This window comes from Euleptes europaea, chromosome 8, assembly GCF_029931775.1.
Source record: "Euleptes europaea isolate rEulEur1 chromosome 8, rEulEur1.hap1, whole genome shotgun sequence".
NCBI lineage: Eukaryota > Metazoa > Chordata > Lepidosauria > Squamata > Sphaerodactylidae > Euleptes > Euleptes europaea.
This window is the reverse complement of record NC_079319.1, coordinates 65132017-65204105: the sequence shown is the minus strand read 5'-3', so window position 1 is coordinate 65204105 and position 72089 is coordinate 65132017. Positions and strand designations below refer to the sequence as shown.

General features: G+C 43.4%; 2 protein-coding genes across 2 annotated transcripts; both read right to left on the bottom strand.

Annotated features, from left to right (window-relative positions):
• Window positions 1-20708: 20708 nt before the first annotated feature.
• Window positions 20709-34209, bottom strand: LOC130482136 (cytosolic non-specific dipeptidase-like). The gene is made up of 11 exons (XM_056854950.1): window positions 33868-34209; window positions 33615-33758; window positions 29630-29792; window positions 29262-29344; window positions 28971-29171; window positions 28051-28135; window positions 26498-26658; window positions 25455-25619; window positions 23944-24085; window positions 21113-21260; window positions 20709-20791 (listed from the first exon to the last, which is right to left on the bottom strand). Exons 1-11 carry the CDS (start codon window positions 34207-34209, stop codon window positions 20728-20730), a joined length of 1698 nt encoding a protein of 565 aa, XP_056710928.1. The 3' UTR covers window positions 20709-20727.
• A 7311-nt stretch (window positions 34210-41520) lies between these two features.
• On the bottom strand, window positions 41521-55618 carry LOC130481451 (beta-Ala-His dipeptidase-like). The gene is made up of 11 exons (XM_056854095.1): window positions 55505-55618; window positions 52912-53058; window positions 50540-50699; window positions 49632-49720; window positions 49026-49226; window positions 47726-47810; window positions 46763-46923; window positions 45240-45404; window positions 43921-44062; window positions 43058-43205; window positions 41521-41686 (listed from the first exon to the last, which is right to left on the bottom strand). Exons 1-11 carry the CDS (start codon window positions 55601-55603, stop codon window positions 41593-41595), a joined length of 1491 nt encoding a protein of 496 aa, XP_056710073.1. The 5' UTR covers window positions 55604-55618; the 3' UTR covers window positions 41521-41592.
• Window positions 55619-72089: the final 16471 nt, after the last annotated feature.

Sequence of the window (72089 nt, the reverse complement as noted above, 5' to 3'; positions counted from 1 at the left end):
TGTTGGGTCAGGAGAATGACAGGCTATAAGCATTTTAAATAAATAAATGTGTCTGTTTATGTGGATGGACCCTTTACATTTATGTTGACACAGGAATGAGGTGGACTTAATTCGGTGTTCAAACTGTGTAAACAGTCACTCACCGTAAAGAAGGATGCTAATACTTTCAGCATTTCACTTTTCTCCTTAAAGAAACAAGCTTTGATACTAGGGTAGCCAACTGGCTCAGGAAATTCCTGGAGATTTAGGGCGGCGACTGTGGAGGGCAGAGTTTGGGAAGTGGGGGAACTCAGCAGGGACACAATTTCAGAGTTCATTCACTCCCTGAAACTGCCATTTGCTCTAGGGAAACAGATGCCTGTAGTCTGGAGTTCAGCTGTGATTCTGGTAGAGCTCCAGACCTCACCCGAAGGTTGGCAACCATACATCATATAAACTTTTCCTTTGGTTTTCCACAGTAATCTATTTCATCCCTCATGATTTTTTAAATCTACGTGAAGCTACTGGCAGCGGTCATCAGGGGATCAGAGAGTAAGTATCCTGATGAGACCTAGTTCCACTTTGATGGTTTTGCCGTTGAAAGCCCTGCATGTCCTGGGCTCAGGGCATCCGAAGGGCCATTTTGTCTTTAAATTAACCAGCTTATCCACTAAGATCTTCCGGAGAGGTTTTTGTCTCCTGGTGCCCTGCAAGCCAAGATGAGGTGGGAAGTGATGAGGAAGGACCTTCATGGTGGTGACAGAACAGCTATGACATGCTCTCCTCCTTACGGCTTCCTATGTACCTTCTCTGCTGTTATTCAAATACTGCGTTTCTTTGGTTATGGGTTGAGTGCAAGCCTAAAATTATTTTAAAAAACTCAGGGATTTTGGTTGTCTTCTATCAATTTAAAACTAAGAGTCCTGTTTCTACTGTGTTACAGGGTTTTGACTTGTAGTAATCGTTTATAGGAATTTTAGGATGAATTTTAAATTTTTGTGAACGATAGGAACAGCAGGATTTTTGCATAAATAAATATTCTGGAAATGGCATCTTTAAAGCTACCCCACAAAATATATCAAGATTTTATTAAAGATTGTAACTTTAATATGATTGTAGAATACAGGACTCTTCGGTCTCCCCAATACACTTTATATTTATTATTAGAGTTAACAAACGGTCAACATTCAACAGCTCCTTTGTTCTGTCTTCCTGAAGTTACCTTTCTTGGAACTCACAGAGTTAAATTTGACTTTGACCTTACTTACAGTCATATAAATTTTGAAGATCATCATCAGAGTCCTGTTACACCTAGGGCTGCCAACCTCCAGGTCATCGACAACAATTAACAACAGAAAGGCAAACTACAGATATATGCAAAAGAGTATACGTTGTTGAAGAAATCCAAATGGTCAGGGTATAATACCCTGACTATACAAAATAGGGTACAATCATATACAAGAATATAATGTGAGTCAAAAGTCCAAGTAAGAAGGTCATATTATAGACCCGTGTTGGTGAATGTATGGCATGCGTGCCGCAAGCGGCACGCCAAGCCTTCTCTGTGGGCACGCAGAGCCGTCGCGTCTGCCTAGGGCTGTGCCGTGTTGCCGTAATGCGGTGCTCCTTCTCCGCAAGCCCATGCTCCCGAAGCCTGCGCTGGCGCCCTCCCTCTCCTCCCACCCGGGCAAGCCCCTCCCGTCGGCCGTAGCTCAGCTGTTTGTCAGGGCCCTGCCTGTCTTCAGTTTGGACAGGGAGGCTGTGGTGAGCACCTTGCCACGCCCCCCTCCTCTCAGCTGAGCTGCTGCTCAGCTGTTTCTCGGGGGGCCCTGCCCGTCTTTACTTTGGACCAGGGAGGCTGTGGCCGAGCACCTTGCCACACACCCCTCTCAGCTGAGCTACAGGGCAGCTCAGCTGTTTGTCAGGGCCCCCGCCCGTCTTCAATTTGGGGCCCCCGCCCGTCTTCAGTTTCTTCCATTCTGCTTTCCTAGGTAGGTATTACCACATTGATTGCTCTGCTTTTTTTCTTTTTATCCCTGCTTACTCTGTCAGCTTCTCATCATCCCTTACCATCCAACTGACTCTCTTCACCCCATTCCAACTGCCTTTTCAAACATCAACATTGTTTTTTGCCCCTTACAGAATGTTAAGCGCTGTGCTGACTCACCTATATATCTAACTCTGAACTTGGTCCCAGGGTTCAGCTGTTTTAAAAAGGTCCTTTACAGAGACAACAAGGTACTAACTTCTCAGCTGAACCCTCCCCTCCACACCAGGTACAATTATCTCCTAGCAAGGAAAGAAGACAGAAAAAGATTTGTCTACCAGGAAAATAGCCACCCAGTTGGGGAGGACATTTTTAATTGGGAAAATGAACAAAGTTAATATCCTCCCAGCCCAGTGTGGTCCGTCCCTATGGCTGCATTTTAGGGTGAAAAAACCATGTGGAGATCTAGTAATGGATCTTCAACCTAATGTGTGGTTTGGCCTTTAGTCCTCTTGGTTTCAGTCTGAGAGCTAAATAGAAGAAAATACTGTTCTCCCTTTGAAATCTATGGAATTCAGAAGTACTTGAGCTGGGGGTGGGGGACATGGTTCAACGGTAGAACACCTGCTTTGCAGTGAGTAGACAGTACTGACCTTGATAGACAAAGGTCCATGAAGCTTCAGGTGTCCCATGTGGCTGGTACTACAGTGGCTTTGTTCTCAGACATGGGGCATATCTTTGACCCTCCTGCCATGCCAGGATGTATCTCTGTCTACCTAGCTTCCCCCAAGCCTCATTTCTAGAAGAAATTTCCAACTCTTTCTAGAACAAATCATCTGACAGCTGCCAGTTTTCAAATTTCACTGTGCATAGCAAAACATGGTAAGCCCCTCTCTGATGGGGATATTATCAAAACAGCCATAATGTCCGGTGGCTGAGCAGAGGACGAGTCCTGGAGAGATTTGTAGCCTGCTTGGATGAAATTAGGCTGTTTATTAATGAAAAAGGGCAGGAATATCCACAGCTCACTGGTATGGCCTGGCTTACCAACCTCATGTTTTTTACAGATTTTACACAACACTTCAATGTACTGAACAAACAACTACAAGGTGTAGGGACAACAGCAGAAAGGAGGTTTTGTGATATCAAAACATTTGAGAGAAAACTGCAAGTTTTTGAAAGAGACCTTGAAAGTGGGCAGCTGAAATATTTTCCAAAGCTAAAAATGCATTTAGAAAATTCTACAACATTTGCAGACAATCCTACAAGCCATCAGGAAATCTACAAGGAATTTTCTAGTATTGTAGCAGCTGCACAGGTGCATTTTAGCAGCAGATTTTTACAGTTCCGCAAAAGGAAGACAACCCTGTGTTTTCTTACTTCTCCAGATAAAGCCACATTTGAAGAACTTGATCTTTCCTGCCTACACTGGTTAGATTTAGAAAATCTGGAAATTGAGCTAATAGAATTTCAAGAAAGCTCTATCTGGAAAAATAAATTCTATGACCTGTGTGAAACACTTGAGAAGATAGAAGGGATGCCAAAGGACAGCACAGTTAGTTCTGAAAATGAAATCCTTAAAGTGTGGAATTCTCTGCCAAATAATTTTAAGTCAATGAAAGCATTTGGGATTGCTTTCCTTACTTTGTTTGGATCATCTTATGCTTGTGAGCAGTGGTTTTCAGCTTTGAATTATATCAAATCTGACACCAGAAACAGGCTAACAGATGACCTGAGTGCTGCATGTGTTGCTCTCAAACTTACAAAGTATGAGCCAAGGGTAGACAAATTATCAGCATGCACACAACAGCAAAAATCACATTAATTGTTAAAAAAAATTGACGATGTCCTCAAAGATGTCACAAAAATGATGGATTACATCATGGCTCGTGCTCTGAATTGTCGACAGTTTCAAGCACTTCTTGAGGAGGTTCAGGCACAGTATAATTGTTTACTTATGTACAATAATGTCCGGTGGCTGAGCAGAGGACGAGTCCTGGAGAGATGCATGCCAAATGCAAACTTTACCTTTCAATAAAAAGTTGTTTGTATCATTGAAAGCTCTGTTATTGTTTTTCTTTTAAAGCAAAATATGTGAATGTATGAGTTGTTTTTTCTAAACTAAAACCTCAGTATTCAGGTTAAATTGCGTTTGGGTTGCAGTTTGGGCACTCGGTCTCTAAAAGGTTCGCCATCTCTGTTATAGACCAAGACATAATTATGTAATAGTCTTCCAAAGAAGCTATCAAGGCAATCAACCGACGTGCTGTGTAGCATACGGTCTTGGACATAAGTTTCTGCATAGAAGTTCCCATGACCTGTATTAAGGCTGTGTGGCTAGAGATCTCCTGCTATTACAACTGATCACCAGGCAACAGAGCTCAGTTCACCTGGAGAAAATGGCCACTTTGAAAGTCTATGGCATTATATCCCACTGAAGTCCCTCCCCTCCTCAAACCCCACCCTCCTCAGGCTCCACCTCCAAAATCTCCAGGAATTTCCCAGCCAGGAGCTAGCAACCCTATGTGACACCTATCAAGTTGATTGTGGCATGAGCGATGAGAGGCTACAACCTATGTTGCTGCTATAGCCTACACAAATTCCACAATAAATCAAAGCCTTCAAGATATCACTGGGCTCAGTTCTGCGGCAAGAGAGCTCTAACGTGGCTGGCAGAGTATCAGAAATAATACAAGTTTTCTCTTTTTAATTAGAAATAAAACACATACTGCTCTGTAATGCACTATGAATTGAAATCATAAGAAAACACCATGTTCTGACACAAGTGGTTTCTGCCATGAATCCGGAACGCAAAATTTCCATTTTACTTAAAAATTAAAAGGCATGCTGCGCTATGGTTGCGTTTGGCAATTGGATTAGTAGCACTCCAACAGAGTTAAACTGCGCCTTCTTCCTATTAGGGTTTATATTACAGTATCCTTTTGTTTAAAGGATGGGGGGATGGGGGGGATGCCTAGCAAAGAAGAACAAAATGAATATGAAGAACATTGAGCATAGTGAAAGACAGCAGCGAGAGCCAAGACAGTGAGAAGACCTGGCATCAGCAGAAACCAAGGGAGATAAAAAGAACAACAGAGACACACATTTATACATTTAAACTGTTCACATCTCAAAAAACAGAACTTTCCCCATTTGTCAAAGAGGAGCCTCATTCAAAGTAAATGGCTTGAATCTCAATGTCTGCGCTCAGATTGCAATCACCACAAATTTAGGGAACACAGAACATCACTGTCAAGGAATGAACTCTCACAGGCTGTCAACCGCTTAATCAGAGCCTGACTTGGCTGGAAGTGTGAAATTATGTAATTACCAACGTTTGGCGATTCTGATGGTTTAGACAAATTACATCACTTGGAAGATCTTGTTTGATAAAACAAAATTCCATGAGCAGCTTCATACCAGAAAAGCTCCTGTCGGAGATATCGCTGCCTTTCTACAACAGCTTCATGATGCTTATTTAACACAGACCCCCCCCCCATCCCCACCCCCAGCAAAAACACTATATATGTTTATATAGGTTATATTTATATAGCCTGGTTTAAAAAACAGATTTCACATTTAAAAAAAGAATCCTACAAAAAAAAGTTCTAACGTACTGTATTTATGAATTTAAACTCTGCTTTTGTGCAGGGCTGATGGGCAATCTATACACCAAACAAATATAAGTGATGCTGTAATTGAGCACTACGGTTCTTGCACTTGCCAACGTGGTATCGTGGTTAAGAGCGGTGGTTTGGAGCGGTGAACTCTGATCAGGAGACAAGGAGAAGCTTTTCTCCCTCTCTCATAATACTAGAATGCGGGGTCATCTGTTGAAGCTGGAGGCTGAGAGATTCAAAACAGATCAAAGGAAATATTTCTTCACACAACACATAGTTAAATTATGGAACTCCCTTCCCCAGGATGTGGGGATGGCTGCCATGGAAGGCTTGAAGAGGGGAGTGGACATGTTCATGGAGGAGAGGGCTATCCATGGCTATTCATGGTATTCGTGACTACTAGTTAAAATGGAAACTAGTCATGATACATACCTATTCTCTCCAGGATCAGAGAAGCATGCCAAATATATTGGGTGCTGTGGAACACAGGCAGGATGGTGCTGCTGTTGTTGTCTTGTTTGTGGGCTTCCTAGAGGCACCTGGTTGGCCACTGTGTGAACAGACTCCTGGACTTGATGGACGTTGGTCTGTTCCAGCATGGCCCTTCTTATGTTTTTGATGGGAACTGGGGTGGAGTGGAGCATGGAGTGGGCCAGAGCATGTCTGTGGGAGCATACCAGAGGTTTGGGCAGGTTCAGAGACAGAATTCATTGGTTCATTCTCCGCCCCCCTTTTTTTTTTTTGTGGCAACTAGATCAAGCCCCGTGGCGCAGTGTGGTAAGCTGCTGTACTGCAGTGAAAAGCTCTGCTCACGACCTGAGTTCGATCCCAACAGAAGTTGGTGTCAGGTAGCCAGCTCAAGGTTGACTCAGCCTTCCATCCTTCTGAGGTCGGTAAAATGAGTACCCAGCTTGCTGGGGGTAAAGGGAAGATGACTGGGGAAGGCACTGGCAAACCACCCCGCAAACAAAGTCTGTCTCGTAAACATCGGGATGTGACGTCACCCCATGGGTCAGGAATGACCCGGTACTTGCACAGGGGACCTTTACCTTAGATCAAGCCTGGTTTTTTTTTCCACTCTGGTTTGTTGGCAGTCCTAGGAATGGGTGGCTTTAGAAGCTTCAAAAGTGAGAAGAGCAGAGAAGCACCATCTACTGTTTAGCCAAGCTGATCTCTCCGGGCCCCTTGAAACTCTTCCCGAAAGTAACATCAGTTGCTTTTAAGCAGGTGACCCCCCCCCTCCCTAACCTTGGTACACACAAAGAATGGGAGAGATGGCTCCCATCAGATTTCTTCAGGATTGCAGTAACATTCTGATGTAGTAGGAGGAATGATGGAGAAAGGAGCAGAAGGGGAGTATCGGTAGCCCAATGCTTTGTGAGTATTTTGGGTATTTTTATTAATACAGGTGTATATGTTTGTGAGTTACTCTGAATGAATAAAATGAGAAGACAGAGTACCTGAATACCCAATATTAGCAGCAGAAAACTTGTACAACTACTGGGGGGGGGGGGGAGCAGGATTCCATTTGTATGTCAATGACAATTTCTTTATTTTAAACATTTTTATCCTGCCTTTCCCCCCAATTAGGGCCTTACTAATGTTTCGCATTAGTACTTTAATTGAACCAGATCACTAGCTTGTAATCAAAATAATCTCAAGAGGATGCAATACCACCATTTTAGATCTTTACTTGAAGCTTGCTTCTTTGAATTTGACTTAAATGCACATGCTCAGCCCCTTCAGTTGGCAACAGCACTGGAGGAATACAAATACAAGATGACAGTTTGATAACAAACCTTCCTGGGTTTCATGAATTTTATTATTATATGCCTGAAATGTTTGGATATTTGAAAACTTGTTTTCAAAAGAATACTATAGGACCGGCATTATGTTGCCTTTGTACTGCAGAATTCTTGAATTTATATATAAAAAAGAAAGAACACATTCCTTTGGAATACTTATTCTTCTGAGGCATTCTTTTGTGTATGCAAAGTAGAGAAATGGTTTTCAGTAGGGGCCGAACTAGCAGTTCTATCAGCTGCAGCACTGCGGCTAAAAATGGCATCTCCGCATCTCCTTACTTCACACCAAGTGTTGTTGCCACTATCATCATTGTGTGACTGATGGGTTCATTCACTGTGACAAAATTCAAAGCAATGCAGAACTACATGCTTAACAGAGAGTTGTCATTAGCTTCTCAGCTTCATGCCTCCATCTCATAAATTATTTGAAGTGAACAATGTGGACATCAGACGAAAATATTGATGAAAGGATTGGTTCTGTTATAATAAAAGTAGGGGAAACACACAAGACACCAGGAAGACCTGGAAGACTTCTTATAAAATTTATTTCAAAAATACGTATAATCGAAATGGCATACTGTGTTTATAGACTAACAATTATCTTAAGACTAACAATTAGTCAGACTAACAATTATCTATTCTCTTGAGGTAGTATGGTTTCTGAGCTGTTTGGGGTGTGTCTGTGTGAAAATCTCCTAGCTTTTTGGTGAATGCACTAGAAGGATGTGGTTCTGCTGGGTGGGGGCAGGTAGGGGAAGGTGTTGCGTTGTACATCAAAGAGGTTATAGAATCAAATTCGAAAACATCCAGGGGGATTAACTCACCAAGAGAAGCAACATGGGTAGGAATACTGGGCCCTAAGAGTAGGGGTGTACTATCGCCCACCTGATCAGACCCTAGAGGCTGATTTTCAGATGGAGAAGGAAATAAGGGAGGTGATTGGAGCAGATAATATTATGATACTGGGAGACTTCAAGTATCCTCACATTGACTGAGTAAACACATGCTCGAGATGAGTAGAAATTAGATTCCTGGGTAACATACATGACTGTGCACTGGAACAGTTGGTAGCAGAGCCAACAATAAGGTTAATAATCTTGGACTTGGTTCTGAGAGGGGCTCAAAACCTGGTGAGGGATTTAGAGATTGTTGCACCAATTGGGAACAATGACCACAATGCTATTAACTTGAGCATTCATGTCAATAATAGAAATTATCCCTAAAGTCCAAACTATAAAATTTGATTCCAAAAGAGGGAACTTTACAAGAAATGAAGGGAATAGCTAAAAGAAAGTTCAAAGGGAGAGTCAAATCCCTAGAGGATGCTTGAAATCTGTTTAAAACCACACTAATTGAAGCTCAGTTACGATGCATTCCCCAGGTTACAATAGGCACTGCCAAGTCTAGAAGAATGCCTGCATGGTTAACAATGCAAGTCAAGGAAGCTATAAAAAGTAAAGAGGCTTATTTTTAAAAGTCTGCTCCAATGAACCGAACAGAAGGGACCATAGGCTCTAGCATAAGAAATACAAATCAATAATTAGGCACGCCAAAAAGAGAATTTGAGGAGCAGGTTGACAAAAACATCAAGACAAACAATAAAAATTTCTTTAAATATATCAGGAGCTGCAAAGAAGCCAGAGAAGCAATTGGGCGTTTGGATGACCAAGGAATAAAGGGATTGCTAAAGGAAGATGGGGAGATAGCAGAGAAGCTCGATGAATTTTTTGCTTCTATGTTCACTGTGGAATACGTGAGACATATATCCATGCCACAGTCATTATTTTTAGGCAGAGAGTTTGAAGAACTGAGTCAAATTGAGGTGACAAGAGATGAAGTTCTAGACCTATTGAGGAAATTAAAAACCACTAAGTCTCCAGGTCCTTATGGTATACACCCCAGAGTTATTAGGAAACTCAAATGTGAAATAGTTGATCTACTAACCCGTCTATGTAATCTGTCACTAGATTCACTAGCTGAACCAGAAGACAGGAGAGTAGCAAATGTTATACTGATTTTTTAAAAGGGGTCCAGAGAGGTACCAGGAAATTACAGACTAGTCAGCCTAATGCCTTTCCACCTGATGTCTAGGAAGCTTATACATTAATGCATGGTATAGATAGCCCCAGGCTAGCCTGATCTCATCAAATCTCAGAAGCTAAGCAGGGTTGGCCCTGGTTAGTATTTGGATGAGCAACCTCCAAGGAACATCACAGTTGTGACGTGGAGGCAGGCAATGGCAAACCACCTCCAAATGTCTCTTGCCCTGAAAACCGTACGGGGTTGCCATAAGTCAGCTGTGACTTGACGGCAGAAAAAATAAATAAACAGAAAAAGTGGCTGTTGAAACTTCTTCCTCTGTCTTCCATAATACTAGAACTCAGGTTCACCCACTGATTTGTTTCTCCTAAATCAACTAGGTAAAAACACAATGCATAATTAACTGGTGACATTTGCAGCCATAAGAACTGGAGATCTCAGTTAAATTGTTGAACTCCCTGCCCCAGGATGTGGTGATGGCTGCCAATTTGGAAGGCTTTAAGAGGGGAGTGGACATGTTCCTGGAGGAGAGGGCTATTCATGGCCACTAGTAAAAATGGATTCTAGTCATGATGAATGCCTATTCTCTCCAGGATCAGAGGAGAAAGCCTATTATATTGGTGCTTTGGAACACAGGCAGGATAATGCTGCTGTAGTTGTCTTGTTTGTGAGCTTCCTAGAGGCATCTGGTTGGCCGCTGTGTGAACAGACTGCTGGACTTAATGGGCCTTGGTCTGATCCAGCATGGCTTTTCTTATGTTCTCATAATTGCCAATAACTTAGATTTCTTTAGAAACCAAATTTATGGAGGAGGATGCACTAGTAGGTACAGATTCTGAGTAGGTTCTGAATATAAGATGCTCAGAGAGAAAACCCATACATAGTATACATAGTATATCAGATAGAGAATTGACTGTAAAGAGCAGGGCGGTATTTATTTTTCCATCTTTACAAGAAGTGTGCATGAGTACAGTAAAGTGCATGGTAAGAATTGTCATATCATAGGCACTATAATTTGAATTCATATGAAAATCAATTAAACAAATCAGCTATATTATACAAATCAGCTATGTTACAATATCTAACAATTTGTATGACTTCCAGGGCAGGGGAAGATTGGTCTTTATGACCTGCTTTCCAGAAGTATCTGGCTGTCCATTGTAAAAAACAGAGTACTGGATTAGATGCCCATCTTCAGATCCAGCAAGGCTTTTCTGATGTTCTTAGGCCTTCATTTACCTTATGGGACCCACAAGCCCACCGTGAGTAGGTTGAGCAAGAGAAACAAGTAGGCTTATCAATCTCCATGTGAGACCTGGAGGTCTTCCAGAATTATAATTGATCTCCATACTACAGAGTTCAGCTCTCCTGGAGAAACTGGAAGCTTCAGACAGCAGACTCTTTGGAATCACATCCCCACTGAACATCTCCCCTAAGCTCCACCCCCAAATCACCATGCATTTCCCAAGCAGCATATGGCAACCCTAGAGACAAAGCCTCTCGCTTTTCCAATATTGCATTCTGGTCCCTATGTGTGCACAGCTCAAACACGGCTACACTAGATATAGGCCATCAATGCTGTAAGTACTTGTATATATGAACCCTAAAATATATGATCCGATGAATAGTAAGGGGCAAACATTACAGTTCTATTTTTACTGTTCTCAAAATCCATGAAAATTAAGCATTCCTTTAAAAAAAAAATATTAACAGCGGCTGTTTCCAGTTTCTCAGATATTTCCTAGTCACACTCTGCACAGCCAGACAACCAGAGTTTTAATAAGGCAGCAATCAAGAATGATTACATACTGCTGTACAACATAAGACTAACCAGCATGTCATTTCTAATCATATGCTACAGATATGACAAAATTAAAAATAAAATCACTAAATATTATGTTTAAACTGATGCGACTGCCTTAAGGCAATCAAATTTTGACACCATCATGTAAAATAAAAATGTTTCCTGATAATTGTAGCGTAATTGTCAGGTAGATTTCAAGTCGGTTGTTCTATCATTACGTGTTTGCTTTTTTTACATGGTATACTTTCTAAAGACTAAGATCAATGCAAATATATCATAAGAGTGTTCTTGAACTTAACATCCTAGTTTGCCCAAACAAAACACTCCACATTGCGTTCCTATTCCACAATGTGGCTGAAAAGCCTTTTTAACATCTGGCAGGATGCACACTCTCACCTTTAACCACTAACATTTTCTATTGGCCCACCAAGTTCAGCAATCTTAAAATGCAAATAACATTTTCTATTGGCCCACCAAGTTCAGCAATCTTAAAATGCAAATAACATTTCTCTCATCTGAAATTGGTCTGAGATCAGTAGAATGCTTTTTATGCTTCTTACTGTGCACCCCTAAACAAAAGACTTCTAATCACACAGCACTAAAGATATTCTCACTCAATAGAAGCCTGAAGCATTGCCCATAAATTATAGCACATGGTTATGCAGCCCAATAGGACCATAAGAGTATAAACCAGAATTTTAATCTAAATCCATCAACTCTAAAGGTATGTCTGCTCAAACATTTTCGAGCACCTACATATTTAGATGATTAACCATTATCCTGCAGGATACGCAACTAGGGTTGCCGATCTCCAGTTATTACAACTGATTTCCAGCCGATAGAGATCAGTTCACCTGGAGAAAATGGCCGCTATGGCTATTGGACTCTATAGCACTGAAGTCCCTCCCCTCCCCAAACCCCGCCCTCCTCAGCCCCCCCCCAAATCTCCCACAGGTGGCAAAGAGGGACCTGGCAACCCTATATGCAACTCTGTCCCTGTGTACCACAGGGCCCTCCAATGTGTTGCCTGTGGGTGTCATAGCGCCCACCAAGTGTTTTTTAGGAAACAGGCAGGGCTAGCCAGGGCCTTTGCCCAGCAAGGCTTCTGATTGGCTGCGCAGATTTTTTTAATGTTGCTTTGGCAGCAGCTGCCATCATAACACAAGGATCTGCATTGTGTTACTGAAGTTAAGTGTGGGAATCATTTTGTGGCCGGCTCCGCCTCATGTGGCAGCCATTTTGTTCCTGTGCCCACTGTGCCATTTAAGAATTCCAAATGTGCCCACAGACTCAAGGTTATGAATCCCTGGTGTACAACATCTGTACAACAGATACCAATAATCAAAGTGGGTGTTTCCCTTATTTATTTAAGACCTTTATAAGCCGCCTTTGTTCCTTAAGAAGCTCAAGGCAGCTTACAACATAGATAAAATGCATAAAATACACAAAAATCACAGTTCAGGACTGCTAGTAAGCTTAACCAAACACAGTCCTAAATAAAACCATCTTCAACTGCCTCCTAAAGATCAAATGTGAGAGGCCCAGAAAACCTCCTTGGGGAGGCTGTTCCATAATCATGGGGCTGCCACTGAAAAGGCCCACTCTTGTGTACCCACCAAATGAGCTTCTTTGATTGATGGGACACAGTCAGGAGGTCCTCTCCCTGTGATCTTAATTCCCAGGCAGGAACATATGGGAAAAGACAGTCCTTGACACCTAGGTCCCAAGCTATGTAGGGCTTTAAAGGTAAAAACCAACTTTTTGAATTGGTCTGAGGAGTGCATCAGTAGCCAGTATAATTGCTGTAGTATTGGGGTCACGTGCTCGCATTAGTTGGCCCCAACCAGCAATCTCACTGTAGTGTTCTGCACTAACTGCAGCTTCCAAACACTCTTCAAGGGTAGGCCCAAGTACAGCACATTGCAACCACTCCAGATGTAAATAAGGCATGATCACAGTGATTAGATCTGACTGAACCTGGAATGGATACAGTTGATACACCAGTGGAAGCTGGGCAAAATAACTCCGAACCACCACAGCAACTTGGTTTTCTAAAATGACTGCTGTGTCAAGTAACATTTCAAGCTGCAAACCTGGCTTTTCAAGGGGAATATAACCCCACCCAAGATAAGAGAGATCTCAAGTCCCTGGTCTGCCTTTCTACTAACTCAGAGAACATCTGTCTTGACAAGATTAAGTTTCCACTAGAAAAGATTCTCTGGCAACTAAGATCAAGTTAATTCATGCCATCGTATTCCCTATTACTATTTATGGGTGTGAATGCTGGACAATGAAGACAGCAAGAAAGTAGATTATTTTGAAACGTGGTGTTGTAGGAGAGTGTTATGGATTTCGTGGGCTGCCAAAAAAGCAAATCAGTGAGTTACAGATCAAATCAAGCCTGAACTGACCCTAGAAGCTAAAATGACTAAACTGAGGCTGTCATATTTTGGTCACATTATGAGAAGACAAGCGTCACCGGAAAAGACAATCATGCTAGGAAAAGTTGAAGGCAAGACAATAGTCACTGGAAAAAACATTCATGCTAGGAAAAGTTGAGGGCAGCAGGAAAAGAGAAAGACCCAACAAGAGGTGGAATGAGTCTATCAAGGAAGCCAGGGCCCTCAATTTGCAAGATCTGAGCAAGGCTGTTAAGGTTAGGACGTTTTGGAGAACATTGATTCATAGGGTCACCATAAGTTGGACAGCTGTAACGGTGCATGGGCAATTTATGTAGGAGCGAAGCCCACGGTGCTCAGAGGAACTTGTTCTCGAAACCTGGGTATAATCGGCCTGTGTGTGTGTGTTAAGTGCCGTCAAGTCGCTTCCGACTCATGGCGACCCTATGAATGAAAGTCCTCCAAAATGTCCTGTCTTTGACAGCCTTGCTCAGATCTTGCAAATTGAAGGCTGTGGCTTCCTTTATTGAGTCAGTCCATCTCTTGTTGGGTCTTCCTCTTTTCCTGCTGCCCTCAACTTTTCCTAGCATGACGGTCTTTTCCAGTGACTCTTGTCGTCTCATGACGGGACCAAAATACGACAGCCTCAGTTTAGTCGTTTTAGCTTCTAGGGTCAGTTCAGGCTTGATTTGATCTATAACCCACTGATTTGTTTTTTTGGCAGTCCACAGAATCCGTAACACTCTCCTCCAACAACAGCTTTCAAAGGAATCTATTTTCTTCCTATCAGCTTTTTTCACTGTCCAGCTTTCACACCCATACCTAGTAACAGGGAATATGATGGCATGAATTAATCTAGTCTTGGTGGCCAGTGACACATAAGTGGCCTACAAGGCCGCAAATCAGCAGCCACGCAGAACGCAGCCGAAGTCTCCTAATAACGACATTTCCCCACCGCCTTTACTAAGCCGTCACTAGCCGCATGCGCACTCCTGGTTGAGTCGGGAGTTGATACGGAAGAATCTCCCGTTTAACGTTATTTGCATCAGTCAGCCACGCAAGTGCGAACGCGCCTCCTCCGAAACGATACTAAAGCAGTCACGGGCTACCCCGCGCATGCGTACTGCGATCCCAGGAAGCCAGAGACCACAAACGGCTGCCGCATGCGCACTTTTATCCACCCCGTGAACTCCTCCCCTCCCCTCGAAATTTGGGCGAGGAGTCTTCCCGCTTTAGCCAATTGCCATACGAGACAGTCTTCCCGCCTTCTGCGCCCAGCCACTCAGAAATCACTTCATACGCGCCTGCCGCGGATAACGAACAGCCATTGGCTAAAAACTTGTTTCCCGGCCTCCCGCCCACTATCAGGCACCAAAAAAAAAAAAAAAAAACGACGGCAGCGCAGAGGCCCAAAAAGCCCTCGGGAAAGCGAACAGGCCCGGGGAGAGTCAGGAAATAAGCGGCGGCCCGATAAACAGCCGCAGAGAACGGGCTTCAGCAGGAGCCTTCCTAAGAAGCGAAGCAACCGCCGGCCGTTGTTTCCGACTCACCTGACGGGGGGAGCCGTCCTCCTCCGCTTGTGATGATCTTGGTCACAAGTGGCGTGCCGTAGATTCGCCCTACTGCGTCACTCCCTGGACGCGGACGTGTCACGTTGTGCGTGGGGCGGGAGGAGCAGAAGAGAAACAGGAAATGGAGGGAGAGGGACGAAGGGCCGGGAAGAGAGGCGCGGCTCAGGGGCCCCGGCGTCAATCTTCGCGGCGCGCCCGACGGGCTGGGTAAAACGGGCTTAACGGTCGCTCTGTGGCGCCTGAAAGAGGAAATCCGGGTGGGGGCGAAGCGGCACTGGATTTTCTCCAGCAAGATGCACCGAGGCTCCCTGACCTGGACGTTCCTGTTGCTAGGCCCATTACTGAGGAAAACTAGTGACATTTGCAACGAAGGAGGCTGCTGCTGCTGTAGCAACAAAAATAAACAGGAATCTTAAGGCACGTTGAAGACGAACAAGTTTGGTTATTTTTTAATCATAATTCTGACTCAGTGTCTTTAAGATGCCATGAGACTTCTGTTTATCTTCTTATGAATAGAGTGCCAACAGCCTGGAGAAAAAGTGATCAGTCCCTTTGAAGGGGACTTCACAGAATATTATTTGCCTTCATTCCATGAAAAAGAATCTACTAAAAACGAAACTGAAAAATTACTAAAAATCAGCAGTGAGAGCTTTGTTTTGCTCGTGTAATAAGTCATGTGCAATGCCATCAGTTTAGATGGTTTTATTGTAAATTGCTTTGACCTGGGTTAAAATGTCTTAAAACACTTTTTTTTAAAAAAAATGATTGAATATTGTTGTGACCTGGATAGCCCAGGCTAGCCTGATCTCGCTAGGTCTTGGAAGCCAAGCAAGGTTGACCCTGGCCACTATTTAGATGGGAGAAAGCCAATGGCAAGCCACCTCTGAACATCTCTTGCCTTAAAACCCTATGGGATCACCAAACGTCAGCTGTGATTTGATGGCCAAATATATATATATATATAAATTGCCTTGACCTGGATATCCCAGGCTAGCCTAATCTCATCAGATCTCAAAAGCTAAGCAGAGCCAGTATTTGGATAGGAGTCCAAGGTTGCTACACAGAGTCAGGCACCTCTGAATATCTCTTGCCTTGAAAACCTTAAGGGGTGGCACTGGCCATAAGTCAGCTGTGACTTGTCAGCAAAAAAAAAACGTAAATTAGCTGCATCCATTGACACTAAAAATCAAATGAGTTTAAATGCTAAAGTACTAGCTTGAGTATCAGAAAAATCATACTAGAAGACCATAGCCTAAATATCTTTGTGTCAGTAAATTACAATTCAATTTAATTTTTTTTAAATTAATTGTATTTTTACCCTGCCCTTTCCCAACCTAAACAGGGCTCAAGGCGGCTAACCACGTCAATACAATTAAAAAAATAAATAACCATATACATTCAATTAGAATACAATCACAAAAATTTAAACTAACAATAGCACCCTGGTCATGGTTCTCTCAGTTAATGCCTTCAACTTCAGTTCTTGAGAGAAACCGTGCAAATACAGAGTAGAGGCGCCAACAGAGATGTCAATGGGGAGGGCATAAACAGGGACAATGAAAGAGTATGGAAAGGCAAAGGAAGGGGGGGAAAGAAGGCCAGCTGATGTAAAATCGTTGCTGTCCTCAACCATAAGCCTGGCAGAACATCTTTGTCTTGCAAGCCCTATGAAATTGTGCTAGGTCCCGCAGGGCCCGGTTCTCATTTTAGAGAGCTCAACCAGGCCAGGGCCAAGGCTGAAAAAGCCCTGGCTGAGGACAGCGAGATATGTTTTGGTCCAAGGACCACCAGAATATATTTTTTTTCAGGGAGGTAGTCCTGTAGGTATGACGGTCCCAGACCATTTAGGGCTTTAAAGGTCAATACCAATGCTTTGAATCTGATCTGGTACTCAATCTGGAGCCAGTGTAGCTGGCGGGACACAAGTATTATAAGTGCTTGCCATGGGGTCCCAGTAAAGACTCAAGCCACTACAACCTGGACCAGTTGAAGCTTCTGGGTCAGGTTCAAGGGTAACCCTGTATAGAGCAAGTTACAGTACTCTAATCTGGAGGTGACCATTGCATGGACCACGGTGGCTCGGTCAGTGCGGGTCAGGCAGGGAGCCAGTTGCCGGGCCTGGCGAAGGTGATAGAATGCAGTCCTGGCAGTGTTCATGACCTGGTCTTCCAAAGAAAGAGATGTATCCAGGGTCACACCCAGACTCTTGATGGAGGTCAATGGAATCACTTGTACATTATCAAGAGCTAGGAGCTGTCTTGACCTAATGGGAACTTTGTCATCTTGCAAGGAAGATACATGTTCAGAAATAGTTTCTGCACATGTTAACTGTATTGGTAATGGTACGTGCAAGACAGGTGCACATATGCATCTGGTTATGCACTTTCCATACTGCCCATTTGCCATACATAGCATGAATGGAAATGCCAGTTATTGTTTTGTGTTGTGCATGATGATATATTGATCCTTGATATTTAGCTTTTCTTAAAAAAACAATGCTATTATTTTTATACCTTTTGAAAAAGTCAGCTTCAGTGCATATAGGATTGCCACTAGAAGTGATACATGTTCTGTTTTAGTTCTGAATTTTAAAAGTATGTTATCCACCCAAAAAGTTATTAAGTATGTACATTCTTATATTTTTAGATATAAAGCAAGGAAGTAAGTTTAAACAGGAACAGAAATGTTTTGTGGTCAAGCACATACTAGCTACACAGGAATCTTTACTCATTTCACCAATACTTGTAGATATGTGTTTATATGTAGTCTAACAGCACTTAAGTGAAGGACAATCCTAGGCATATTAAGAAGTAAAAAAACACTAAATGAGACTTACACTCTAAGCCCATTTAAATCAATGGGCTTAGACTAGAGTAACTCTATTTAGGATTGCACTGTTACTGTCTACTGTGTGCTTTGGACAGCAGTGTTAGGCTTTATGGCCCTCTCCCCCTCCCGTTTGCTTTCATTTTACATATGAGATAATATAAAAATTTAATTACCTCCTGGCTTCTAACCAAATCCTGAATATGTATGGAAATATCCAGGATTGCAATTGACTGGCTTACGAAGTGACTACTTACTTGTTTTTGACCTTTTCCACATGCTGCATCCTGATTTTATTGGGAGTCGACCCACAACCACTGGAATCGATTTGGGTAGGGTTCTTCCACACATCTGCCTCTCTGCATTTTTACAGTTGTGGAGTCAGCTTATTCCGCATGTGGATTAAATAACGAGGATTTTCAAGGGAGGGTGCTTTCATCATCGCTGTTGTTATCAGTGGCATCAGAGCACCCCCCTTATTTTTATTTTTTTAAATGGCCCTAAAATGGCAATATAACACTGTACATAAGAACATAAGAAAGGCCATGTTGGATCAGACCAAGGTCTATCAAGTCCAGCAGTCTGTTCACAGCGGCCAACCAGGTGCCTCTAGGAAGCCCACAAACAAGACAACTGGAGCAGCATTGTCCTGTAGTGTTTCAGTGATAGTTTAAGCAGGTTCTCTGAATTCCCAGCATTCCTTTTTTTTTAAAGTCTCTAGCTCCTTCCCTTGTGGAGATATAAGGAAAAAGGCTTATCTCCACAAGGGAAGGAGCTAGAGACCTTTTTTTAAATGAAAGTTGGGAATTCAGATACCTGCTTAAACTATCATTAGAATACTGCAATATTAGAGTACTATTGTGTGTGTGTGTGTGTGAAGTGCCGTACAGTTGCTTCCGACTCATGGCGACCCTATGAATCAACGTCCTCCAAAACATCCTATCCTTAACAGCCTTGCTCAGATCTTGCAAATTGAGGGCCCTGGCTTCCATTAAAGAGTCAATCCATCTCTTGTTGGGTCTTTCTCTTTTCCTGCTGCCTTCAACTTTTCCTAGCATGATTGTCTTTTCCACTGACTCCTGTCTTCTCATAATATGACCAAAGCACAATAGCCTCAGTTTAGTCATTTTAGCTTCTAGGTCAGTTCAGGCTTGATTTGATCTAGAACCCACTGATTTGTTTTTGGCAGTCCATGGTATTCGTAACACTCTCCTCCAACACCACATTTCAAAGGAATCCACTTTCTTCCCATCAGCTTTCTTCATTGTCCAAGCACTATATTAAAGACTTTAAAAAATTGAAATAACTCATCTAAGGGAAGAGGGAGTGTTTTTAAGGTGAAAAGATGACATCCAGGGTTCCTCAACCTTGGTGAGCCTGCGGGCACATTTGGAATTCTGACATGGCATAGTGGCAGCAGCATCAAATGGCTACCACAGAAGGCGGAGCCAACCACAAAATGATTCCCACAGCTTGACTTCAGTAACACAGTGGAGATCCTTGTGCTGTGGTGGCAGCTGCTGCCAAAGCAGCATTTTTTAAAAAATCTGCACAGCCAATCAAATCAGAAGCCTTTCTTGGCAAAAGCCATACCCGGCCCCACCTGCTTCCTAGAAACACTTGGGGGGCACCAGAAAAGATGATGGCAAGCACCATGGTGCCTATGGGTACCACACTGGGGACCCCTGATCCAATCATTTAAAAATGGGCTAGAGGTGGTTGAGCCAAAGAAAACTAATAGAAGCATTACACACTAGAAAAAGCTGACTCAAAATCAGTTTCCAGAAAAAAACTGGGGTAAAAGTGGTCTCAAAAGAGCCAGGAAAAAATGGGCGGGGGGGGGGGGGAAGAAAAATGGAAGTGAAAATCAAAGGCACAAAAAAATGGAATTCAGGGAATAAGCTAAAGTAGTACAAAGTCAGAGCCGACAAAAAAACATTCAGAAAAACCCTTTGTTTCTCAAAATAATATACTCTCACAGTAATTTTTTATTGAAATTAAGTTCTGACATCCAAGATTAAAACTGCAGTTTTCTGCTTCTGGTGCTGTGCACAAAATGATGTTGTCCAGGTGCACAGAGAACACTCGTTAAGTTTATTGGTGAAGTTTTAAATATAAAAAAATGCAGGATTATGGTTTTCGGAAAGAGACACTCTAAATATATGTGCAATTTAGCCAGCAGAGGGTGCATAGTACACATAAATAGATGTAGTGTTCCTTTTCTTGTCTTTAATCTTATTTAGGATTTCTTAAAATTAATAGGGCTTTTATTTTCTACTATAAATGTGTTTAAGAATGGAATAGGTCATTTATGGGTGACTAATGTAGAACAAAGTAGACCAGCAGAAACTTATTACATTTTCAAAATGCAGATGACATTGGCTTTCATGTTGGAGTGGGCATTTAAAAATATTAATTAATAAAGAACAAAAAGAAACAGATTGCTTTCGTTCATTGTTTTAATGTGTGGTTCTTGGCTTTTTCCATGGCTTGCATATCAATTTTTGTTTTGAGTATATTTGCAGAATTGTGGCTTTATGCTACAATTGTATATTTTCCCAAAATTATATTGCTCCTTCATTTAACAACATTTCAGTTACTTTAATGGAATTTGTTTGTGTGTGCTTGTAAGAACTCTTCAGAACAAGACATAGGCGGCTATAGTTCGGGACTTGCTATGGCCATGCCATTTTTTTCTAGAATGAAGCAAGTTCTTGAAGTAAGGCAGCATAGAGTTTGGTTCCCTCAATGAAATTCAACCTAAAATTAGGAGGGGAAAGTACAGACAATGGGTATACATAGTAATACACACAGATGGGAAGATACTAATTTGGAATCCAGTTTTTCACAGGAAAAAGTGGTTTAAAAGTAAGGAAAATAGTCTGTGGGCATTTTTATGTCAGGCTTCATTATTCAAACCAGCCCTGCTAGATTTTCAGGTTTTATCTCGGACCAGATTGTAGGCAATCTTTATTCTCCACAAAAAATGCTACTTCTCCTCCAGGAATGACGTTTAAAATTACCTCAGTAATTTTACCTCAATAAAAGATATTAAATGTAACTTTAAGAATAACAAAATACCTGTTGATCTTTTCATTCTGACCATGGGGACCATCATCTGGCCCTCCTATTCCTAGAAACATTATTTTCTTTCCAGTTATCTCCTGGAAATGTGAACCAATTGGAATTGTTCCACCTGTACGGATCAAGTCAGCCTCAACCTGAAATACTAAAAATAACATTAAAAATGTAAGAAAACCAAATGATTTCTATGGGCTAAATCCCTTAATGTGTTGCAACTACTGGCATACTATATTAAGGTTCTCCTCAGATCACTGGTGAGACATGGCAAGAGAATTACATTAAACAAGCATAAGACCCAAAACAACCTGGGGAGCATCTCATTTCCCCCATCCTCACTATTTCCTTTTTTTCTTGCCTGAAAAGCCCCCTTTTCCTGCTTCCTTCTTCCCACCCAAAAAAGTGATTAAGTCTGCCATGATGGTCCAATGTGGAATGGAAGTGAATAGCTCATTCTATTGGAATCTAGGAGTCCAAGATCCCAGACGCTCTAGGTGGCATTATTGAGCCTTAGCAAGTTTTAGGATTTCTGTCACACTTCCCACCAACTGATCTATCTTTTAACTGCTCCCATCTTCAGCTATAGTTATTATTTCATTTATACCCCACCTTTCTGCACAATGGGAACCCAAAACAGTTTGCAATGTTCTCAGCAAGAAAGGCTGAGAATATGTGAATGACCCAAGGACACCCAGTAAGCTTCCACAGCAGAGTACTGATTTGAACCTAGGTCTCCCAAACCCTAGTCTGAAACTGTAACCACTACACTGGTTTTTGTGGGCTGGCTACTGTTGAACAGTAAAAAGCAGCCTGTCCTGGGTGAACCATGTAAGTCAGATGGTAGCAAGTAGCCTAATGGTTGGCTCTGGAGTCCTTGCTCAAAGGCCAAAACAGCCCTAGAAAGGCCCTGCCTTTTACTGAAAGAAGCCAAGGCTTGAATACTGGTATTCTTGTTGTGGTGGCCTAGCAACCCTCACATTGGCCACTGCAGAGGTGCATTTGTATCTTCCAAGTACAGGTGCAGTTTCTATTATTTTCAGTGTTAACCTCCAATGTTGTTTTTTTCTTTAAGGTTGCAATTTTTTTCTGCAAACCTGGGGCTTTTTCAGATTTGTAACAATATCTGTCTTGTCTGTGCATGGCTCCCATCTCCAGATTTAAGTATCTACAGATGGGGGCCATGCTGAGAATTAGATATATTGAGTTTTGTTTTGTTTTGTCTATCTTCTTGGATTAAAAAATTAGAAACATGGCCTAATTTGCTTAACATCTGATTGTAATTTAAATGGCCACTGTGTAACTGATAAATGACTGACATATTCCAGAAAAAAACATTTTAGTCCAGGAGGAGACAACACCTGACTTGTGTGCCAAAGGAACCAGATAGTTTTGTGTGTGTAAAGTGCCGTCAAGTCGCAGTCGACTTTTGGCGACCCCTTTTGGGGGTTTTCATGGCAAGAGACTAACAGAGGTGGTTTGCCAGTGCCTTCCTCTGCACAGCAGCCCTGGTATTCCTTGGTGGTCTCCCATCCAAATACTAACCAGGGCTGACCCTGCTTAGCTTCTGAGATCTGACGAGATCAGGCTAGCCTGGGCCATCCAGGTCAGGGCCCAGATAGTTGTGTGTGTGTGTGTGTGTGTGTGTGTGTGTGTGTGTGTGTAAAGTGCCGTCAAGTCGCAGCCGACTTATGGCGACCCCTTTCTGGGGGGTTTTCATGGCAAGAGACTAACAGAGGTGGTTTGCCAGTGCCTTCCTCTGCACAGCAACCCTGGTATTCCTTGGTGGTCTCCCATACAAATACTAACCAGGGCTGACCCTGCTTAGCTTCTGAGATCTGACGAGATCAGGCTAGTCTGGGCCATCCAGGTAAAGGCCCAGATAGTTTTATTCCACCATAAAAGCAGGAGAGTAGACAAGACACGCCAGGCTAGAACAAACGCTCCTGGACTCTTCTTGTACCTGTAGCCATAATGTCATCCACTGATGCTCTGTTTCTTCCCCCTCCTCAGAAGTGCTGGCAGCTGTATTCCAACAATACTGTGCAGCACAGGTAAGTGACATGCTGCTCAGTCCATTAATCTAAGTCTAAGAAACCGTGGCCTACTGATACATATAGTTTAGGAATAACTGAAGTCTAGGTCTTCTGCATACAAACAATCCATACCATGGAAGCCCAAGTTATCATGCCGATAAGTCATATAATATATCAAATTCACCAGCATCCACCTAAGTTCAAAAAGCTGTGTAAAATGCAATTCTGTATTTTTTTTAAAAAAGGTAGAAAACACAAATGTGCATGCACACCATAACATTTACAGCCATGTTTTCTAGAGAGACTTATGCAGTTACAGCAGGCTGATAACGTGCTGTCTTTTCTTTTCCTAATCTAATCACCAGTCACGAAATAAACTTTCAGCACTAAATGCAAATAATCTACCCAAGTATTTTCAGTTTGTACTTTTAATTGGTTGCTTTTTTTAAAAAAAATGTTATTTAATTATATACAATACCTTGTGTTTTGTAAGCTGCCTTGAAAGCATGCATTGGCTAGGGAGTGCAGAATATATATTTTTAAAAGAAAAGAAACAGCGCACTCCTTATATGCATGTCTATTTCAGATACTTGTTTAGTGTCCAAAAAATAGCGGTGATAGGTCACTGAGTTTGTGTAACGGACTGTGTTTTGATTTCGCTCAAAAATGGTAACAGATAGAAATGAATAAAATTATGCTACCATCCAACTTACATAACTAGATCACAGGAATAATACTACTTTGTACTCTAATATTTCTATGTAGTTTTCTCAAAGTTTTGTTGTAAAACAACCAAACCTTTTTTTATTGCTCTTCTTCCAGCCAAATACAGTGGTTCATCTGTGTCAGAAATCCATGGCTTAGCTGCTATTACAGCAGTTATTTCCATGTGGTTGGGACTGTTCCATTCAGCAAATTTCTTCTTCAAATAATCAATCACCTCAAGCAAATAATATTAAAGAGAAATTAGATTAGAAGAAGAAGAGTTGGTTTTTATATGCCGACTTTCTCGCCACTTCAGGAAGAATCAAACCGGCTTACAATCACCTTCCCCTTTCCACAACAGACACTGTGAGGTAACAGGGCTGAGAGAGTGTGACTAGCCCAAGGTCACCCTGCTGGCTTCATATGTGTAGGAGTGGAGAAACAAATCCAGTTCACCAGATTAGCCTCCACCGCTCATGTGGAGGAGTGGGAAATCAAACCCGGTTCTCCAGATCATAGTCTACTGCTCCAAACCACTGCTCTTAACCACTACACCACGCTGGCTCTCAAATTAAAATAAGTTTAAAGTCAATGAAATATTTCACAGTAACAAAATCCTATTAATCCAAGTGACAAAGGTGGACTATAAATGAATTAATATAGATAACATTGTTGGATGGTGACAAACAGTGTTCACTACAGTCTGGCCCTGTTCTCACTGCAACTATGCTATCATTCCCTCTAATACTGAATTTCACACAGCAGTGCTTATCAGCACGACACCAAAAGAAGGTTTAGTGGTTCGATTAGGATCTGGGAGGCCCAGGTTCAAATCCTCCCTTTGCCACGGAAGCTTGCTGGCTGCCCTTGGGCCAGTCACACCCTCTCGGCCTAACCTGCACAGGATTGTTGTGACGATAAACATGGAGGAGAGGAGAATGATACAAGCCGCTCTGGATCCCCACTGGGGAGAAAAGTGGAGTTATAAATTATGTGATTAAAAACATGAACAAAGTAGGGAGTATCCAGGAAAATATTTTTCTGCCAATTTAGGAAAAACAATGAAAGTTTGAAATTCAGAGAACCCATTACACATATTTTTTATAATGGTATATCACTCCCCCCCCCCAAATCTGGGTCACAGCCTATGTCGACCCCATAGGGTGTTCAAGGCAAGAGACGCTCAGAGGTGGTTTGCCATTGCCTGCCTCTGCATAGCGACCCTGGAATTCCTTGGTGGCCTCCCATTCAAATACTAACCAGGGCCAACCCTACTTGGCTTCCGGGATCCGATGAGATCAGGCTATCCTGAGCTATCCAGGTTATAACAATATTCAATTTTTAATTATAAAAAAAAAATTGGAAAAAGGCCCAGTGGCCCAGAGAAGGGGGCTGAGTTGGGAGACTGGGGCAGGAAAAGCATGGAGAAACGTGCCTCATGGAAGACCGTTACCAGTGTGCTGTATTGGAAGCTGCACCAGCAATGAGGAAACCACCCAGGCCCCTCCCCATGGCAAGCACCTTTGAATGGCAGTCACATTTAAGCATAGCCTCCTTGTTAAGAGACTTGCAGCTTTTTTTTTTAAGTGTGCTAGAATTCTTACCTGTTTTATCACTACTGTGGGTTCCATGTTAGGAACAATACGTACTGAAAATTTCCCAGTTACTTTTGCAGGAATTACAGTCTTCGTTCCGGATGCAGAGAAAGCTCCTTCAATTCCGTGGATAGACAAAGATGGGTAACGTGAGCGATGCATTAATATTTCTTCCTAAAGAAAAAGAACAACTTTGAAGCAATTCAGTCATAAACAACAGATTCGGCAAATCATCTGCATACAAAAATTCAGATGGGTAAAAAAATTTCTCCCTCATAACAGCAGACTGGGGAACACCCAATAGAACTGAGTGGGAGTAGGATCAGATCAAACTAAGGGAAGTACTTGACACTATGTGGAAGTCGCTACTACATAGGGTTGCCAACTTCCAGGTATGGCCTGGAGATCTTCCACTATTACAACTGATCTCCAGGCTACAGGGATAGGGTTGCCGGCCTCTAGGTGGTGGCTGGAGATCTCCTGCTATTACAACTGTTCTCCAAGTGACAGAAATCAGTTCACCTGGAGAAAATGGATGCTTTGGAAGGTAGACTCTATGGCAGTATAACCCATTGAAGTCCCTCCCCTCACCAAACCCCACCTTCCTCAGGCTCCTCCCCCAAATGTCCATGTAATTCCCAGCGCAGAGCTGGCAACCCTACTACTACATGATGGGGTGAAGAATACTTGGGACTGTCTCATTGCAAAAGGGAAATGCCTGCAAAAGGGAAATGTGGTGTATAAGAAGGGGGATGAACTTCCATAATGCTGTTCTTTCCCCTATGTCACTTTTCCCTCAACCGGGCTCCAATCCAATGTGACCTGGATATGGGGCCCATAGGGAGAAACGCAACAAGGAGAAGGAGACCACCCACTTCACAGTATACATAATCTGGTGAGACGTAGTTCTCACCGAGAACCAAGACTCTGAGCCACTATGCCTGTTCTGAAAGAATCTTCAAAAATTGTTATCCTAACTGAACCTCCCAAAAACAAGAGAGAGGGAAAAAAATTCAATTTAAAATTCTGTACAAAACTTCTTTGACATATACTTTAGTGTTATACGTAAAGTTCTTTATTCCAAATTTGGCCTTTATCTTCTCAACATTAAATTCAGTTTTTTCATAGAGTCCCTTTTCTTTTTCTGTAAGAGGAGCAACAGCTTCATAGATTCCAGGGATCAGAATATGCCCAGAGGAATTAACAAGGGTACCTGAAAACAAATAATAAGTTCTGAAGATGCTAATTTGTCCGTAATAAAAACCTATAGCAATTTTTATTTTTTTAAAAGGTTAGCGATGACAATAATGTTCTCTAAACATCCACAGACATTGTTGTCATTTTTGTATCCTTGATTAAACTGTTGGAATTTATACCCCAGAAAAGGTTTTTCGCCATCTTACATTTTAAAAAGCAGCATGCTTTTAAAAATCACTTTTAACACACTAACAATGCATTCCTGAAGGGAGGGGGGAAATGCTCTTAGGAGCTGGCGTGACGCCTACGCCAGTGTCCATGCCACTTGTGCTGTGTAAACAGGCATGGACACCAGTGTAGTATTACTTACGCCAGACCCCCCCCCCCCGGACTGGGGCGGCAGTGCAGCCCTTGGACGGCAGAATGGCCTCCCGCATGCATTCTCCTGGCGCCAGTTCCTGTGACGGTGTCCCGGGAGGCATTCCCGGGGTGTTCTGGGGGCAGAGCTGCCGTTAGGCACCTTCAAAACCCCTTTCAGCCCGGGAATGCCCCCTAACGCAACGGCAGTGCCGTGCCACCTTTTTGGTGGCGCAGCATCCCCACATGCTTTTTGCCCCATTTTGGGAATTTTTTTTACAAGCCCTTTTTCTCCCCTCGCAGCATCCATGAAACCTCTGTGGAGGCGCCACAGCAGTGCCATGGCCACACCGTCCCCGGCCGGTGCGGCTTTCAGGAATGGGCTGTAACACTTTAAACAAAACAATTAACAGCTGCAGGTATATGATTAACAATGTAATTCTACACAGAATTATGCCCTTGTATTTCCACTGAGTTCAATGGATTTAGAAAGAGGGTAATTCTGCTTAGAACTGCATTGTTTGCATTCATGCAGTAGTCACTACTAGTTCCTTCAAGAGCCAATAAACTCAGACCACTGTTTTTACAGGTGGAGTTCATATTCTACAGCTCAAATTTACAGCCAAGGGACAATTGCAAAGATCACCCAGTGTCTGAACCATTTTTTGTAAGCGAGCAGCCTGATTTTGGATATGTTCCAATGAGTGCAGGCAGAAAACCTTGTCAGCAACCCCTAAACATTTTTGCCAGCCAACATAACTGCTGTCGGGAGTGGAATCCCGACAATATCTCCTCAAGTATATTTCGGGATGTTGCCCTGGCATGACACCTTGTGTGCCCATCCTAATCCTTTGCTTGAGTCAGAAACTGGATCAGCCAATATAATTTTTTTTAAATGGCTGAAGTGAATACAAATGTGGTAAGCTAGTATTTGCCACTGTGAACGTATAGTTTTAATTACTGGCAATAAGAGCAGTATGTTTTCAATTATATTTTGAAACAAAAACTAGATTGGATGATGTGGTACTACAGAGGTGGAAAATATACTTACTCAGCAAATATATCAAGTCATTAGTTGCTTCATGAATTACGCCCCCAAAAGTCCCTGAATGCAAGTCTTGTTTTGCGCATTCCACCTGCAACACATTAATAGGTCAAATCAGACTTGCAGCTTAATTTACAAATACACAAGAAAGCATCCTTAAGTTTCTTCTGCCACAAAGTGCTACAAAGGTTGAGGGGGGAGGAACTCCTATCACAGTAGAGACTGATTTTTTGTTATCACAATAAATACATTGTGACATTGACAATTACTTAATGGCCCTGGATTAGGGTTGCCAACCTCCAGGTACTATCAAAATAGACACTTCTGTGAACAACAAGTTCAACCAAGAGACACACAGAATATTGACTTATATAAATATAACCCAAAATGTAATGGGAATCAAAATATAGAATACAAAGGTATCATGGAATTAACAATGTACCGAAAAATTGTGTTCCGTTATATGTTACAATTCAGATATGTTGACCAGGTAAGTATACAATCACAATATCTCATATTAATGTCATAAATCCTCTTTTGTTTTTTTATTCCTGTAAAAAACAAAGGTACAGATTTATAAGCCCATTGAATTCAATGGACTTAGAAGAATGCAGCTCTGCTTGTCCTTCGACAAGTCCACTGGTTTTAGGTATTTGTAAAATGTGTCTGCAAAATCAGTAGGGCTGCCAGGTCCCTCTTCACCACTGGTGGGAGGTTTTAGGGGCCTGAGCCTGAGGAGGGTGGTGTTTGGGGAGGGAAGGGACTTCAATGCCATAGAGTCCAATTGCCAAAGCGGCCATTTTCTCCAGGTGAACTGATCTCCATCGGCTGGAGATCAGTTGTAATAGCAGGAGATCTCCAGCCAGTACCTGGAGGTTGGCAACCCTACAAATCAAATCATTAAAATGCTGGTCTCGTCATCATACCTCAACAAAGAAGTAGCAGTTCCCCCTTGTTCCGTATGTAATACCGGGCTTGTTGCTGGCCCACGAGGTATCCGTGACTATAATGTAGTTGACATCTGAAAAAAAGGTACCGTTCCTCTGCTCCACCAGTTCGAACAGCCCATTGGATCCCACTTCCTCCATGCCTTCCAGCAGAAACTTTACATTCACAGGGAGTTCCTGCTAAAGAATGATTTGAAACACTTTGTTAACATCACTTAAAAAGAAACGGCGCATGACTGCAAATGAAAAAGACTGGTAGAAACCATATACATGTCTTTGAAGTGCTCCTACTGCGTTCAGTACAGCCAGAACCTGCCCTTTGTCATCAGAGGTGCCGCGTCCATACAGACCACCTGGAACACAAAAAATGAAATCATGAGACAAGCAAACAGAGCAGCAAACAAGTCCTTGGTCAGCTTAAGGCTCTGTTGCAGCTCTTTCGTGCCTCTTAGGCTTCCTGCATCTATCTCTCCCCTTGTTTGTTCTTGCTCTCTCAACCAACATCCCAACTCTCGCTCTTTTACAAGTTCAGGGAAGTCCTATCGCCTTTAAAATGCATACATGCTTACCATTTCTTTTCTTTTCTTTTTATTTATTTACTAGCTCCTTTGACCAAAGGTCTTGAGCTTAACACTTACCATTTCTTTCTGTCAAAATATATGGCTCTGTTGACCATCCATCCTCTAATTTGGCTGGTTGAACATCCAGATGACCGTAAAAGCAAACAGTAGGCTTTTGGGGGTCGTTTCCAATGTTTGCCAGAATGACGGGGGGCAAGCGAGTTGTATTTCCATTGGGTAACTAAAATGGAGGTAATGGCTTAAATTACATGCACATCCATAATGGTTTACAGGGGGTGGGGAGTGATTTGGAAAGATTCAGAGTTTTAGAGGACAAATTTTAGTGGTCAGTTGCCTCCATGTTAAAGAGTGGCAATGGATGCTGAGGTTATAATGGTCAGGAACTGATTCTGAATTCAGTGAGACCTCCTCAGAACATGATTGTGACAATCTGATGAAGGATCATACTGACAGGAAAAGAATATATAAGTCTGAGGGGACTGAGGTTCTTCCCTTCTCCCCATGCTGAAGGACAGAGAAAAAGAGTATCGGGAGCAGCCAATGTTTTCAATATTCAGATCAGAGCTTTGGGGAGATCCAGACATCCAGGCCTTCCCCTGATTCATCTTTGGATCTTAAGGAGCAATGTTTTGAAAGGGCCTAGCAGATGCAATCCAACAGAGAAAGCATTCACCTAACTGCCCAGGATTTCCCCCTCCCCCCCTTTTTCCTAGAGGGATTTATTAACTTCTCGAAAGCTGTTAATACTCATGGTGTAGTGTGAGTTCTCTTTTGTGCCTTTCAAAAGCTCCTTATTTGACAGTACTAAGAAAGGGGACTAGTCCTTTTGAGCTACTTATATAAGCTGTCCATATGGTTTTGCTGAGGAGTTAACCATTTTTTTAAAATGTAAGCGATACTTTACATACAAAACTTAAACTTAGAAATAAAATATAAAATGGAGACCCTACTTGGCAAAATGACTGAGCTTTCCCATTATTAGTTAATGAGAGCGTGGTGTAGCAGTTAAGGTGTCGGACTAGGGCCTAGGAAACCCAGGTTCAAATCCCCATCCGCGCCATGGAAGCTTGCTGGGTGACCTTGGGCCAGTCGCACACTCTCAACTCTGACCCTGGCTAGTATTTGGATCGGAGACCTCCAAGGAATACCAGGGTTGTGATGGGGAGGCAGGCAATGGCAAACCACCTCCAAAAGTCTCTTGCCTTGAAAACCCTATGGGGGCCCCATAAATCAGCTGTGACTTGATGGCAAAAAAAAAAAATCTTTCTCGTTCCTTAGAGCCATCAGTTTAATTAACTGATAAGTCTCTACACTTGTTTGCGCCTACTCTTGGATTTTTGGAAATTATTCTTGTTTCCACTGTCACACAAAACTATTCTAATGGCTGTGATGAGATTTAAGACAACAGAACATAGATTTTAGGGAACCTTTGGTACGTAGTTTAGCAGGAAAGCTTCAGTTGAGAAAGAGAACTCAGTTCCAAAACCGATCTTCATTGCATCTGAATAAGATTGCCAATATTTTTCGCAAGTATACAAATCCACTACATATGATAGAAATCAGCTCTAGGTGATTTACAGAACCAGCACATCAGGTAAAATCCTATACATTTTTTGCTAGTTTGTACAGAGGGAGTTTGTACCACTGATCTAGACTGGCCTGGACTGCCCAGGCTAGCCTGATCTTGTCAGATCTCAGAAGCTAAGCAGAGTCGACCCTGGCAAGCATTTAGATGGGAAACCTCCAAGGATGCGGAGGCAGGCAAAGACAAACCACTTCTGAACCTCTCTTGCCTTGAAAACCCCACTGGGGGTCGCCATAAGTCAAATGTGACTTGATGACCAAAAAAAGCATTTTAACTTGTAGATATTCAAATGGCCTAATTGTTTGGTTAGTTAAGTGAGCAGTTGTTTCAAAAGAAATTACTGTGTTGATTATAATCAGATTCTCAAAAATATCAAGACTGGACAATTCCTGATGTTGGGTGTTTTTTTTTTAAATGAATGAAGCTGGAAAGTCTGTATTTTATCTAATTCCCTCATAAGCTGAGGACAACTCAGAAACATTAAAAGCCAATCATTTCCTTTTGTATAGGTCCAAAACAAAAATCAGGTGATTTCGGATGAATTTCCCCCCATTAAAAACACGATTCCTAATAGACTTAGTAACCCAAGGAAAGGTTTCTATAGACATTTTGATGAAGGATTGTTCAATAGCAGTCTGAGAGTCAGTAGGCTGATTTTTTTATCCATTTTGCAATCCACATTACCCTTGCTGCATCTTGGTATAACTTAATATTTGGACAGCTAGGCTACCCTTGTTTGTTTTCAGTTGAGCAACCTGCAATTTAATTCTCGGCTTTTTTCAATCCCAAATAAAACTATTTCTTTCATTCTGCCAACCTTTTAACGTTTTGTTAGGAATCATCATAGGGACCATTGAATAATAAGTAATTCATCTTAGGTATAATTTTCATTTTCAATGCACTGATGCAGCTGAGTAACAAAAGCTTATATGGTTTCCACAGATTAAAGCTACTTTTCATTGCATCTGAAATCTCCTTAAAGTTGTTTCTGTGTAAAGAATGGGTCCTGAGGACTCACAGCAGCCTTTAATTCATAACTAGAAGTGAACTGTTCATGCAGAAAGTATTCAAAAGATCTGTGGGGGGTTGTGGCTCCAGTGTGCACATGTAGCATATATGTATAGATACTGCCACATTCTCTTCTATGAGTAATGAAATAGTCACATGTACCATGGGAGGGGTAAGCCCCATGCACAGAGTAGTAAGCTGCCCACAACGTGAGTTCGATCCCGACAGAAGTCAGTTTCAGGTAGCCGGCTCAAGGTTGACTCAGCCTTCCATCCTTCCGAGGTCGGTAAAATGAGTACCCAGCTTGCTGGGGGTAAAGAGGAGATGACTGGGGAAGGCAATGGCAACATCCCATAAACATAGTCAGGATGTAATGTCACCCCAAGGGTCAGGAACGACCTGGTGCTTGCACAGGGGACTACCTTTACCATGGGGGGGGGTAACCGTGTGTGTGTTCAGTACATAGAGCAGTGGTCCCCAAAGTGGAGCCCATGGGTACCATGGTACCCGCCAACACCTTTCCTGGTGCCCTCCAAGTGATTTCAGAAAGTGGGTGGGGCTAGGTGGGGCTTTTCCCCAGCAGGGCTTCCAATTTGCTGTGCAGGTTAACAGGCATCTTGTTAAACAGAGCTTCTGCCTGAAATGTCGAAGAGTTCCTATTATGGTTGCGTATAACCTTGATCCCTAGCATTTTGTGGTTGGCCCCGCCTCCTATGGCAAACATGTTGCAATTGTCCCCACTACACTGTGGCAAAATTCCAAAAGTGCCTACAGGCTGGAAAAGGTCAGGGACCCCTGGCATACAGGGTGTCGGGGCTGTAAAAGTACACACATGAACATTATATCCATATAAATGAATATGGAAGCTATAAAAGAAAAAGCTCTTTCTATGACAGCACCACATTTATGGCATCCTATCCCTGCATTCCCTTTTCTCTTTTGAGTGTTAGGTTCTACGTGACTATGCTTTTATCTTCCCAGATATTTGGCAGTAATTAGTTTTTTAGCTGGCTGCTTTTAAACGGCTTTTTAAAAACTGTGCCTTTTAAACTGCTGCTTTTACAATTGCATTTTTAGACTTTTATTATTGTTAGGACTATTTGTTAGATTTCTTGGGCAATCAGGAGTGATTGGAAATCTTACTGATTTTATTGCATTATTTCTCTTTTTATGAACTGTCTCAAAAAGCTCAGGAGGTGGTCTAAAACATCCCCAACAAACAAATAAATGAGTTACTGGATCAAGGACCAAAACTTATTCAAACCATTAATGAAGACTACATATCACTTGCACACAGGACAGATGTGGGCTAGCATTAACGGTCACCTTAGATCCAAATACAGCTGCAAGTACCTTAGGGGGGTCCACCTGGTACATTAAAAGCTGCAACCACAATAACCTCGGTGACAGGTGTATTTGTGTGCTGAGAGCAGAACAGAAATGGCTTACTTCTTGCACCCCCAGGTCCACCAACTCAACCTTTCCTCCCAACTGTTTAATCCGTTCTTCTGCTACGTGCATCATGTTTATCAGCAGGTGCCTCTTCAGAGGGTCGCTGGAATCGCTTTCAATGGCCACCCAGTCTTTGAGTCTCTGCAGAAAACAATCAGAGGTGACAATCTACACTGCGAGCAACACTCCTTCGCTGCATCCCCCTCCCCGCAACGTGTTCCCAATGAACGCCATCGCCTTCTGCATTTACCTGCACGTACTCATTCTGATGTTCATCAATGTCCTGAAATATTTTATCACGGATCTCAGTGGCCGAAGCATTGTTGCTCGCGTCCCGCTCCATCACGGCCTCGGCGGTGTCGAGGTCGCCCGTCTCGCCATCCACACGCAGGTCGGGGGCGCCCACCTCCAGTGTATACAGGCGCCCCCTGCCTGGGAAGCCGTGGTCAGCCGCCCGGCCGCCCAGGAGGGTGCCGGGCGGCGGCTCCTCCTGCACGCGGAAGGCCAGGGGCAGCCCAGAGCCCAGCAAAGGGAGCTGGAGGAAGAGCCACAGGCGCAGGCAGGCAGGCAGCAGGGGGCTCGACGGGGGCATCTCCGGACGCGGCAGCGCTGCCTGGAGCGCCTCGGCTGCGGCAGGCGCCTGCCCAGAACGCCGGGAGGGCCGAGGCTGCGGCGCGCGGCTCGCGGCGGGCGAAAGTTCCGCGGCAGCTGCGCGGTGCGGGAATTCCCCGCGGCCGGAGGCGAGGCGGCGCTCCGGATCCTTCTCAGCTGGCCCTCCCGATCGATTCCTACGTGCCCGGGTCGGGTGTTTCCGAGGTCTCTTGCGGAGCGCGTCAGCGTCAGATGTGGACACGGGGAAGTACCGCTTCACCCGACGCAGAGTTGAATTGTGGGACTCCCTGCCCCAGGATGGGGGTGATGGCTGCCCACTGGGAAGGCTTGGAGAGGGGAGTGGACATGTTCATGGAGGAGACGGCCGTTCATGGCTACTAGTGAAAAAATGGCTACTAGTCATGATTAGGGTGCACGCAGAAGGTCCCAGGTTCAATCCCCGGCACCTCCATTTAAAGCACTGGTTCCCAACCGGGGGTCCGCAAGAACTTAATTAAGGTCCGCGAAACAAAGTTATAAACCCATAATAAATCTTTTCAACTAAAAGTTCTCTATTATAAAAAAAACATATTCAAATATTATTCTAAGTTTAATGTTTAACAGTTATGATTAAAGTTTATTTTCAAATTCTCGGAATTTTTATTTTGAACCTTGGGGTCCCTGCACCGAACAAAAAAGTCCTAGTGGTCCCTGGTCAAAAAAAAGGTTGGGAACCACTGATTTAAAGGGACTAGGCAAGTAGGTGATGTGAAAGACCTCAGCCTGAGACCCTGGAGAGCCGCTGCCGGTCTGAGATGGCAATACTGACTTTGATGGACCAAAGGTCTGATTCAGTATAAGGCAGTATAAGTGTTCATGTGTATTCAGGGTTGCCAACCGCCAGGTAGTTGCTGGAGATCTCCTGTGATTACAACTGATCTCCAGCCGATAGAGATCAGTTCATCTGGAGGGAAATGGCCGTTTTGCCATTGGACTCTGTGGCAATGAAGTCCCTCCCCAAACCCCACCCTCCTCAGGCTCTGCCCCCAAAACCTCCCGCTATTGGTTAAGAGGGAGCTGGCAACCCTAGTCATGATACATACCTGTTATAATGAGGATTAGAGGAGCTTGCCTAATATATTAGGTGCTGCGGAACACAGGCAGGATGGTGCTGCTGCAGCCGTCTTGTTTGGGGGCTTCCTAGAGGCATCTGGTTGGCCGCTGTGTGAACAGACTGCTGGACTTGATGGGCCTTGGTGTGATCCAGCATAGCTTTTCTTAGGCTCTTATGGAGGGAGAGCAGGCTAGCACCAAGACAAACACTAGTGGATCAAGCAGTATCCACCTGTCGCTCTTTTCAAAAACCAGCTTCAACCAGCAAGAAAGGTTCCCTGTCCCTGCTCACTTCGAATCCCAGAACGTCTTACCCAGTTAGGACCTGTTTTTCTCTAGGCATGTTGGCAGTCATAGAATCATGATTCTATGACTGCCAACATGCCTAGAGAAAAATGTCCTGTCCCTTGGACAGAGGCTTTATATGAAAAGTGTTTTACCTCTGTGGCCTAAAAACTTGTCTTCAACAGCTCATTGAGAGCCAGCATGGTGTAGCGATTAAGAGCAGTGGTTTGGAACAGTGGACTCTGATCTGGAGAACCCGGTCTGATTCCCCGCTCCTCCACATGAGCAGAGGACACTAATCTGGTGAACCGGGTTGGTTTCCCCTCTCCTACACATGAAGCCTGCTGGGTGACCTTGGGCTAGTCACAGCTCTCTTAGAGCTCTCAGCCTCACCTACCTCACAGGGTATCTGTTGTGGGGAGGGGAAGGGAAGGTGATTGTAAACCGGTTTGATTCTTCTTTAAGTGGTAGAGAAAGTTGGCATGTAAAAACCAACACATCTTCATTTTAAGGACAGGACATTTTTTTTCCAGGCCTGTTGGCAACCTACACTCATTACAGGTGTTAGCTTAACAAAAATGTGACCTCTGTACAGTTCTGTTGATTACATTTTATCCTGCATTTCTTGCCCCCCTTGACCATGTTGTCTGCATTTTTGATACCTCAAATACAAAAGATCTGCCTAATGAGGAACCAATGCATTGCAGCTGGAGAAATGGGGCCCAATCCATGGAAGTTTGTACTGGCATAAAACTGTTTGAGACCACGGTACCTGAAGCACCCTCTCCTCCCATACTGTAAAGCCCAATAGTTAAGATCTGCCTCTCAAGCTCTCTTCTCTGTGCCTTCAGACATGAGTGGGTGGTAGCTAGAGACAGGGCATTTTCTGTGGTGGCACCTCACCTTTGGAATTCCCCCCTCCCCAGGCTCCTCCAAATCGCCAGGAATTTCTCAACCTAGAGTTGGCAACCCTACAAGTAACATTGCAGGGACGTTAGCTTTTCTTGAAAATAAGAGTTAATTTTTTGTAACAAAACTTGGAACAGAAGTCCTTATAAGAACTACACCAGATACAAACTATGCCAACTTCTCTACCATATGAGTACCAGGGACAAATCCTGGAGAAAACATGCTGGTTTACAAAAAACTGTTACAAAAAAAACTTCCCTTCTTCTTAGAGTTGTGTGCCATAACCTACAGGCCTGAATCTTGTTACAGTTCAACTTCCAGTTATTCTCTGCCCTCTTACAGAATTTTGCAGGCAGAAAGATCCTTTTCCCAGGGTTATTTCCCCCTTTTTCTTCCCTGCTCTCAGTGGCTGGACTATCATTTAGGCAGGGCATTCTTCGGTCAGCTTCTCCTACAAATCAAAGGGGAGGAGGATGCTGCAAGAAAAGGAGACAATGGAACAGGCAGTCAGGTTCCTACAGGGGTGGTAGAGTGAGCCAGAGGAACACCATTCTTTATCCAGAGCTTTTCCATATGACCATAGTAGTGCAACAAGCACAGTGTACCTGTTGCATGCTTCTACTGCAAGCAGTTTCTAATGACAAGGCCATAATAGCTAGCTGCACATAACAGACGGAAAAAGGAATCACGAACACACATGAAGCTGCCTTATACTGAATCAGACCCTTGGTCCATCCAAGTCAGTATTGTCTACTCAGACGGGAAGTGGCTCTCCAGGGTCTCAGGCAGGGGTCTTTCACATCACCTACCTGACTAGTCCCTTTAACTGGAGATGCCAGGGATTGAACCTGGGACCATCTGCATGCCAAGCAGATGCTCTACCACTGAGCACAGTCCCTCCCCAAACCTGTTTCAAGCAGATAGTGGCACCACTGTTTGCCACTTGAAAAAAAAACGTGGCTAGAAATACAGGTCTACATAGAGGTTGTACAGCATGGAGAACGCAGAATTTCAGGGTGGAAAATTAAATAAGAAAAATAAGATACACAACATGGTACAAGAACACTGGGGAGGGATGACTGGAATTAACATGCACATTTCTAATAATGACGGACAGGCCTTTTCAGAGTTCCATAAAAGGAAGTTGTGAAAGTTATCAAATGCCAAAACAAACAAATAAAACTTGCAACTGTCTAAACATCAGGTGCCCTTTGAGCTTTACACCCAGGCCAAGTCCCCCCCCCTTGCCGTCTCCCCACCTGATTGGCCCTGATGATTGAACCAGCGGGTGCCCTTGAGAGCTGAACACACAGCAGTCACAATAGCAATGAATGCTGAACCAGCAGGGATGTATCGCATTTCCCCCTCCAGCGTATATTCTCCTGCAGTGTGTGCTCCAAAACTTGAAGGTGTGTGACCACAATACACAAAGTATGATTGAAAAACAAAACAAATACCGGTCCTCTTTTTAATGTTTTTTTAATCTCACTGCACTGTTGATTACTGCTTTTAACCCTGATATAATTATCATCTAACAACTATGAGTACAGTGGGGAAAGATTCCTTTCCCCTCTGAGTTCATCAGAAATAGCCACGAGCGAGTTCTCACATATTAATGTGCTATAATTGTTTTTGCTTTTAGTGTCCATGCTTTTCCAATGTAATTAGCCTCAGTACTGTTAAGTCTGATGAAATGCTGCAAGCAATTAATGCTTCACGGAGGGCTACGCCAGTAAAGACAGAAGTATCGAGAGGTCTTTTAGTAGCTTTAAATAACATATTGACAAAAATATATTCACAAAGTGGGAAGGGGGGAGATCGCTGTCACCCAAAGAGAAGAGTGACCAAGATTGCTGCTCAAAGAGATTAAAGAGCTAGAAAGATAAATATTTTCTGTGATGAATCAACCATTGTGGGACTTTTGTCCAAATATCATGCATTGGGGATGCAGACAAATAGCATTGTTCGCAATGCATCATTTCTACTCTTTTCATCTCCTTGCCATGAATCCAGTGAGTTAGGATGGAACTACATGGAAACACAGGCAGGGGAACCTTGGTACAGCAAAGAAGAATTGGTTTTTATATGCCGTCTTTCTTTACCACTTAAGGAAGAATCAAACTGGCTTACAGTCACCTTCTCCTCCCCACAACAGACACCCTGTGAGGTACGTGGGAGAGCTGAGAGAGCTCAAAGAGAGCTGTGACTAGCCCAAGGTCACCAACCTGGCTTCGTGTGCCACACGCACACACACAAAACCAAAATCCAGCATTTCTTCCCACTCCCCAAAGGATTCACTTCCCAAAAGTCACTTCCTGATTCTGGCCTCAATCACTCTTTATAGGCAAATCCCACACGTCACATATTCATGGTTAAACTAGTGAAGCAACCCCAAATAAGCCGACAGTCATTTGAGAACACTTCACAGCTCTTTGGGACTCTCTGATAACTTTGACAGAAGAAGTGGTCAAGGTTCTAAAATTAACATGGTGACATCACTGTAGTTAATTAGCTGTCCCCTGCGCGGATGATAAAAGCTGCACAACAGGGATACCCACAGAAAAGGCAGGCATCTATAAATACTTGAGCAACACCCCCCTCCCCCCCCCGGTTTAGGCCGAAAAGTAGGACTTTGTAAAGTAACTGAAAGAAGAACAGCCTCAACAAAAGTCTTGATGAGGACCAAAAAGGCCCCAGGAGGGATGGTATGAGGGCTGGCTCTATAACTAGGTGAGGCAGATTCTGGGTAGTCTCCGCCTCTGCTGCTGCAACTGCTTCACCCCTTCCCTTCACGTTCATTGTTGCTGCCTTTGCCCTCAAGTCAGAGCACCTTATGCTCCTTCCCTCGTCATTCCCCAGCAATCTTTAAACACAATGTGGCAAACTGCGCATGACCAATAGACATTCTCAAACTCTCACAAGACCACTCTTTTTGGGGGGAGGGGGAAGTCCTAGCATGCTTGTTACACGAATCTGGGGAATGAGGTGGGAAGGAACGTTTGCTGTTCTGGACAGAGGAAGTGGGTGGCGACAGTCAAAAGAGACAAGTGGTGGCAGGGGACGCGGCTCTCAGATGATACCCCTTGTTGAGCTGCAGGAGTGCGCTGGCCATTTAACTGTTCTCCCAAAATTTGTTATGGGCCCTTGGTTATCATGTTATAGTGTCATCTTTGTCTTGGCCAATCCAGTAAATGTATCCATGGTCTATATTTGTACCTTGCAGTGTCAGACTAAGAAACTCGCAAGACAGCTCCTAACAATGACCGAATAAAACCACACTGAGATCTAACACAGTAACAGCAGCAAAAGATAGTATAGAACTATTGTTACAGCTGCTGCCAAATAACACATGAACACATGAAGTTGCCTTATACTGAATCAGACCCTTGGTCCGTCAACATCAGTATTATCTACTCAGACCAGCAGCGACTCTCCAGGGTTTCAGACAGAGGTCTTTCACATCACCTACTTGCCCAGTCCCTTTAACAGGAGATGCTGGGGATTGAACCTGGGACCTTCTGCATGCCAAGCAGATGCTCTGCCACTGAGCTACGGCCCTTCCCCAAAAGGGTCTAGTTCACTCTACTTTTCTTCAGGACAACTGCCTCCATAGAATCTGAAAGGGAAAACGCAGTGTTGGCCTGGAAGGTTGATGGGCATAGGTCAAACATCACTACTATTAGCACTACCTAAAAACATTATCAAAATATATGTGTGAGGTAGATGGGATAACATCACATTTCCCTTTGAGTGGAAGTTGCTAATCTAACCTTTGTATCAGAGAAACTGATAAAATTTATTGTCTGTGGCTGAAGGCCATCACAATCCACCATACAAAACATTAAAATATCATAAAATAATGTTAAAATAACTTTAAAACAGTCTGACCCACAAGAAAACTAATATTTAAATATGTTAAGATCCCTGATTAAAAAACAGCTTTAGCTCGGATTTTCTTAGCTGCTAAAGCAAAGAGTGACACTTTGTAGGAAACATCAGGATTGGCATCTGATAGGAGAAAGAGCAGCTTCTCTGGATCTGGAGAAAGATTTAGGCCCTTTAGAATTGCTCCGAGGAATTTAAGTCTGGGCTCTGTATAAAGAGGACAGAATAAGGTGTAATAAGTTAGGTCCTCTGGAGCGGCCCCACAAATACATAGGCAAGAGGCCCATGGTGTTTGGGAGTAATGTCCAGCTATCCAAGCCAGTGGCATGGTTTGAAACCGGAGGGAGGTTAAAGCTATTCTGAGGTTATGGGACACTGCCCAGGTATGAAGCTCTGACATGATCCCTTTTAAACTGTTTAAACCATGGTGAGAATTTGGACTGGGAGATTGATTGCCTGTCCAATGCAGCATCACATTTGAACACCCAATCCCGAATGTTGGTACCTGCTATGGGGACAGCCTGGGTGTCATCTGATATGGAGTAGCAATGCAGGATGTTGTTATAGCAGGCTAGCTTGTCGGCATCATTTTGCATCATCAGTTTAAAATACTGCCTGCGATGACTAATCTAACCAACCAAGTAACAATGTTCATTTTAAGGATGACTTGTCTAACATGACCTCCATTTTATCTTTGTGTGGAGCCAAAGTTACAATCACCAAGAATAGGCATTCTGAAAGCCCTGAAATGGTTTAAGGTCTGCCAGAGGCAACAGTACAATGTAAACAGTTGCAGAAAGAGAGAAAGCATGCACTTTTCACCCATAGCACGCAACAGAATCTTGAGGAAGCTGAATATCATTGCTTTATTATGTAGTAGTGCCAGGGAGAAATTCATTATTTTTGTGCGCTACATTTTAAAGGGTTTACAAAGGACAGAAACCAGTAATATTACAGTTACAACTTTATGGGGTATTTGGTGTATTAAGGGGTACAATAGCAGAATAGACAGGGGAAATGGTAGTCCCATGACTTGCTGATGCACGACAGCTTTGCCCAGCCTTGAACATTAAATTCACAAAAGTTAAAGAGGAAGGCAAAAGATTTTCATAGTGGGTCACACTAGACCCAAGGATTGTGACGACAAAGCAACATCGCACAAATGATGCCCAGCCGTTTTACCAACTTTGTATCAAGTTGCAGTCATCAGGTTGGAGGCACCATGAAGCTTTGAGATCTCCAGTAAGAAGGAGGCAAATACTTTTGTTCCATTGATGTAATTGAGCCTGATTGGGAACAAAAAAAAGAAGAAGGTATCAAACAGTCTGAAAGGTAAAGATTCCATATTGCTTTGAGCAGTGCCAAAGATGCTGAACTCGTGGGAGCTTAAATAGAAGCTGAATGTATGCAGAACTTTAAATATATGAATTTTTTTTCAGGAACAGTAACGTATCATGGAGCCCTGACCTGGATGGCCCATGCTAGCCTGATCTCGTCAGATCTCAGAAGCTAAGCAGGGTCAGCCCTGGTTAGTATTTGGATGGGAGACCACCAAGGAATACCAGGGTTGCTATGCAGAGGAAGGAACTGGCAAACCACCTCTGTTAGTCTCTTGCCATGAAAAACCCAAAAGGGGTCGCCCTAAGTCGGCTGCGACTTGAAGGCACTTTACCCACACACACACACACACACCATATCATGGAACCTAGATGGCTAGTCTAATACTATAGGGAGTTACAACACTAGCATATGTGTTGTGTCATAATAAACGCAATATATAGAGAGGGAAAGAGTTATAAAGGTTTTCAGAAATTGTGAAACCATGGGGGGACACACATAACATTTTACAGGGTGTCCTCCCCACCCCCAGAAAAATGGAAATTTGGGGGAAATAGAAATATATGCAGTGCTCATTTATTTATCAAACTTGTTTCACTGCTGTAGTGACATAAAATGAACTGGGTTGGATGCAGCCAGCTTTTTTTGCTTTATGTTGGTCAATTCCCCTTCTTATTGTAGCCATGATTTTGTCCATGATTCCTTTTGGATGGTCAAAGGGGACCCCTTCCTCTCTTCTTTAGCAGTGGAAAAACTGGATGGATCCAACCCATTATTTATAACTTAGTTAATTTGCAATATTTATTAAATGTACAAAGCAATCCTAAGCAGAATTACACCATTCTGAGCCCGTTGACTTCAGCGGAGGGTGTAAATACACAGCACAAGAAGACTAGTTGGTTTTTATATACAGACTTTCTCTACCACTTAAGGGAGACTCAAACCAGCTTACAATCACCTTCCCTTCCCCTCCCCACAGCAGACACCCTGTGAGGTAGGTGAGGCTGAGAGAGCTCTAACAGAGCTGTGACTAGCCCAAGGTCAACCATCTGGCTTCGTGTGTAGGAGTGGGGGAAACAAATCCAGTTCACCAGATTAGCCTCCGCCGCTTGTGTGGAGGAGTGGGGCATCAAACCCAGTTCTCCAGATCAGAGTCCACCGCTCCAAACCACCGCTTCTAACCACTACACCACTAATATCTTCACTGCAACAGAAAAGCTTGCCCACCCATCCCCACAGTTTTCAGGCAATGTAAATGATGAGATCATGAGAACCCCTTGTTTCCTATAACACAAATGGGGAAAGTCTAATAGATAAACCTGTTTATTTTCTCATTCTGAGAGTGCTCTCCGTCATCTGCTGCTCCAATTGGAAACATCATTATACTCTTCTTCGTTATATCCTCAAACATCTTGGCAACTGGAATTGTTGATCCATCCCGGATCATATCAGGATCTTGCTGAAACACTGAAATGGACATGCAAAAATGTCCATTGTTTGAACACAATGAAACTGTATTCTGCAGCTGGCTGGTGATGGAGCATAATGCACATTCTCGCATGCACACAGACATAACACACATAACAGCATACCCATAAACACAAATACTCCAGCCAGTCACATGGAGAGGTTGTATTTTCCTTGTTACAATTCTTAATGCAATTAATTCTGAAGCAGGACATATGCCACAAAAATTGGTAACATCCTTCTATTCAAGTTTCGGCTAAGTCATATGACTGGCTTTTATCCAATCACAAGTTCAGCAAGCTAAGGATGAGATCTAACAAGCTTTCTAATGCAAGCAAAAAGGAAAGGGCACCAGACTGAAAAGAGCAGCTTTTCTTTCCTGTGCTACAGCATAAAATCCTTATGAAACTCCTGTGAAAGTTACTTATGGACTATGCATGTATAAAGCCGTGTCAACACCAAAACAGTAAAATAAGAGTTAATCCCATTAAGCATTCAAATTCAAGCAAAGTAAGCCTACATAAAAATCTAGGAAACCATTTGACAACCATCTGGTAACATGGCACAAATTACCGTTAGTTACAACCATAACGTTAGGATCATAGTCTTGCAGAAATATGCCAAAACCTAGCTAAGAAAAAAGTGGAAAAAAATGTACTTGTCTAAAAAGTTTTAAATAAGAAATATTTTTGCATGCAAAAAAAATTCTCCAAACCTGTTCTGATCGCTCTTCTAGCTGCTTCGTACTGCGGGTCCTTAATATCAGCAATCCAGGGCATTGCACCCACCTGCATAGACACAGTCAATTTGTTTGGGCTGTTCCTTTTAGAAAATATACTATTTAAATACTCTTTCACCTAAAAAATAAAAAAAAAGATTAGTAAGATGATTATATTATCTAGATTGTATTACCTTTGTAGAAGTTAAACTTCTACTGATTGGCTAAACCTGTATGGAAATGTGGGCTATTCAGCATCATGGGGTTTGCAATCCAGCTTCAGGAAAAGAAGAAGATATGTCAGTTTGGCTGGGAGCAAGATCTTGCAGGCTGAAGACTTGCAGGCTGAAGAGGTCTCAGGATGCAGGCACACTAGGAAGCTGAGAGCCTAGAGGCAAGAAGGCTGAAGGAAGGATGCCGAGTGAGAAATGCCAGAAGGAAATGTTGGTGGATTGAGGAAAATGGCAGAGGAGATAGGAAACAGAGGCAAGAAGGCACTTTGACTTAAGGTGAAGGTGAAGAAGAAGAAGAGGAGGAAGAGGAAGAGGAGGAGTAGGTTTTTAAATGCCAACTTCCTCTACTACTTAAGGGAGAATCAAACCGGCTTACAAACCAAGGTCACTCAGTGAGCTTTGTGACTGAGTGGGGATTTGAACCAAAGACTCTCCAACCTTAGTTGACCCTCTAGCTATTATACCAGACTGATTCTTTAGTTTCCTCAAGCTATCTCTGGGCTCCCTGTCCCTTAGCTTCGTTACATCCCAGAATCTCTTTGCAGTCACAGCTTGCCTGCCAGTGAGGTTTTGTGGGTGTAAAGTGCCCTCAAGTTACAGCTGACCTATGGTGACCCCCATAGGGTTTTCAAAGCAAGAGACATTCAGGGGTGGTTTGCCATTGCCTGCCTCCGCATCACGCCCCTGGTATTCCTTGGAGGTCTCTCATCCAAATACTTGCCAGGGTTGAGGCGGAGAGTGTGTGACCGGCCCAAGGTCACCCAGCAAGTTTCCCTAGCAGAGTAGGGATTCGAACCTGGGTTTCCCAGATCCCAGGCTGACACCTTAACCACTACACCATGCAGGTCTGAGTCCCAGAGAAACTAACAGCTTTCACTTCTGCCACAGAAGATGGACTGCAATCTGTTTAGGCAGCTGGAAGCCTTTCCCTCTACCAGATAAGTGTGATTTATTATTCTCTGAATGGATAAAAGTACCCTTTCCACTAGTATAGAGCCTTAGCATTGAAAACTGTGTCCAGGTTAACTCATTTGCAAACAGACTGAATAACAATCCATAAAATATTTATTTAACTGGCATTACCTGACGTTCCACAGTAGAGAGGTTCATATTAGGAACTTGTCGGATTGAAAATTTTCCTATTACTTTTGAAGGTATGACTGTTTTGAGTCCAGATTCAGAAAAAGCTCCTTCTATCCCATGAATAGAGAGAGATGGGTTACGCCACATGTTTAAGAGTATTTCATCCTTAGAGACATAACAAAATAAAGATAGGTTTTAGCCACTCGTAGTTCACTTGCAGTGCAATCCTAAGCATGTAGAATCAGAAGCAAGACCCATTGAGTTCAATGGGACTCCTTCTCTAGGAAATGCCTTGGTGAGGGAACCACACCGTACGGCAACATTCAGGGAACCTTTAAACAGGAACCTTTAAACAGGAGCGGCTCCCGTGTGCTGGAGTGATGGGAGTAGACCAATCCTCGCATCAGGAACTTACACGCCTAATCACAGCCGGTGAAAGGTTCCATGTCAGAGGTTACAAAGGTCGTTTATGCATGGGTACTTTCACTCACATTCGACCCCAGTCAGTCTTGGTTGTTCTTTGGAGTTATGCATGCGTTTTCTGTCCATTAGAGATGGCTTCGCTGCCCGCCCTCGCAAATCCCAGGACTTCCCCTTCCTCTGTTAACCTGATTCTTCCATCTCCCCAGTGAAATCTCCATTCATAAGGAGTGAAATCTCCATTCATAAGGCAAAGCAGTCTTCAAGCTCGAATCAAGTCCCCACCCCTTTAAATGCTGCTTTGTAACTGGCTTACTTTGTAGTGCTGGCAGCAAGGTCATCTCTAATGCACGGAAAACTCATGCATAACTCCAAGGAACAACTGAGACAGACCAGGGGTGAAAGTGAGTAGAAGTACCCATGCATAAATGACCATTGTCTCAATTGACAGAAAGTGTAAAAGCTGTGCACAGAAATCTGAGAGAGCTGACGATTGATTCAGGATCTACGATTTTTCTTGAATCTCTAATTTCCTGTAAAAGTAATTCACCACTGGAAAACATACACACACACACGCACACACCAGCATTAGCTCAGCTAGACAGGCAACTTACCATTCATGTGTAAAGAAAATGCAAGTGTCTATTTTAAAAGAAAGCCAGTATGCATATATATGGGGGGCTAGACTGCACCCACTCCTATACCTATTCTTCTCTGGTGCTTGAAACATTTTTTTTCCAGCCAAGTAAACTTCTAATAAAGGAACCGGATAGAGAAAAATGCTCCAAGCACAAAAGCACAGCAAGTGAGGAATGAGAGGCGGCCACATTTAGCTCCACGCTCCTGCACACGTCATCGTTTTTTAGGAGCAGACCCTCTTCCCTGTGCCATGCTTGAGTATCTTGGGAAAAGAAGAAAGTCCCATGCCATCCTGTACTTTCCTGTGCAAGGAAGAATTTTAGCTGCCTCTAAACAGGACTGCTTTAGCACAAGTCCCTGTAACAGGAAGAGGGGGCACAAAACCCTTAATAAAGAACACATGAAGTAACAGTTTGTTTTCTACTCATTCTTCTGTTTTACACTACTCACTGAAAATATTGTACCTTGGTTTTATAAAGGAATTGCTTTACTCCAATATTAGCTTTGTGTTCATCAAAATTATAATCTATTGGTGCATACAGCTTCATCTCCTCGTCTGTAACATTAGCAACATCTTCATACATTCCAGGGATCAGAATGCGACCTGATGAATCCACAAGACTGTCTATGGAACAGACACAATTACTAAGTCATACACATACACACAATTGCTGCTGTATCGTGCTCATTTCCAGTCATATGAGATTTACTCCAGGTTCCTGCTGACCCATTTCGCAAAATACGAAAAGGACTTAGGGATGTTTTTACAATTGGTATTAAGAAATCAGTGCAAGAGTGACTCGCGTGCCATTTGTCCAACATGTGATGTGGACAGAAACAGGAAGAGGTCTATCTTAAAACATACATTCAAGTTAGTGCAGGTTCCACATTGCATGACAAACAAATGCAAGGAAAACCGATTGTTTAAAAGCATATATAAATAAAACTGGCACATATAGTTAATATCATGTGATTTGTACCAGTTTGCAACTAATTATGTCATGTACCGATTATCATTTTACTATCATTGTTTTAACACTCTACTTAGCACCTGTTTGTGAAACACTAACTATATCAGGTCCCTTAACAGTACAAAATATCTAAGTGAACATTTTGCAATGCTCTTGATCCTATTTGCTCTCCTGACCCTCCCTTTCTAACTTTTGTCAGGTTCTTAATTTTATTATACTAATTATGTGCAGTCTATGAATTTGTATCCACCAATGGGTTGTTTTCTTCATTACGTAACAACCAGAAATACTTCCCAGCTACACAGATGCCTCTCAAGATCTATGCCCTCCCTTACATGTTCTAACCTTGCTTATCAAAACTAAACTTAGCATCTTAGAGACCAATCCTAAGCAGGTCTACTTGGAGGTAAACTCCATTACTAACAAAATATCATTTAGACAAATGAATACAATTACCAAGAAGAGCTACCAAATCAGACATTGCTTCATGGATTATGCCCCCATAGGATCCTGAATGAAGATCTTTTTTACAGCATTCTACCTGAGTGAAAGAAAGGCAGCATAGTAAGAATACAAGAAGAGCCCTGCTGGATCAGACCAGTAGTCCATCTAGTCCAGCATCTTGTCTCCTCTGGAGGTCCAACAACAGGGCATAGAGTTCAAGGTCTTTCCCTAATGATGCCTCCAAGCAGCAGTATTCAGAGGCTTATTGCTCAGGTAAGGAGGGGAAATGGATGAGATTGAGTAAAAAAGCTGGCTGAATCCAATCCAATAATTAAGCTTACAGAGACTGCTTCCACACCAAGGATTTCCTGTGTTTCAGCCACCCAACTGGTGCATTTTTCCTTGTTTCTATGTGATGTCATCCTCCATTTATGCATAGACCATTAACAGCCCATTCCTTCCACACACACAAAATCTGCTTTATTTTAAATATGCAAAAACCCTGATGTTTCCTGGGCAAGACACTATAGGCAAGAGCAGTCTCTTGTGTCCAAAGAGGAAACAACTGAGTGCTATTCAATTATTCTTCCATGTGATCTGGACTGTACCCCTGCAGAAATTAACAAACTGAATAGTGGAACTGACTGCCTTTTAGACAGAGGGGAGGGGATTGTTCAAGGAGGGGGTTTTTTAGGTTGTAAAGGCATTGCTTTATTCCTATCCAGTGTTATCCATGCTCAAGGGTTTAAAAAACACAGAAGAGAAGCACTCACAGCTCACCCTGCCTTTTAGGGAGGAGGTCATAATAGATGTCACTGCAAATATGTTTTTTTAAAAAAATAATAATAATAAGATATTGCATTATTTCTATGCAGCATTACCCATGCTCCTCAAACAAACAGGGTGGGTGGACAATCCTGAGGGTCACATGAGAACAGAGCAGAGGGGATTTCAATGCCCATCAGGTGTGAAAGGAAAAAAAAACCCCAACCATAGTTAATAATGGAGAAAAATGGATTACCCTGGGCTGTGTGAAATCTTCATTGCAAGGGCAATTTCACACAGAATCGCATCAGCAACCAAACAACCACAAAAAAATCACCCTGGTGTGGAAGCACCCAGAATGTTAAAGTGTTATCAGCACTGAAATTATTGAGTGTATTGGGATAGGCAGACTCAATTAACAGGAGGATACATGGGAGAGATGGAATTACAAAGGCTCTAGAAGTATTATCCCTTCACCTTAACAGAAAAGCTACAAGAACCATGCTTAGAATATTTCTGTCAAATGTCTTCTGCTTCATTCCTTTACCTCCACAAAGAAGCCAGCATTTCCCCGAGTTCCATACGTTAGAGCTGGCTTTTTGTTGCTGAGCCAAATATTATCCGAAATCACAATATACGTAACGTTAGAAAAAAATCTATTGTTTTCTTCTTTAAGTAACTTTTCTAGCCCAAGGGATCCTGCTTCTTCCATGCCTTCAAGAAGAAACTTGACATTTACTGGCAAAGTCTAAGAAAGAAACAATGTCAGGTTAAATCTACTGCCAGTAATACAAGTTCTATTATAGTGTACAGATAGTTTCTCTATGCTTATAACCAGCCCAAAGTAGATCCATAATTTGCACCTTCATGAAGAACTTGGTTGAACTCAGAAGACCACATACTGATGTAGCTTCAATGAAAACAGTATTTTAGACACAAAATGTAAAGAGTTGCTTAAACTGACTCAAACCAATGCTCCATCTCATTAATAGTACTATTATACTCATTGTATACAAATGCTCAAACTTACAAATATATAAGGGCAAGTCTGTCTTACTTTAGTGACTGACATCACAGTAGAGTAGTAGTCACTTCCACATAATGTCACAAGACATTTAAAAAATCAGTTTCTACAAATACACATTTTACCTACCATGTTCAGTGCTTTGAAAGTCCCCACTGCATTTATCCAGGCTAAGACAGGCCCCTTGTTATCTGTTGTTCCACGCCCATAAAGTTTTCCTTAAGATAAAGAAACTGACATTAAGCTTTGGGACTTTTCACAGTGCTAGAAGGTAGAATAACTTTACATAATGCTTGGGGATGTTTTCAGCGGACTAAAACAATAGTCTTTTGCCTCAGGAAACCCAAGTTTCATTGTTATATCTTGTATGAGAGTACCGAAGTCGACATGGAATCTTAAAACACCTTGTGGGTGTGAGGTAGTATTTCCACACATTAGAAGCTTCATTTTAAATACTTGCTGTACCATCTTAAAAGGCTGCTCGCATTACTATGCCTTTCTAAACTCAATAAACAGGATAACACTGTCTGCTGTGTGTGTGTGTTAAGTGCCGTCAAATCGCTTCCGACTCATGGCGACCCTATGAATCAAAGTCCTCCAAAATGTCCTATCTTTGACAGCCTTGCTCAGATCTTGCAAATTGAAGGCTGTGGCAACATTGTCTGCTACAGAACTTTAATTTGTCCCATTTTCTGCTTCCACACAGACTGTAATGAAAGACATCCAGTGTGAATGAGCACCATGCACGGTTCCGATCCAACTAAAATACGTAACAGATAAGTTCAATGATGATACAAGAATGACTAATTTTGGTTGGACTGGGTCCCTAAATGGGTTATTTCTATCACAGCTACAGAAAACAGCAATGAAACTCCTCAAGTCTCATCCCACTGCTTCCGCCCGCCCATGGGTATTTTATGAGAATAGCCAGGAGCAGCATTTTGAGGAAGCCTTTTTTCCACGTTATGAAGTTAAGCAAAACATTGAAAATATCTACTTCGAAAGCATGATGTCAAAACCAGTGATGGCATACAAACCATCCATTTCAGTCAATACGTAGGGATCTGTTTTCCATCCATCTTCCTTTTTGGCAGGCATCACATCCAAATGTCCATAAAAACACACAGTGGGTTTGTTTGCATCATTCCCAAGCTCTGCTAGAATAACAGGAGGTAATGAAAGGTTCTGGCCATAAGGCTGTAGGAAGATATTGAGACAATGTCAAAGGAAATTGAAAACCTTACATGAATTGGGACTTCCATAAGCTCCTTTCTTGAAAGGACATGCCTACTGGAAGATACCCACTTCTAAAGACATAAAAAAGCCAGATTTTTCTATTGTCGATACATTTTTTTTGAAAAAATTCATCCAGATATCCCAGCATACTTAAATGCCTGAGGAAGAAAATTCAAATGGTGGCCCATGGTGGTAAAATATAATCAATAATCAAAGAACTGACTATTTGTTATCCCTTAATGATATCCCACAATCTTCCACCTGATGGGGGTGTCTCATCTATCTAATGATAGTTCTGAGTTAGGATGAACAATTCTGAGAAACAGAATGAACAGAAACAGCTGTATGAACAATTCTGAGAAACAGACAGAAAGGAATTTACTTTCCAAAATCTTAAATCATGGTCTGTTTCATGGTTCTGGTGGCTACCCATCTGTGCCCAGGGATTGTGTGAGATCCATGGGTTTGCAGTCAAGCAGTATTCACCAAGCTCTCTCACATTTGAAGGAGCTGGTATCTCCTTGCAAGAGCTACGCATAAGGCTAACACCATTCACAATTACAGTGATTGCAGTGCCTATATACAGTCCTGTTCCAAAACAGGAAGTGACATCTCATGCAGCACCTCCAATTTCTCTTGCCGCTCCAATGAGTGAGAATGAGGGATGGGGAGCGTCACCAGGAAATGGGAACTTAAATACAGAGAATACAAACCAACCAGAGATTATTGGTTGGCATAGGGTTGCCATCTCCAAATTGGGAAATTCCTGGAGATTTGGGGGTGGAACCTGGGGACAGCAGAGTTTGGGGTGGGGAGGGACCTCAGGAGGGTATAATGTCATACAAGCCACCCTCCAAAGCAGCCATTTTCTCCAGGGAAACTGATCTCTATCGTTCTGGAGATCAGTTGTAATGCCAGGAGATCTCCAGTTCTCACTTGGAAGTTGGCAGCCCTAGGTTGGCACCAATCTAGGGTTTTCTACAAGGATTTTTAGTTGGTTTGTTAATAGTACATACTAATTGTGGTTAATTTATAATGTCTGAATTAAAAAACCACAGTTTGCTGAGTAGCAGTACCACTTGTGGTTGCCTGACAACAGAGACGGCAGTGCAGGGAAGAGGTTTGTGGTTGGCCTTCCGCTGAGTAGTAACCTTAAGAGATGTTCAGTGAAGATGATTAACAACACCAGGCCTGGGCAAGAAGCAGACAAACAGGATTTATTTGTTCAGAGACTTCATATGCCACTTCTCCTGAGATCTGTTAGAGGTAGTTTACAAGTAAAAACAATAACATGCACAAACTGAGATTTGCTATCTACATCTGGTAGATTAACCAGAGTTTGTTGCACAGACAACCACTTAATCAAACAATGGCCTATTATAATGCATTAATGCAGCCTAAGCCTTCCTAATATACATTATATTCACTGTGTGTGTGTTAAGTGCTGTCAAGTCGCTTTCGACTCATGGTGAACCTATGAATCATGTCCTTCAAAACGTCCTATCTTTAACTGTCTTGCTCAGGTCTTACAAATTGAGGGCTATGGCTTCCTTTAAAGAATCAACCCATCTCTTGCTGGGTCTTCCTCTTTTCCTGCTGCCTTCAACTTTTCCTAGCATGATTGTCTTTTCCAGTGACTCTTGTCTTCGCATAATGTGACCAAAGTATGAAAGCCTCAGTTTAGTCATTTTAGCTTCAGGCTTGATATATTATCTTCACTACTAACATCCTTTGTGCAGCTGAAGCAGAGGAAGGTGATGAAAACCCAAGACCACACCTTTCCATTGCGCAAAAGAGGATTTATATGGGGAGAGTCAGTTATCTTGCTCAGCATCAAGACATATATCTGTTGGAAAGAGGTAATCCTCTCCAGTCCTAACAAAGTACTTAGGTATCAAACAGATTACCATAGCAGTTAACAGGCAGGAATAAAACTTCAAAAACTAGAGTTTGGATCCAATGTTCCACCAATGAAATTTTGCTTCTGCAACACAGCTCTCCCAGCCACTCTTCCCACAGTAGCCCTTCTATTTCCAAAGAGTCAGGGGATCCTCTGGCACAATACAACATGGAAGGTTGCTGCTGAGGGGAAATTGGAAGAAACCAGAGACACACCTATGGTACAACTTTGTAAAGTTTGGTTCATAAAAATAAACAAATAATAACCAGGTACCTCATCTTGAGCGCTCACATTCCTCAACTCCACAGTAGCTCCTAAAGCCCGGAGGTTGTCTGCTGCTATCTTTACCATTTCAGTTATATTTTCTCTTAAGTGTGGTTGTATAGAATCACTCTCCACAGCCACCCATTTTGACAGATTCTGAAATAAAAGGCAGCAATACTAAATAGACCCATGAATTGTCATATAAATATTTAGTAACAGTTTGTCTATCATCAGTATATCTGATTCTCAACAGGGTCAAATATGTGGATACTTAAATCCAGGGACTGGAGCCAGGGACAGACAAGACAGATCTTTCTACAAACCTGAAAAAGCCCCAGGTTTACAGAAATATCTAAAATCTTTTTTAAAAAGAAGAAGTTTTTTGGGGGGTGTTAAACAGTATTGCCAGCCCTCAAGCTTTGGTTTCTGTCAGTAAAAGGTTCTGGAAGGAGTCAGAGCCTTTTTAAGGGGTTTTTCAGACACTGAGGGAAGACTCATCGGGACAAGGCCTGGCAGCAACCACCAGGCAACTTGGTACCATATGGTTCTTCATGACTTATCCAAGGCTGGCTGCTTGCTGCTGCACACCTTATAAAAGCCACTGTGGTGTAGTGGTTAGTGTTTTAGGCTAGGATCTGGGAAGCTCAGGTTCAAATCTCCACTCTAATGTGGAAGCTCACTGGGTGACCATGGACCAGTCACACACTCAGCCTAAATTACCTCACAGGGTTGTTGTGACGAATAATGGAGGAGAGATTTGTAGAGTTGTCAGATCCCAGTTGGGAAATCCCTGAAGATTTGGGGGTGCAGCATGGGGAAGGCAGGGTTTGGGGAGGGACCTCACCAGAATATGATGCCATAAAATCTACCCTCCAAAGCAGCCATTTTTCTCTAGGGGACCTGATCTCAATAGTCTGGAGATCAGTTGTAATTCCAAGAGATCATCAGGCCCCACCTGAAGGTTGGCAACCCTAGAGGAGAATTATGTAAGCTGCTTTGGGTCCCCATTGTAGACAAAGACAGGGTCTAAAGACAATAAATAAAAAATAAATATAGCTGAAGATGGGAGGGCTAATAAAAGGTAGGTAGGTTGGTTAGTAAGAGCCCTTTGGAGCAGAGTGGTAAGCTGCAGTACTGCAGTCCCAAGCTCTGCTCACGACCTGAGTTTGATCCCAACGGAAGTTGGTGTCCGGTAGCCGGCTCAAGCCTTCCATCCTTCCGAGGTAGGTAAAAGGAGTACCCAGCTTGCTGGGGGTAAAGGGAAGATGACTGGGGAAGGCACTGGCAAACCACCCCATAAACAAAGTCTGCCTAGTAAACGTTGGGATGTGACGTCACCCCATGGGTCAGGAGTGACCCGGTGCTTGCACAGGGGACCTTTACCTTTTACCTTTAGGTTGGTTGGTAGGTAGGAAAGAGAGAAGGAAATGGGGAACGGGTGAGTTGTTAGGAGGAGGGAAAGAGGAAATAGTGTTGGGACTGGGATACAGGGCAAAGGGAGGTGCCCCCCTGCAAGTTCTTGCAGGCCACCCTATATATTTTGCTTGTGTTCCCCTCCTAACCTCCCTTGAAAGGAACTGTTACCCTCCTAACCACCACCACAGCAGAGCCATAAGATGCTTTCTGGAAGTCCTGTTGCTGATGTTCCAGATGATGGGGAGGGGCTGTGGCTCAATGGTGGCCTTCAAGGCTACCTTTATTCCACATAACCTTTTATGGACTTGGTCAGATTGCACATTGATCAGTCGATGAACGTTTATGCTGGAATAAAATCTTGGTAGCCTTTAGAGACCCACAAGACTTCTATTTGTTTTTGGGGAGGGGCTGTGGCTCAGTAGCAGAGCATCTGCTTGGCATGCAGAAGGTCCCAAGTTCAATCCCCGGCATCTCCAGTTAAAGGGACTAGGCAAGTAGGTGATGTGAAAGACCTCTGCCTGAGACCCTGGAGAGCCACTTATGGTCTGAGTAGACCATACTGACTTTGATGGACCAAGGGTCTGATTCAGTATAAGGCAGCTTCATGTGTTCATGCACTGCATTAGTGGCCACAATAACAACAGGGCTTCTGAGTAGGGTTGCCAGGTTTGGGTTTTGGGGGAAATTTTGGTGGTGGAGATTTTGGTTATGGAGCCAGAGAAAGGCAGGGTTTGGGAAGGGGAGGGACTTATATATAATGGAATATAATAATACCATAGAGCCCAGCTTCCAAAGGAGCCATTTTCTCCAGGTAAACTGATCATTTTCGCCTGGAGATCTGTTGTAATAGCAGGAGATCTCCAGCGACCACCTGGAGGTTGGCAACCCTGCTTCTGAACGAAAGTGTTGCTGTATGGAACAGCCAAAAAGGTGAGCTGGAAACCACTCCAGCAACACCCCTCTATCACCTACACTGATCCTGGGACAAGATGCTGGGCAAGAAGCCGAACTGCCAGGACTAGCCCAGGTTCTAGTATCATATGTGCTGTGGTTCAAGCTGCTGCTGCACTCCTATGCACATTCCTTACTCTACATAGTAAGGCTTCTAGGTAGATGTGACTAGGGATGGCCCGCCCCATCTGTCTGCGGCAGCAGAATCTATGCATTGTATGATTTCCCCCCCTACCTGAACAAATGTGTCTTGATGATGATCGATGTACTGGAAAATCTTTTGCTCATCATCTGAAGGATTTGATGAGGCCTTGCTCACATTGAGGAGCGGCATGATAAGACAGGCAAGGAATATCTGTAAATTATAAAGATTACATTCACCATTTTGGAGAGCATCGTCGTATTTATGCAATATGGCCTGGCCATAGTTTCCTGTCGCCTACAAGCCACAAAGCAACTGCTGCAGATCACGCAAACACAGGGGCCCGAAGAGAGGTAAAATGCGTGAATCACTTCAATACACATTGTAGGAAGACAAAACGTAACGGGCAAATAGGTTTCGCAATATTTAGATAAACTTTGTGTGCAAAATTACGTGCAGTGTTCTTTCCACAGACATCTATCTTTCCTGACCATTTAGTTGTGAAACAACATCGAACAGCAGGGTCTGCCAAGAAAAACAGAGGTGAAAACTTGTAAAAATAAAAACCTGTTCATGGTACTTCCCTTTTCACTTTCAAAAGGAAAAGAGGACTACTTCAAATCATGTTTTGAATGCAGTGTATTTCAAGGGTATTTGCAGTAGACAAATATACTGGGCAGTAACTGGCTTCTGCAGATGCCCATGCAGAACCATTTGCAGAAGACTTGTATACTCTTACTTCTAGGATTGTAATTTTTGGCAATATAGAAGAGTTAACAGTTTCTATTATTTTTATATTCATATTTATATGCAGAATGCAAATTAGGCAGTTTAACGCAGGAAGACAATGTAAAGAAGTAAATATTTTGGAACAAAAAAGATGTCATTCAATACAGTTACTCGCCTCTTCTAGGATTCTTATTTCAGTCAAGTGAATGAAATTCAGTAGATTATTTTAAGGATCATTAAAATCCCCAATCATGGCATGATGGAAGTTTGCTGGGTGATCTTGGGCCAGTCACACACTCTCAGCCCTGACCCTTGCTAGCATTTGGATGCGAGACCTCCAAGGAATATACCTGGGGGAGGGGCGGCACGTCCTCCTGCCGTAAGTTAACTTTTCTTTGCCTGGGCGCCTGGCTGCCTTCCCGTTTGGGCAGGGAGGGGGCCAGCCCCCAACAGTGTTTGAGGGACAGTGAGCTGGCCCCGTTTAAAAAGTTTGAGGACCCCTGACATAAGCAAACGCAATTCAGATTGGTTTTGGTAGGTTATCCGGGCTGTGTAACCGTGGTCTTGGTATTTTCTTTCATGGCGTTTCGCCCGCAGCTGTGGCAGGCATCTTCAGAGGAGTAACACTGAAGGACAGTGTTACTCCTCTGAAGATGCCTGCCACAGCTGCGGGCGAAACGTCAGGAAAGAAAATACCAAGACCACGGTTACACAGCCCGGATAACCTACAAGAACCAATGAACTCTGACCGTGAAAGCCTTCTGCAATTCAGATTGTTACACAGGCACATCTTTAGTTTACAAGGTGAGAGCGTCGCTTGCACAAAATGCACTAAAGCTACACTTCGACACTTCAGTCAGCATTTTCTAACTTGCAGTCAGGTAGTCTAGTGATAATGGAATCATGCAAGGATTGGGAAGACCAAGCTTCAAATCCGTATCCTCTAGGGATCATGGATCAGTCTCTCTTGCTCAATCTAACCTGTTGTGAGGATAAAATGAGGAAGAAGCACATATGCTACCCTGAGTTCCTAGGAAAAAAGATGGGATCAAAGCGGGATAGATTTCAGCATTTTCTCTGAGAGCAATTTGACATCTTGTATAAATAATTAGGGGGGAATACCCAAAAGATTAAGGAAGTACAGGTTGAGTATTCCTTATCTGAACTGCTTGGGACCAGAAGTGGTCCATATTTCAGATCATTCCGTATTTTGGAATATTTTGGAATTTTTGCATATACATAAGGAGATATCTTGGGGATGGGACCCAAGTCTAAACACGAAATTCATTTGTTTTATATATACTTTATACTCATAGCCTGAATGTAATTTTAAACAATATTTTAAATAATTTTGTGTACATTGAACCATCAATGCCATTGCTGAGAGAATAAAACTGCTGCTATCATACTGCCCTTGTACAAATCTATGGTGAAACCACAATCGGAATACTGTGTACGGTTCTGGTCACCACACCTAAAAAAGGATATTGCAGAGCTTGAGAAGGTGCAGAAAAGAGAAACCAAAATGATCAGGGGACTAGATCAACTGCCCTATGAGGAGCGTTTAAAACGCTTAGGGCTGTTTAGCTTAGAAAGAGGGCTGTTAAGGGGAGACATGATAGAGGCCTATAAACGATGCATGGTGCGGAGAGAGTGGACAGGGAGAAGCTTTTCTCCCTCATAATACTAGAATGCGGGTCATCTGCGGAAGCTGGAAGGTGAGAGATTCAAAACAGATAAAAGGAAGTATTTCTTCACACAATATAGTTAATTTGTGGAACTCCTTGCTCCAGGATGTGGTGATGGCTGCCAAATTAGAAGGCTTTAAGAGGGAAGTGGACATGTTCATGGAGGAGAGGGGTATTCATGGCTACTAGTAAAAATGGCTACTGGTCATGATGCATACCTATTCTCTCTAGTATCAGAGGAGCATGCCTATTATATTAGGTGCATTGGAACACAGGCAGGATGGTGCTGCTGCAGTCGTCTTGTTTGTGGGCTTCCTAGAGGCACCTGGTTGGCCACTGTGTGAACAGACTGCTGGACTTGATGGACCTTGGTTTGATCCAGCATGGCCTTTCTTATGTTTATGTTCTTATGTGAGTAATGCCTGCATGCCATCTCAAAAGTTCCTGTTTTTGGATCAGTCCAGATATCGGATGGCCGGATAAGGGATACTCAACCTGTACATATTTTATACATGCAGTGAATAGAATCCAATTGTAATTTTTGGCTAATTTAAGCCCTTCTATGAGTGGAACAGGACTTCCCCCTCACTTCCCACTGTGCTCCCCAAAATACTGCTCTGGCAGGGACATGGGACCACATGAGAGGAGAAAGGGAAGTCTGCAGTGGGAGGGGGAAATCAGCGAAAATCACCCCTCCCATCCACCGGTTGAATATTACTGCTGGATCTAACCCTGTATTTGTAGCCAGAAAAAAGGTAGGTTCTTTTACAGCCTGGGTTTCAGGCCTTTCCACACAGTACTGGATCTCCTTTTTCTAGAGTAACACTCACAAAGAGAATAGCACAGAGAATGCAGACATTATAAACTGGGATAGTTTATTCAGAGACGTTAGGGAGATAAATGAAATATTGTCTATTTCCCACAAACTACATCACGTGAAATTCCCAAATCAGATAAGACAGTTTTTCAAGTTGCACAACAGTTTGCTTTACAGATCTATAGATTACAAACGTATATAACACAGCTTGTTTATCTAGGAAAATGTTGCAACAATTCTGGCAGACTCAGTGACTCCACCTTCTGATTTCCTAAATTCTGGATTCTTCAGCTGGTTTTCACTGACCTGGATTCTTCTGAAGTTTATACTGAAAAAGATCGTGGCCTCAAGAGGTCACCTTCATACTGTAATTATGGAAGTCTGACATGAAACAGAGATTCACATATGACATGCATTACTTAGACTTATATGATCGCAGACACTGCTGGCCCTATGCAAGAAAGGAAACCAAGAGAGTTGCTCTCACTTCGCAGGTTATGCCATGGGTACTTTAGAGGATGCAGTAAACTACCTGCCTCTCAAAATGTGTTCATCTTCACTGTCTGAGATGTGGGAAAATGTATGTAAGGGGGACACAGCTGAGGAATTGTGCAGCTAGCGATAAGTGGAGCATATTAGTGAATGAATTCAAAGAGCCAATGAAAGCTTTAAACGTAGCAGAGTAGAAAAGGGCAGATAGGTGGGGATGCATATCAACTGGAGTATAATCTTGCTGGATGTGCAACCCAATCCTATGCAGAATTCCTTGGAAGCAAGTCCTACTGAGTTCAGTGGAACTTATACCCAAGAAAATCTGTACAGGATTGCAGTTTAACTCTTAAGATCTGATGCTCTACTACTTGCTTTATTGTAGACCACTCTGGATCTTTACATAGAGTGTAGGCTAGAAATCTAAATGAATGCATTCATGCATGCTAAATATTAGAGTTGGAAATCCTCTCTTTTTTGCAGAATGCCTTTTCACTTTGGATTCCAGTTCTCAGGCATGTTTCTCCAATTCTATATTGTATCTTTTAATACAGTCATTCAAATTATGGTGACATGTTATTCGTTTCAGAACAAGTGTGTAGGCAGTTTCAATGTTTTAAAAGCAAGAACAATACAAGTTAAAAATAAAAATTCTCTGAGGAAGGAGTTTCCTTCTCAGTCAAAAAAAATTATTAAAAGAATTACAATTTGTCATGCTGATGCTTTGACTAGAGCCAAGCAGCAAATAAATAAATGGATGATACACAGTAGTCAAGATCCAAAGCACTGGAGTTGGTGTTCCCTTTATGAACAGATGCCTTATACTGAATCAGACCATCGGGGCATCAGTCAGTATTGTCTACTCAAATGGCAGCAGTTCTCCAGGATCTGTTAGAGGTCTTTCACATCCCCTACTGCTCGATCTTTTTCACTGGAGATGCCAGGGACTGAACCTTGAACCTGGGATCTTCTGTATGCCAAGCAGATGATCTGCCACTAAGCCATGGCTGCTGCAGGTATGGGGGCTTTTCAGCTTTTTCCTTCCAATGGGAGCCTCCCCATATACACCAGAGGTCAGGGATCTTCCAGAATGACACCCATGGGGGGACTGCTGACAAAAGAAAATGCATGCATACATGAAAGTGCTTCCTAATTGTTCACTGGGGGGGGGATTTCTAGACAATACAGAGGGGGGAAATGTATGAAATTAAGAAATGGAATACAAGCAAGTGATAAATACTTACACTTACGTTTGTTTGTTTATTTACATTATTGACAGTCAGCCTTTCTCACTGGGACTCAAGGTGGATTAAACAGAGTGAGTCAATGCAATCAACAAGATGGGACATTCAATAAACAATGAAATATGCTTTGGGTTGTAGATGCTGATGGGCAGCCAGTTGAGTGGCCTTTAATCTGGAGAGCCGGGTTTGATGCCCCACTCCTCCACATGAGTGGCGGACGCTAATCTGGTGAACTGGATTTGTTTCCCCGCTCCTCACATGAAGCCAGCTGGGTGACCTTGGGCAAGTCACACTCAGCTCCACCTACCTCACCTACCTCTGTTGTAGGGAGGGGAAGGGAAGGTTGGTTTGATTCTCCCTTAAATGGTAGAGAAAGTTGGCATATAAAAACCAACTCTTCTACTTCTTGTAGAACGGATACGTGTGCTCCTTCTAGCTCCCAATAATAGCCAAACTGCGGCATTCTGCACCAAATGGAATTTCGGAATTGATTTTAGGGGAGACCAATGTACAGTGCATCACAGCAGTCCAATCTCAGTGTCACCATGGCATGGATCCAGGCGGCCAGATCAGCTGCATCAAGGCAAGGGGCCATTTTTTCAAGCTAGGCTGAGTTAGAAAAAAGCCTTTTTTTGCAACTGCATTAGCTTGCCCCTCTAGCAATAATGTTGGGTCCAGTACAACCCCAAGGCTCTTAACTGAGTTGGCAAGGGTCAGCCACCCCATCAAAAGTGGGAAGCATAATGTCCTTCAAGACCTCCACTCTTCTAACCAGCAATACGTGTATCTTTCCATGGTTTAGTTTCAACTTATTCACTCTTAGCCATTTTACCACAGCCACCAGGCAGCGGTTTGGGACCTCTGCTGCAGCAGCAGCAGATTTGGATAAGGATATATATAGCTGTTTATTATCTGCATCGTACTTTGGTCACAGTATGAGAAGACAAGAGTCACTGGAAAAGACAATCATGCTAGGAAAAGTTGAAGGCAGCAGGAAAAGTGGAAGACCCAACAAGAGATGGATTGACTCTATAAAGGAAGCCACAGCCCTCCATTTGCAAGACCTGAGCAAGGCTTTTAAGAATAGGACATTTTGGAGGACATTGATTCATAGGGTCACCATCAGTCAGAAGCGACTTGACAGCACTTAACACACACATCATCAGCATATTGATGACAGCCAACTACAAAACTACAAATGATTTGGCTTAAGGGCTTCACATCAAGAGCATGGGAGATAGGATTGCGCCCTGTGGAACCTCACCAGATAGGTCCCACACTGACGATAACTGGTCTCCAACAGCAATTCTTTGGGTCTGGTCCGTGAGGAATACAAGAGCAACAGGGAGGCCTGACCTTTGTCTTTGGTCGTTCTTGCATGGGTACTTTCACTCACATTTGCCCCGGTCTGACTCGGTTATTCCTTGGAGTTATGCATGAGTTTTCAGTCCATTAGAGATGACCTCGCAGCCAGGCTTCGCAATGTTCGGGTCTTCCCATTCCTCTGTAAACCTGACTCTTCCATCCTCCCTGAGCAAAGCCCAGTTGAAATCCCCATGCATAAGGCAAAGTGTGGGGCACGCAAGCTTGGTTTTGCTCACAGCCAATTACAAAGCAGCATGTCTAGAGGCGGGGACTGAAATACTTCCTGCTTCCTGGGAGCTCGTTTGAGAAGATTTAAAAAAAAAAAAAAAACAAGGCTTGGATTTCTCCCCCTGCACCACCTCCTTTCAGATTGTTTTTTTATGTTGTTTTTAAAATGCTTTTTTATGTGGCAATTGGGATTGGGGGGAGAATTTTCTCTCACAGTAAGCACTACAAGTAAGCCAATTACAAAGCAGTATTTAAAGGGGTGGTACTTGATTTGAGCTTGGAGACTGCTGGTGCATAGATTCCCAACAGGTAAGTGTGGGTCCAGTGAGAAACGAACCTCAGGTAAAACTCCCATGCATAAATGACCTTGGTCAGCATTCGGCATCCAAGCAAGAACAGGAAGTGTTCAAAGGCTGTTGCTCTGAGGTTGGTAACATCAAGCCACAGGGCTCAGTGTGAATGCTCCAGCTGTACCTCTGCCCTTTGGATTATGTGGTCTTTCTCTTAAGACAACAGCTCACAGTCAAGTTTATTAATACGGTCAACTGGCCAATCACGTGCCAACACATCAAAATTTCCCAACACAATAGTTTTGCACCGCAGAATCACAGACTCTCCATACATATAAAGGTGTAAGGTCAATAAAAGCAACCCCTGGTTAAAATTATCACATTAAAATTGATAAAATTGTAAAATATTCTAGCAATCATTCTCTAATAAAGCTCTGCGTATTTTAATAGCAACAGCGCAGAACTTGGCAGTCTGGAGCGTAAGCTGAGGATCTTCTCCTAATTATAGGAGCTTCTTTGCCAAAAGCTCAACTGACTCATCAGGGAATTTACCAAGTAGGGGGGAAATAAGCTTTGATCTAATTTCGTGGTAGAATGGGCAACATATCAGTGCATGTTCGATGGTTTCAATGTCCCGTTTCACACGGACATAACCTCTCTGATCTAGGGATCTTCTTATATTTCCCTTCTAAAACAGCCGATGGTAGGGCCTGGCATCTAGCAAGGGTAAAGGCTTTCCTATAATTAATAGACTCGAGATGATAAAAATAAGCTGCAGGTGAGACCAAGTATCTACATTTATCAGGTACTAGGAAAAATTGTGATTTTCCAAGGTCTGTCTGGCGTTCAATGTCTTCCACCCTTTGCTTCAAGAAACTAGATGCTTGATCTAGCCATGTTGACTGGAACTTATCCTGTAGAAGCAGGGCAACAGCTCACAGTATCAAGCAACAACCTGTGCTTCGGGATAGTTGAGCCAGGAGAGTCACTGGGTACTGCACTCTCAGAATGAAGTCCCATCAAGTTCAGAGGCACTTACTCCTTAGCAAACATGCTTAGAACTGCAGCCATAGAAGAGTTTATTGGCAGCAAACCTCTTCTTTAGAGGAGTATTACTTGGAATTTGTCATGTATGTTTGTGAAGGAATTCTGAGCTAAAAGATCAGTGACACCGCAACTCTTTTAAATAGAATTGCTCTGGCTCAGCGCCTCCTTAAGGGTGTGATCTGTTCAGGGAGGTCCTCTGCCTCCAATATTTTTCCTATTCCCATACGGAAGAAAAGAGCAAGAGCCCAGTAGCACCTTAAAGACTAACAAAATTTCTGGCAGGGTATGAGCTTTCATGAGCCACAGCTCACTTCTTCAGATACAGCTAGAATGTGAGTCTATCTACCCTTAAGTAGAGAAGAGTGAATGAGACACACAATGGCAATGTAAATGTCAAAAGCAAGAAAATGACATAGCAGGCATGACTGGATTAGGTGTGATATGCAGAGGGGTAGTAGGCATGGAAAAATTAGCATTGGTAATGAGACAGGAATCCCATATCTCTATTCAATCCAGGAGAATGCATAGTCTTGAGTTTCATTATTAGTTGTAATTCAGCAGTCTCTCAAATGGAAGAGGCAGCTCTGTGTACACTGAAGTGAATTGGGAGAGTAATTTGTATAAGAGCTACACATGTATAGCCGACAGCAAGTAGGCCGTGGCTCAATGGGAGCCTGTGAAGGCCAGCTCATGGGTTTTCAACAAACAAAGAAGCAAAAATCCTAGAAGCTAGAGAACGAGAAAGCTCATTTTCCCCTACCTTATAGGGGATGTTTCCCCCACTGATTTCCTTCAAATTAGGTTAGAGCAGTGGTTCCCAAACTTTTCGGGCCACTGCCCCCTTGGTTCCACAAACTCAACCCCAGCGCCCCCTACCCTATTCTATAAAAATCATTATTTAAAATAGGGGTTTGCATGACTCCCTAAAGAAGATAATAATAAAATTTCAAAAAGTAACAATTAATTGCACATCTATTCAAAATCAAATAAAAACGTTTTAGTTGAAATTTAGTCAACAAAACTGATGAACTTGATCCATGGTACCTGCTCTTCAAAGTCTGGGGGAAAATTCTGATAGTTTCCACCAAATTTGCCAGCATAGTGTCATAGCTTAATTTACTGTAAATTAGTGAACAACACAGTTGAAAGGACCTGCCACTAGCACCCACCCCCTGCTGCCCTCTCACCTCTTAGTGCCCCCCCAGGTAATCCGCCCACTCGGGGAACCACTGGGTTAGAGGGACTAGAATGTTTGGCGGGTGCACAACCAGGCCCAGCCACCAGGGGACACCAGTCATGACTGCTTCCCTTTTCAGCAAACAACCTGTTAAATCTCTCTTTCAAAAACAGCAGCGGTCTTAACATTGCAACACTGCAGAGTGACAAAGTCTTCCTGAAGTGACCCCATGGACACCGCCGGACCCAGCCCTCGCTGCCAGTTCTGCTAGGCGGCAATTGTCATGAAGGGAAAAACAGGTACAAATGCTTTGGAGAGCGGAAACGTTCCCACGTTTGTATATCTCCCATTTCAGAAGAGGTAGTCTGTGTCAGTCTGCTGAAGCAAAAACAAACAGAAGTCTTGTGGGGCTTTAAAGGCCATCAAGATTTTATTCCAGCATAAACGTTCACCAACTGACCAATGTGTAATCTGACTGCGTCCATAAAAGGTAAAGTGGAATAAAACCTTGGTAGTCACAGAAGACTCCTATGTGTATTCATAAGCAGAAGCCCCCTAATATATGTTGCATTAGGAACAACCCAAATAACACAAGTGTGGAAGCTTTCAAGTGTAAGGGCTATAGCTCAGCGGTAGAGCATCTGCTTGGCATGCAGAAGGTCCCAGGTTCAATCCCTGGCATCTCCAGTTAAAGGGAACGTCATGAGTCAGCCTGCAGAGACCTCCTCTGACGAAGAGGAAGTAGAGGCCAGAATAGAGGATCAGCCAGAGTCAGGGGATGACTCACCATGCCTGCAGCCTGCCAGCTCAAGGACTCCAGTTGGACCTGACACCTTGCCTCGCCAAGGCCACTGGAGCAGAAAAGAAAACCGGTTCGTCTGGCAATGCAGCAGAGACGGCAGAGTGCTAGACTGAAGGCTTTACAGAGGAACCTCCCCAATAGCAGTGATGAGGAGGAGCAGGGCTGAAGCACCACCTGTGAACTCAGCCTCATCAGCATCAGCTGGCTCTGCTACAGCAGCAGGGGAAGGGATTTAAGGCATCTGTTAGGCTTGGCTGTTGTGCAAGCAACTTGTCACCAACCTCCTGGTGTACCGGCCTTGTTTCCCTGCTATCCTTTGGATTCCTGGTATCCTGACTTCTTGGACTGGCTCTGACTAATACCTTGGACTTCCCTTGCCTGTATTGATATCTCGGACTCTGCCTTCACTGTGAATGACCTTGGACTGTTCCCCAGACTACGCTTACAGCCCTCGCTCCTCGCCTGCACCACGACAGGGACTAGGCAAGCAGGTGATGGGAAAGACCTCAGCCTGAGACCCAGGAGAGCCGCTGCCGGTCTGAGTAGACAATACTGCCTTTGACAGACCAAGGCAGCGGCTCCCTATAAGGCAGCTTCATGTGTTCAAGTTCTCCAGAACTCTTCCATCAGGCTGGATTTTAAAGGGGGGGGGGGAGAGAGAAAATCTTCAGGACCGCCTCCCAGCTGTTGAGTTGACTCACTAGACTGAAATTATATTGCTGCAAAAAAAAAAAAAAAAATCCCAGAATCAGACTGCTGTTTTGCAAACAAGTACAGGCTCTGAACGGGGTCCAAATTCCCATGACAAGGTCCCACGTCAAGTGCTGTGCATGACAGTGGCAGGGAAGACACTCCCAAAGTTGCAAGGTGGTGTAATATTTAGGGTTGCCAACCTCCAGGTACTGCTGGAGTAAACAAGCAGCAGGAAGGCTCAGTAATTACAATCCATATAAACAACTTTACTGGCACTAGCTGGAGATCTCCCGCTACTGCAACTGATCTCCAGCTGATAGAGATCAGTTCACCTGGAGGAACTGACTGCTCGTGCCATGGGACTCGAAGGCATTGGAGCCCCGCCCCAAACCCCGCCCTCCTCAGGCTCCACCCCCAAAACCTCCCACCGGTGGCGAAGAGGGTCCTGGCCAGTGCCGGATTTACGTATAAGCTAAACAAGGCTTTCACGGTCAGAGTTCATCGGTTCTTGTAGGTTATCCGGGCTGTGTGACCATGGTCTTGGTATTTTCTTTCCTGAGGTTTCGCCAGCAGCTGTGGCAGGCATCTTCAGAGGAGTAACACTGAAGGACAGTGTCTCAGACCTTTCGCCAGCAACTGTGGCAGGCATCTTCAGAGGAGTAACACTGAAGGACAGTGTCTCTCAGTGTCAAGTGTGTAGGAAGAGTAATATATAGTCAGAAGGGGGTTAGGTTTGAGCTGAGTCATTTTCCTGCAAATTCATAAACATCAGCACAACTTTAACAGAAAAGAAGAGAGTTTAAGAATGAATAAGGCTTGGCTTCGTCCTGAAAACCTCCGGACTAACAAAAGACTACAGTCCACAATAGCTCATACCCTACCAGAAAATATTTTTGTTAGTCTTTAAGGTGCTACTGGACTCTTGCCCTTTTCTACTACTGAAGGAACTTGTGTGAAGGAAACATCTAAGCTATATCTCTGTAGTAATCTTGGTTGTATCAATCTAACTTTGAGTTTTCCCTCCAAAATATTCTGCCTTTTCTTAAAAACCAATTTCTGTGAGTTCTCTTTAATAAACTTCCCTGTTTTCTCTGTTTAAGTTGAAAAGCCTCCTGTCTCCTATTTCTCACTGAGGTAAACACGAGTGTGGGACTGGAGGAAGAGAAGGAAAAAAAACAATTCTCCTCACAAATATACTCAGGCCAACAACGCCTTTTCCCCTCAGCATATGTGGCTGGGCTGAGCGAGTGGGAGAGCGAAGCGGTTGGAAGGGGGGGTTGTGTCATAAACCGACAAACAAGCTATAGCTCAGGGCCCCACTCTCTTGGGGGGCCCCCAAAAAAAATTGAAAGGAAAAAAAAAACTTAATTATTTCAGTCAGTTCAACAAGGACTTTGATAAACTACGTATTTTGTTACGCGCAAATGGCTTTTGATACCTATTAGGTCCACAAATTACCATATATCCAACACAAAAAAAACAGCGACAATTTGTCGTTGGCAAAGGACAGCTGGACATCTAAACGGCCCCATTACCTTTAATAGCTGAAGGCCTCATCAAACCTAGATCCGGCCCTGGCAACCCTAGTCAGACTTACAGAGAGACTGGTGATAGGCGGGGTGGGCCGCACAGGCGCCGCTCGCCAAGGCTCTGCCCCGGATTGGACGCTGCAGGAGCCTCGCCCTGGACCTGGGAGGGGCGCGTCCGCCCGCCCCGCCCCCCGCCCCACGTGCAGCAACGGCATCAACGGTCGAGGCTGCCCAACGGCCGCGTGCGCGCTCGCACTGCCATGCAGGGCGCTCGAGGCGCCTTCCCAAGCCGGGCGAGCGCCGGCGGCCCAGGAAGGCGAGCGGGCTCGGGCGAGGCGCGCGGTCCCCCACCCGCCCAGGAGCCCGTTGCGAAACCCCCGGCGGCCAAGACGCCGGGGACCCGCTGGGAAAGTCCCGCCTTCCTTCATCTGCCGCGCAGGCCTCGCGTTCCCCGGGCCCCGACCCCACGCAGAGGCCGCCGCCGCCGCCAAGGCCAAAAGCGACTTGCGGGAGCGGCGAGAGGCAGCCAAGCACGCGGGCCTTGAAAGGGAGCTCCTCTTCTATAGTATTGAAGATAATTCACAGTGCGTAGCCGTGTTAGTCTGTCTGCAGTAGTAGAAAAGGGCAAGAGTCCAGGAGCACCTTCAAGACTCACAGAAATATTTTCTGGCAGGGTATGAGCTTTCGTGAGCCACAGCTCACTTCTTCAGATCCCTATCTGAAGGTATTTTCTGGCAGGGTATGAGCTTTCTGGCAGGGTATGTGCTTTCGTCAGCCACAGCTCACTTCTTCAGATAGGTATCTGAAGAATTGAGCTGTGGCTCACGAAAGCTCATACCCTGCCAGAAAATATTTTTGTGAGTCTTTAAGGTGCTACTGGACTATTGCTCTTTTCTACTTCTATAGTATTGATTCTGCTATCCTGGAGCCTGCGTTGGGTTTCCAGCACAAAATGAAGAGAGACCAATCCACAGTAGGGTTGCCAACCTCCCAAGTATGGGCTGGAGATCTCCTGCTGGGACAACTGGTCTCCAGCCGATAGAGATCCTTTCCCCTGGAGAAAACTGGCCGCTTTGGCCATTGGGCTCTATGGCATTGAAGTCCCTCCGCTCCCCAAACCCCGCCCTCCTCAGCCTCCGCCCCCGAAACCTCCCCCCGGTGGCAAAGAGGGACCTGGCTACTCTAATCAACAGCTAGAGATAAGGTTGCCAGCTCTGAGTACAGGAGCGAAGTGTATACAAAGTGCAAAAAACTTTATAAGCTACCAAAATAACATAACTATACAGCTATACACACTATATACACTATTAAGCTGAAACATTGGGAACCTCGTTGAAAATCCTTTGGATACCACTTCTACAATCGAGAGAGACTCTATGAACATTAGCTGTGTCATTTTGACACTTTTTTCCACCTTGTACAGTCACGTTGTTTGTCTTAGCTTGTATGTTTCAGCTTAATAGTGTATATAGTGTGTATAGCTGTATTGTTATGTTATTTTGGTAGCTTATAAAGTTTTTTGCACTTTGTATACACCTGTACTGAGTTCCTCATCCTCCCAATATTAGTACAGTGGTGTCTATTTCTCCCCCAACCTCCAGGTACTAGCTAGAGATCTCCCTGCTGTTGCAACTGATCTCCAGCCGATAGAGATCAGTTTCCCTGAAGAAAATGGCTGCTTTGGCCATTCGACTCTATGGCGTTGAAGTCCCTCCCTTCCCTAAACCCCGCCCTCTTTAGGCTCCGCCCCAAAAAACCAGTGGTGAAGAGGGACCTGGCATCCCTAGTTGGGAAATACCTGGAAATTTTGGGGCGGAGCCTGAAGAGGGGAGGGTTTGGGGAGGGACTTCAGTGCCATAGAGTCCAATCGCCAAAGCGGCCATTTTCTCCAGGTGAACCTATCTCAGCTGGAGATCAGCTGTAATCGCAGGAGATCCCCAGCCACCACTGGAGGTTGGCAACCCTAGCTAGAGAGAAGGTTGCCAGCTGTGGGTTGGGAAATACCTGGAGATTTTGCAGGTGGAGTCTGAGGAGGGCACGATTTGGGGAGAAGGGGGGACCTTAGCAGGGTATAATGCCATAGAGTGGACTGTCCAAAGTAGTTGTTTTCTCTTGGGGTACTGGTTTTGATTGCCTGGAGGTCAGTTGTAATTGCAGGAGATCTCCAGGTGCCACCTGGAAGTTGGCAATCCTAGCTAGAGAGTAGAGTTTCATTATAGGCACTGGTGCGCATCTGCATCCTGACACTCATAGGCTTCGCTGAACTTACTGGGTGCTGCGTGCAACGGGATCTAGGTCAGATCCTGTGAGTCACACACCCTTTATATTGTTAATGCTAAAGTAATCTCAAGAGGAGCGGACCCGGAGTATTAACCTGAATAAAAGAATCGCAAGACTCTCTTTAAAGTGATTTAATAATATTGTGCCATTGGTTGACACTGGGTGCATTTGCATTGCACCTCAACAAAGCAGTAAGTAATTCATACATACTTAGGCAGCACATTTCTGCTTGGTTCAGGATCCAGTTAGGGAAAGCAGCTTGCTGGTTTCTTTCAACTCAGTATTAACCTGATTCTTGTGCACTTTCACAAGAGTATTCACTTTATAATGGGTTTTGTGTGTCATGATACTCTTCTCGTGCATGTACTGGTCAAACCAGAATGCTCCTTTTCTGGTGCTAATGCCTGGGGCCCTTGTATAGGAGCCTGCTCAGGTGATCTGTCAGATGGTAAAAGGAAGTGGGGGCTGTGGCTCAGTGGTAGAGCATCTGCTTGGCATGCAGAAGGTCCCAGGTTCAATCCCCAGGTTCAATCCCAGTTAAAGGGTCTAGGCAAATAGGTGATGTGAAAGACCTCTAACAGACCTTGGAGAGCTGCTGCTGGTGTGAGTAGACAGTACTGACCTTGATGGATCAAGGGTCTGATTCAGTTTAAGGCAGCTTCATATGTTTCATGTGAAGCAGCAACAAGGTTTAAAAGCTGGCCACAGTCACATCTGCTTGACAGCCCCAGCTGAAAACAGCTGGCCAGATGAGTTCTGGAAACCCTTCCTGCAATGTTATATTTCATACTGTAACCACTAAGGAAGAATGACATCGCTAATTCTTTAAAAACTACATACTGCAGAGTGGGAGTTGTATTTATTTAGAAAATTAATATGCCCTCAACTCCCCAGAGATCTAGAGATGCTCAGAAAACAGAACATGATAAAACCATAAGATCTGTACAATTAACCATTAAGAACCCAGCCATTAAAAAAAAACAGCCGGAACATAAACACAGCATTAAATATTTAGCAGCCTAAAATGTTCCTAATAAGACAATTGTCAGGTTAGAACCATTCTGTAAACCCAATTTTCAAAGATTAACACCCTTAGTTACAAGCCTGGGTAAAAAATGTTTTCACCTGGCACCTAAAAGTGAAGAAGAGTTGGTTTTTATATACAGACTTTGTCTACCACTTAAGGAAGAATCAAATCGGCTTACAATTGCCTTCCCTTCCCCTCCCCACAGCAGACACCCTGTGAGGTAGGTGGGGCTGAGAGAGCTGTAAGAGAGCTGTGACTAGCCCAAGGTCACCCAGCTGGCTTCAAGTGTAGGAGTGGGGAAACAAATCCAGTTCACCAGATTAGCGCCCACCGCTGATATGGAGGAGTGGAGAATCCAACCCGGTTCTCCAGATCAGAGTCCACTGCTCCAAACCACCGCTCTTAACCATGACACCATGCTGGCTCTCTAGAGTAGTACAGTAGGCTCTAGGTGAGTCAAGAAGGAGGGCATTCAATAGGTGAGGTGCCAAGCCCTGTCTCTGGTTGCTACCCACCTTACCTGATAGTGCCACCAGAGAAGATCCTTCTTATAATCACTAATCTAATTTCCCAGATGGGTTTCATATGGCACAGGTCAGCTCTAGAAGCTCCAGGAGGTTGATAAGAAAGAAAGTCCCCAGTTGTTTTTGTACAAAAGCAACATATTAACAGCCTGCAAAGTTAAGGAATAACCAGGAGTTAAGTCTTCAACAGGTGACCATTTTATCATGATATGTAGCAAAATCCTCCTTACCACCTGGACATGATGATAACAGCTTATTTAGAAACAGCTTGCCCTAGGAAGGTTTGGTTGTACATACGGGATCTTCCTCTTCTTTGAAAGTGTCCATATTTAAGTTTTCCAGCTGGATGATCCACACCCAAACCCAAGAAATGTTGGTGATAAGTGGCTTACCATGATAAAAGTCTGGATGGCAAAAGGATCAAATTTTCACCTTCTTATTCAGCGCAGAATACGAAACTACCTCTCAAGTTCCAGTTCTCACTGCAGATCTTCTTTCAATTTGTAGCTATAAACGCAAACCTCTGTATATTTTTATTTGTTGATATGTATTTATTTGTTTTGTCACGAAGGCAATGTTCAAAGCTAGAACAGAAGGAGAAAGGATATGTCAACATCCCTATGTTATAAGGAAAGCATCCAACTTTCCACATACTGAGTTTAAAGCATCCCCCAACAGATGATTTTTAAAGCAGGTATCCCATTTCTTCAGATCTCTCCACTTTGAAATTCATCCGTTGTTTGTTCTTT

What these genes read in the sequence shown, in the direction of transcription:
- LOC130482136 (XM_056854950.1), bottom strand. Translation starts at nt 34,209, where the DNA reads ATGCCCCCGTCGAGCCCCCTGCTGCCTGCCTGCCTGCGCCTGTGGCTC. An exon ending in TGGACCTGGGGGTGCAAGAA is followed by an intron (nt 29,793 to 33,614) that starts GTAAGCCATTTC and finishes CCTCCATTTTAG; the next exon opens with TTACCCAATGGAAATACAAC. An exon ending in ACTTTACGTATAACACTAAA is followed by an intron (nt 25,620 to 26,497) that starts GTATATGTCAAA and finishes CTTTTTCTTTAG; the next exon opens with GAAGAAATATTAATGCATCG.
- LOC130481451 (XM_056854095.1), bottom strand. Translation starts at nt 55,603, where the DNA reads ATGCCGCTCCTCAATGTGAGCAAGGCCTCATCAAATCCTTCAGATGAT. An exon ending in AATTCCTTTATAAAACCAAG is followed by an intron (nt 45,405 to 46,762) that starts GTACAATATTTT and finishes TATGTCTCTAAG; the next exon opens with GATGAAATACTCTTAAACAT. An exon ending in TCTCTACTGTGGAACGTCAG is followed by an intron (nt 44,063 to 45,239) that starts GTAATGCCAGTT and finishes TTTATTTTTTAG; the next exon opens with GTGAAAGAGTATTTAAATAG.